The sequence below is a fragment of the Coregonus lavaretus genome (genome assembly GCF_964263955.1).
Source record: "Coregonus lavaretus genome assembly, chromosome: 4".
NCBI lineage: Eukaryota > Metazoa > Chordata > Actinopteri > Salmoniformes > Salmonidae > Coregonus > Coregonus lavaretus.
This window is the reverse complement of record NC_139991.1, coordinates 71881612-71942559: the sequence shown is the minus strand read 5'-3', so window position 1 is coordinate 71942559 and position 60948 is coordinate 71881612. Positions and strand designations below refer to the sequence as shown.

General features: G+C 41.0%; 6 protein-coding genes across 8 annotated transcripts in view; 5 read left to right on the top strand and 1 right to left on the bottom strand.

The window, feature by feature from the left end:
• The first annotated feature begins 4290 nt into the window (after positions 1-4290).
• On the top strand, positions 4291-12166 carry purg (purine-rich element binding protein G). Its single transcript, XM_084160435.1, has one exon. The coding sequence runs from the start codon at positions 4619-4621 to the stop codon at positions 5639-5641; it is 1023 nt and encodes a 340-aa protein (XP_084016561.1). The 5' UTR covers positions 4291-4618; the 3' UTR covers positions 5642-12166.
• A 7185-nt stretch (positions 12167-19351) lies between these two features.
• On the top strand, positions 19352-24530 carry LOC311128000 (protein TASOR-like). The gene is made up of 5 exons (XM_084159927.1): positions 19352-20526; positions 20806-20986; positions 21256-21421; positions 23202-23439; positions 23534-24530. The coding sequence occupies exons 2-5, from the start codon at positions 20833-20835 to the stop codon at positions 23684-23686; spliced, it is 711 nt and encodes a 236-aa protein (XP_084016053.1). The 5' UTR covers positions 19352-20526; positions 20806-20832; the 3' UTR covers positions 23687-24530.
• A 6204-nt stretch (positions 24531-30734) lies between these two features.
• On the top strand, positions 30735-34308 carry tex15 (testis expressed 15, meiosis and synapsis associated; the record flags this gene model as incomplete). Its single annotated transcript, XM_084159926.1, has 3 exons — positions 30735-32576; positions 32741-32790; positions 32965-34308. The coding sequence occupies 3 exons, from the start codon at positions 30735-30737 to the stop codon at positions 33665-33667; spliced, it is 2595 nt and encodes an 864-aa protein (XP_084016052.1). The 3' UTR covers positions 33668-34308.
• Positions 34309-35625: 1317 nt separating this feature from the next.
• ppp2cb (protein phosphatase 2, catalytic subunit, beta isozyme) lies at positions 35626-43930 on the top strand. The gene is made up of 7 exons (XM_084160875.1): positions 35626-36115; positions 38282-38491; positions 39310-39483; positions 39810-39899; positions 40430-40591; positions 42741-42859; positions 43190-43930. Exons 1-7 carry the CDS (start codon positions 36014-36016, stop codon positions 43260-43262), a joined length of 930 nt encoding a protein of 309 aa, XP_084017001.1. The 5' UTR covers positions 35626-36013; the 3' UTR covers positions 43263-43930.
• ubxn8 (UBX domain protein 8) lies at positions 43879-48626 on the bottom strand. 2 transcript variants are annotated; one of them, XM_084160876.1, is made up of 8 exons: positions 48331-48626; positions 47871-47999; positions 46272-46345; positions 46055-46177; positions 45365-45499; positions 44834-44875; positions 44525-44599; positions 43879-44305 (listed from the first exon to the last, which is right to left on the bottom strand). In XM_084160876.1, the coding sequence occupies exons 1-8, from the start codon at positions 48548-48550 to the stop codon at positions 44135-44137; spliced, it is 969 nt and encodes a 322-aa protein (XP_084017002.1). In that variant the 5' UTR covers positions 48551-48626; the 3' UTR covers positions 43879-44134. The 2 variants fall into 2 exon arrangements, with proteins under 2 accessions (XP_084017002.1, XP_084017003.1); XM_084160877.1 differs by lacking the exon at positions 47871-47999 and having other exon boundaries at positions 48331-48608.
• Positions 48627-55537: 6911 nt separating this feature from the next.
• The window catches only part of LOC311128128 (very long chain fatty acid elongase 7-like), an 8230-nt gene continuing 2819 nt past the window's right edge, over positions 55538-60948 (top strand). The window contains exons 1-3 of one of the 2 annotated variants that reach the window (XM_084160103.1): positions 55538-55604; positions 57568-57651; positions 57995-58185. In XM_084160103.1, the coding sequence (XP_084016229.1) occupies positions 57588-57651; positions 57995-58185 (255 nt within the window). In that variant the 5' untranslated portion in view covers positions 55538-55604; positions 57568-57587. Of the gene's footprint in view, positions 55605-55628; positions 55710-57567; positions 57652-57994; positions 58186-60948 lie in introns of those variants that run through there. The other variant, XM_084160104.1, reaches the window with a different exon arrangement.

Here is a 60948-nt window from a genome sequence, read left to right as displayed (position 1 = left end):
AGTAGACATCGATCAAGTGCACAAGACTACATTTGTGCAAAAAGAATGTTCACCTGAGTAAAAAATCATCCCCCCTCACTCACACACAGTGTTACTGTCAAATTCAACACAACAAAAGCAATAGCTTTGGGCTACACTGCACATTATTACATTGTACACGTTCTGCCTGTGGACATCTGTTCTACAATGTGCCAGCAGAGCATGAGACCCTTTGTTGGCATTACTGATCTCTTTCAGGCAGAGTACACCTGGCATACCCCTTTTTATCCACTGTATTTAAAAAGTGAGAAAGAGGAAAAGTGTGTGGTGTTGCTTTCACCTCAATAGTGGCATCCAGTTTAAACCAGGCCCAGCTCCAGCTACACTTGATCCCTGAATCCACTTGTTTAACAAGCAACGCCTCATTTTCACCTAATTCTCTCATTCTGAAAATTTACCACATACTGTAGAGGGAAAACATTAGTTCACAGATAGTAGTTATTTCGTTAGCTAGTTAACTAGTTAACATTTCACACAGATTGCCAGGGTCCAGTAAGCAACTAACGCGTTATAACTTGAGGAACGGTAAGGAGTCGTATACCAGTTAATACTATAGCGAATTGGTTAGGTTACTAACATTAGCTCATCTGATGTTGTAACGTTAGCTAGCTAACGTTAGCAGTCTGACTATTAGCCAGCTAATTTTCACACCATTAACTCAATTATTTGATCAGTTAAGTTGGCTAAAGTTGCTCAACATTTCTCTGGCTAGCTAACGGAAAATTCGATCCAGCTAGCAAGATACTTAACAATGCTAACAATACTTGTTCCACCACACTTTCTCCCTCACCTAAAACTTTCCAAAATGCCAGTTGTTTTTCGGTTACAGCTCATTAAGTACGCTTCATCACCTTCTCACCCCGTCTCCGTGGTCAGGCTTCTCGCCTACCTCTTCGTTATCGTTCAGGGGACGCGCAGCTGTAACTGGCAAACTGCCTTCCCACTATCTGCTGTCTTTCTAGTGTGTGCAGCTGATGCTGTAGCTAGCAAGTTGGTTGTCTCTTCTCTCTTCATTCTGTTGTTATGTGAACGATTGGCTGAGCCTTGGGAACAGCCAGTATTGCTCCAAACCTATTTTGTATTCAAAACGGCGTATTTCACCGAAAGGTGACTAGTTTGCATCCCTGAAATTATGTGGTCCCGTGTGGCTCAGTTGGTAGAGCATGGCACTTGCAAAGCCAGCGTTGTAGGTTTGATTCCTACGGAGACCAGTACGAACAAATATGAAAATATATGCACTCACTACTGTAAGTCGCTCTGGATAAGAGTGTCTGTTAAATGACTGTAAATGAATTCGATTGTCATAATGGCAAGCTAGTACTGATTGTTTGGTTAGCTAAACTAGCAAGTCTGTTTGTTTGGTTACCACGGCAACTACTGTAGCTATCTAGTAAACGTGCTCGCTACTTCAGTGGATGTTGAACACATTTCTACCAGCAAATGAACACATTTCTAACAAATGTGTTAAGTTATAGCCGTGGTATAAAAGGGATAATCAACTCGGGGCTCTATGCGTTCTCTAGAAAATAATGCAACTCTGTGGAAGGTGTGTTCCACGACGCGCATTTTCCATAGAACGCATAGCCCCTTGTTGATTATCCCTTACGTATTTTCTCATCTGTTCGAAAACAGTTGCGTTGTTGAATGCAGCATGTTCTTTTTTTAAGGGGGGGGGGGGGGGGGCGTGGATGGGAATCAATGGAACATTTGCATATAATGCGCTAAAACATCATTTATTCCGGTAGCCATTACGATATTTTCTCAATCAATTACATGTTTGTCCCTCATTCACATGTTAAAAAGATTGGTAGGTAGGCCTTTATATTTTGCAGCATCTATATCGATGGTGACGTCTAACGTTATTGCAGCTATTTTATCCTACCTTTTATAAAGCCAGTTATTTGCAGTAAATTCGCTTGCTGTGTCAAATTAAACTGTACATCTCAAACTAGGTTGTCTCTTTAACTGTGGGATTTCGCCGCTGGAGAGGAAGGGGAGAGTTGGATGCCCAGTAAGCAAAATAACGTCTAAAATACGTATTTTCCAGACGTTGAAGTTAGGTTCATTTTAGGTTCTGAATGAAAGGAGCACAAGTTCTACAGCTGCACCATTAAGAGAATCTTGACTGGCTGCATCACCGCTTGGTATGGAAAATGCTTGGAATCTGACCGTAAGGCGCTACAGAGGGTAGTGCGTATGGCCCAGTACATCACTGGGACCAAGTTCCATGCCATCTAGGACCTCTATACCAGGTGGTGTCAAAGACTCCAGCCAGCCAAGTCTGGGACCAATAGGCACCTGAACAGCTTCTACCCACAAGCCATACATCTGCTGAACACTTAATCAAATGGCTAACGGACTATTTGCATTGACCCCCTTTTTATACACAGTACCAGTCAAAAGTTTGGACACACCTACTCATTCAAGGATTTTTCTTTATTTTTACTATTTTTTACATTGTATAATAATAGTGAAGACATCAAAACTATGTAATAACACACATGGAATCATGTAGTAACCAAAAAAGTGTTAAACAAATCAAAATATATAGTTTTGATGTCTTCACTATTATTCTACAATGTAGAAAATAGTTTTAAAAAATAAAGAAAAACCCTTGAATGAGTAGGTGTGTCCAAACGTTTGACTGGTACTGTATATATATAAATTGCACTGACTCTTCCACCGGCTATATGCACACTCACTGGACTCTACCCACACATTTACACATTCTACACAGACACTCCAACACACACACAATACATACGTTCACATTCACACACACACAACTCACAAACACATGCATATTGACGGCACACACACACTCACACATAGACACACTTTCACACTCTTCACATACGCTGCTGCAACTCCGTTTATGATCTACCCTGATTGTCTAGTCATTTTTACCCCTACCAACATGTAATGTACATATTACATCAATTACCTCAACTACCTCGAACCCCTGCACATTGACTCGGTACTGGTACTCCCTGTATATAGCCTTGTTATTGTAATTTTATTGTGTTGTTATTTCCTTACCTCATACCCCTACACATTGACTTGGGGGCGGTACTTCTTGTATATAGCCTCATTATTGTTATTTTATTGTGTTACTATTTCCTTTTTTTATTTTGCAAATGTTTCTTACTTTTTAACTGCATTGTTGGGAAATGGCTCGTCAGTAAGCATTTCACTGTAAAGTCTACACCTGTTGTATTCGGCGCATGTGACAAATAACATTTGATTTGATTTGAAAATACGTATTTTCCGGACGTTGAAATCAGGTTCATTTTCAGTTCTGAAGGAAAGTTGAATATAGATAATTTACAGATGTTGAAAATAAGAATGTCTACTGAATTACCAAAATGTAAATGTAAAAGCAAACACTTGCAAAACATGCTTGGTATTATTCTAATGAGCTCCGCCCCCAAACAAGTACAAATTTGGTCAGTCAGGACCAGACCAAATCTGAACGAATCATAGATGTCTAGGCTGTTTCACAAGTTTGAACAGCACAGTACAGTACGCCATAGTTCAGCACAGTAGAGTCCGGTACAGGACAGTAGAGTTTTATTCAGTAGAGTACAGCAGTGCTAACTGTGCCACTAGAGATCCTGGTTCGAATGCAGGCTCTGTCGCAGCCGGCCGCGACCGGGAGACTCATGGGCGGCGCGCAATTGGCCCAGCGTCGTCCAGGGTAGGGGAGGGAATGGCCGGCAGGGATGTAGCTCAGTTGATAGAGCATGGCGTTTGCAACGCCAGGGTTGTGGGTTCGATTCCCACGGGGGGCCAGTATAAAAAAAGATATGTATTCACTAACTGTAAGTCGCTCTGGATAAGAGCGTCTGCTAAATGACTAAAATGTAAATGTAAAATGTACAGTTTAGTTCAGTAGAATACATTAGAGTAAAGTAGAGTAAAATGCAGTACATTATACTGTACTCTACTGTTCTGAGCTATACTTTACTTTACTGTACTGTACTATAGTCTACTTTTCTTTACTGACTGGACAAAATCTGAACCAATCATAGACGTCTATGTTGAAATCAAGGCTGGTCCTGACCTCACCCCAAAAAAAAGACCCCCAAAAAATGGCTGATCCGGACAGGACCAAAAAAAGACGTCCAAAAGACGTTGGCGTCGGTCCGTGCTTAGTGGGTGGGTTCATTGGGCTCATCAAGCCGCTGTACCGAAGCAAGAGACCCTGGATTGGACAATTTCTCCTTTCATTTCAGTAGGCTAGCAGCTTTCATAGCCTCTCAGCAGACGGGGGAGAAGTGTCAGACGCAGGGACAGGGGTAGCTAGGTAACCCGGCTTGCCAAGGTTTACGATGGAAATGGCACCAAACGTTACGCTTGACCTTTAATCAGGACACAGAAACTCGATCTGCTGACGATTCCTGCCTAGTATCTGCCATTTTTACATAATTTGAGGCATCTTTCAAACGTGTTAGGCTACTATAGCCACGAGCTGGCAGGCTAGCTAGCTAATTTAATATGCTTACCTGAAAGACAGCATGTTGGCTATTAATGGATAAGCAATTTTTCGTGTGCTAACTGTGGTGGAAACGAAATAATTATGGCTGATACATGTTCAAGAGGGATGGAAAGAGGCAGAGGAAGGATTACATCAGATTCCATGACGAGAGGCGCATATCCTCAACAGTATGTTCACCCTGGCACACAGCAGCAGGGCATAGACATACAGGAGCTTGCCTCGAAACGTGTCGATATCCAGAAGAAACGGTTTTATTTGGACGTAAAACAAAGTGCACGGGGCAGATTCCTAAAAATTGCAGAGGTTTGGATTGGAAGAGGCCGCCATGATAACATCAGGAAGAGCAAATTAACGCTGTCTATGTCAATGGCACCCGATCTACGATATTGCCTGGGGGACTTCATCGATTATTACGCTCACATTGGGTTGCGAGGTGGCCTGGTACCACGGCCAGAAGAGCAGAGCAATGGCCAGGGCCGCCCGCACGATTCCCGCAGAAGACAGCAGGATCACCACCACGCAGCATCAGTGTCTCCCACCGGCTCTGCGGTGTCGGAGGAGCATACTCATCGCGTCCTGAAGAGTGAATTCATTGAGAGAGACAATAGAAAGTACTATCTGGATCTGAAAGAGAACCAGCGAGGCAGGTTCCTCCGCATCAGACAGACCGTCAGCAGAGGACATGGCACCATGGGTTACTACGGCCAGGGCATCGAGCAGACCATAGTGTTGCCGGCTCAAGGGCTAATCGAATTCAGAGATGCACTGTCGCAGCTGATTGAAGACTACGGCGATGACGATGCCACGGATGAACGTGGAAGAGGCAATAGGAACCACGAAGAATCCCCCGAGCTTCCCGAGGCAGAATCCTTTCGAGTGGACAATAAGAGGTTTTATTTCGACGTTGGTTCCAACCGGTACGGTGTCTTTTTAAAGATTAGCGAGGTACGACAGCCATACAGAAACACCATAACAGTCCCCATGAAAGCCTGGGCCAGATTTGGAGAGAATTTCATCAGGTATGAGGGAGAAATGCGGCGAATTTTCACCTGTCACGAGAAGAGGACAGAGCCTCGCGAGGACGGTGAAGACCAAGAGGATTGACAATGGCATACTATGGTTGTTAGAGGTTTCTAGTGATGGTGGGTTAAAACGGGAAAGGGAAAATCTAAACGTGACAATAGCCTAGTTTATAAGAAAAAGTATTCTTAATGTACCTCTATAATACTGTACTGTATGACTATTGTCAACTAGCACTTTTACATTTTTTCATGGTTATTGTGTTTCATTCATGTATTTAGATTATGGCATCCGTTTTGAAATCGGTGAAGGAGGACGGGTTGCCTATTCTTGCACAATGAAAACAGATATACAAAATGCTAGATGATGATATAGCTAGGTCATTTATATGAAGCGTAGAAAAATGTTTCGTTGTGGTCGACTGGCCATTTAAATAATTGCAGAGTGTGTGTGAATGTACGTGCTTGTTTGAGTGAGAAAAAAAAAAGGTGAGCCCCATATACCTCAGGGTGAGACATGATAGTGTACAACTTCCGGTATTCCACCAGCATTGGTAGGGGCGTGTATTGTAAGAGTTACTGCTGAAGGCTAGACATTATATTGTTGTTTAAACATCAACAATAATTTGCCCTGTGTAGTTAGTATTTAATGCTTGAGGATTTCGTCTTAGTATAGAATAAACAAGGATGAAGGATTTCGGGTATTGTTTTCCGTGTTGTTTGGGCACTAACCAAATAATATAATAATAATAATACTTGATAGAAATGCACACTACCACTAGCCTGAAATCCAGAACCTGTTTTGCTAACATTCCACTCCTTGTACTCCGTTTCATGCCAAACATGACATGACATGGCAAAGAATGGAATAATAACTGAAACTGACTGGTACACATGCTGCACTACTATGTGAACATGTATCTTTAAACAATGTCTGTCTGCAAAATAACCATCTAATGCCAATATGAAAGGATATGAGTCATGGGCTTAGATATGATATACAAATGTGGCAGATGTCAATCAAGAAATTGTTGATCAGCAGTGATGCTGTAATTACTTACTTAGAACATTAGTGTTGCGTCATCTCATATACATTCACACACAGCTTTGACAGAAAGATAGGCTTTTATTCATGCAGTCTACCTTTATCGCACCACCGAGCACAGTAGATGTTCATTCCATGTTTTGGGATGCATCCCAAATGGCACCCTATTCCCTATATATAGTGCAAAAGTAGTGCACTATAAAGAGAAAACGGTGCCATTTGGAACGCAGACTTGGTGTAGCCTTAAAGCTGCTCATGATCCAGAATTTCAGTAGAAATTCTGATGCCTTCACAAATCTTGCAATGATACTTGAAACATTGAGATCCAGCCCATGCAGCTATCAATACACCCCAGATACCCTTACTTACAGGTGCAACTTAGTCAGTGTCCCCAAAATTATCCTTATCACATTGTGTATTTTGAAAGTTCTTTAATGCATTTGACTGTGTAATTTATTAACGTGTTAACAAATGAATTTAAGTGAAAACCAAATTTCTCATGTGGATTCTCACGTGGATTTTTGATGATCTGCCATACAATATTTTTAGTCTCAAGTCATGCTGAGAAAAGCTCCTAACACAGATGATCTTTATTGATATAGGCTTTGTTGCCTATGTGTTAGTCTCAACAAATGTAGAGGCTGGTTAGGCAGCAGACAGTTTAGCCCTTGTCACAGGCACCTCTGAGATCTTTAAATGACAGGTGATATTCTGTCTTCCTCCACATCTCATTTGTTGCCACATTTTAGACCTCTGGAGCTTTATTATACAATTCTTACTAGGGCTGGGAATTGCCAGGTACCTCACAATATTATCACAACACTTAGGTGCCGATACGATATGTATTGCGATTCTCACAATTCTATATGTATTGTGATTCGATATTGCGATTTGATGTTCCAAACGTATTGCTCACCGTATGTCTGCTGCAGAGAGACGAGAGAGATGAGTAAACCAGTTCTGATCAGTCAGGGTTATAAAATGGCTGAAACCAAGTTGGCTCACTATTTAAGAAGATGGAGAACAGGCTATAGGAGGAAAGATACCAGCGTTTTGGCGCAGGTACAGCCGACTAGCGCTAGCTAACGCTACCTACAGTAGCCAAAAAATATAGATATAATATTGTCCAAAAATAATATTGCGATATGAAACTGTACAGATTTTTTTTCTTCTCCATTAATAATTTTCACAATTTAGGGTCTGTGGCCAGGAAACCGCCCCATAGACTTAATGCCAGATATGGTGATGGGGCTGATATGGTCAGTGATATGAAATGTCATATGCTGATGACCTAGCTAATCCACATAGGATACACCTCATTGGTCTGAGCACCTCTTCACATGTCTGCTAGACAAATGATCTTGCAGAACTAGTAAGGGCTTAACAATTGTTTGTACTAGTTGTAACCAACATTCTGTGCTGAAAATCCTATTTTACCTTTCCCTTGCATCTGGTGATAAAGGATGTATGAAATAGTCTGACAGAGCGTTCATATTTCTTCATTGTTTTCCTTTTGGCTGCAACTCCCTAGCAACTATGCCCCCCTTGCATAGAGTCTATAAAACGGTGGTTCTTCTACAGAGCTTAAATGGACAAATTACATTTTCTGTACATTTTGTCCCGCATGGAAGATCCATTGAAGAGAGAACAACCAAATAGAACACTCAGAATGCATCATGCTACTATCGCATAGGTTTCCACAGTCTGTGTTAAGGCATATTGTGGTTTCCACATGAATACAGTTGACTGAATCTCGAATCTCAAGGAAATAGGTACTTTGTATATTATGAAAAAAGGATAGGTCAATGACAAAAAAGACTAGGTTAAAAATCATTGTCTCTAAAACAAAACTTAATATTATGATTTTTGATATCTTAAAGACCAGTATTTATTTTTCATTCTTAGTGGTAGCAATCCAAACCATTGAAAAGAAGTGCATGAAAAGTGCAAGAATAGTCTGGTTATTCAGTGTTTATTTGTTATCTAATGTGTGGTATGGAAATTCCACTTGAATTCCAACATGAAAAGTTTTACAACTCATTATAGAAAAATAATTAGAAGCACAACTTTCCTCCAACATTCATTTGGATCTCACATTTAACCAAAATGTGGAATATATTAAGTTTGTTCCCATATGCTTTAATTTATATTAATATTTTAGAGAGCAGATGCCCAGTGATTTTGTGTTTGAGATCATAAGGCTGATCACAGTATCTTTGGGGCAAAGTAAGAGAAATGTTGGCCTAGGCCATAAACAATGGCTTTTTTCCTCTCTTGGAGATGGAGAGAGAATATGAGTGAAATGCACAGCTTATTTGCTCATTAAAACTCAAGCCTCCCTAAGAAAGCACTTTAAAAAAATAAAAAAATAAAACTTTTCTCTGCTGCTTCTTACTTAATTGACATGGAGGGACCACATGATCCATGCGTTGGTTTAACTTTGACGTGACAATCATGCACTTAAATTACCACGCCAAAAGGCTAATCTTCTGCTAGATGTTGATATCACCTATTTTAATCTCAAAATAGCTGCACTTGAAGATGAACTGACCCAGATAGTGGCCCTGAAGTTATTAGCCCGCCCTTCGGCTCCTAGTGTTGTTTTACCTGAACCCACTGTGACCCCTTTGAAATAAGGTCTTACAGTGTTATGGCATTGTTTTGTCTACTTGGATTGGGTCGTTGTAATAATAAGGGCAGCTAGCAATGTCCAATGGGGTTGATATCTACCTTAAGTTCTCAAAAAGTTCTCACAATTTAGTGAATATGCTTGAGCTTTCTCTGTTTTCTTGTGAAATTATACAAAATGAAATGTCCATACCTTTCTGACTGCTGTAGGCGTATGGTTAAGACAAATGTTCTTTGAGTGTAACTTGTCTTGTTTGATTGTCAAGTTTAAGGATGAAATCCAAGTTGTAGTGGTGTCGTGATGATAAGCAAATTAAACAAATTTACAGCTCCTTATGGTTGCAGCAAATGCTACCATTTCCAATGCAAAGTACTAAATTGTTGTACATTAGGAGCTAATCACTTATAGGGAAAATATGTTGTCTTGAAAAAACTGTACATGCTCCAGATCTTGCTGAAAAAATGTCCCTGAACCATTTCACGTGGGTGGAACTATCAACCCAAAATGATCAAACAAGCAACCACTTTAGATTACGTGCACACAGGTTTCCTGCTGCTTATTTCTCTACTAAACAAAAATATATGAAATTAAGTCAATGATACATTTTAACATGAAATGAAAGATATATTATACTGTTTTACTCTATTACATTTGTCTGGTATATTATGTACTGCTTTCTGCACTTTATTATTATTATTATTATTATTATTTTAAATCTATTAAAGGTGGTGTATTTCTCAATTGACTCCCCAGAAAATATAATGACGTACCGGTATTATCCAAGAAAGACACTTGAATTTGATTGACTATTCCGTATTTTTAGCTTGCCTGAAAACCGTACAAGATCGTGTGTCGGCCTGATATCCAACTAGACTTGGATGGTCAAAAAGTATTTGTAAGAGCAAGCAAGGTCATCATTGAAGGCTGTGTTTGTCTCTTATAAATAACTTGAATGAATTGAATTTGGACTGTTATCATCCGAACAAAAGGTTTACAACCTATAAGCCTTAAAACTTCTTTACAATGTGATGGTATTGTTTTGATTAGGATTATTGTTTTTATTCGTTTTTTGAACAAAGGTACATTTGGAAAATTTAAAAGATTACCTGTCAATCTTGTGAAAGAAATAAGAGGGAGATGTTTATTGCAACAGATTTCTATTGCACAAAACACCAATGATGTTCAAGCATGTTTAGGAGATTATCATTTCAAAAGCATAGGCTACTTGGCACTTGAGCTCCACAAAACACTACTAACCACCTAACTGCAGGAGTGACAGTGAAGACAAAAGGAGTCCAGGCTTCACTTGGGAAAAGTGATAGTGTATTTACATATGTTTCTAATTTATTGTTGTGTAGGTAGTAGCGTGCTGTGAAAAAGTATGGGTATTGAAGAAGCTTTGTTGGTTTGTTTCTTTTGGCTTTGTGTTTATCATGGCATTATTGCAGTGGGATTTTAGAACTATAACTGTCTATGGTAATGATATAAAAATGAAATAGTGAAGCAAAAATGTTTAGTGTATCTTTGGATAATTGTAATGTACAATGTTAGCGTGTCCTATAGAATATTATATGACTCAAAACAAGAAAGCAATTGTTTAGTATTCTAGCACTTTCTTTAACCTCTGTACTGTAATAGTTCATGTTCTACATGTATGGTACTGTATGAATATCCATTAATTGCCTTGTAATGTTTGTAAAAGATTTCAACGTTTAGAAAACCTATCAGAGAAAAAACAAGTTTTTTTAAAGTTTATGCATGCCAACAGTTGGGTCCAAAATTGAAAAAGGGGAAAAAAATTTACTATAAAAAATGGTGCTATATGATAACGGAAAAGGTGCTTATATGGAACCCAACTGCATGCATGCAAAGAGGACATTTCAAAAGTAGGATAAAAAAAACTTGACGTTCGACATGTTGTGCACTCACAAGATGTCTTCCCAGAACACACATAGTACAGTGTAACTGTAAATAGCCTACTGTCAATGGAAGCCTCGTCATCGATTAAGACGTACTACCAACAGTATGTTGTTTGTACTGGCCCCAGGGAGAGTCTGTCATTACTACAACATTTAGCTAATTCTGTTTGCTATAAGCAAAAGACACCCTACAGTTAGACGGATGGGAGACATAGACCTGTATCTCCTACCGCTTTCAAAGCAGTCAGTCCCAAGGTGACAAGATACTTCAGCCAAAGGAAATAGTGATCGGATCAGTGATGCCTATTTACAGTTACCCTGCCTCTGTGAGTATGCTCCAAAAGATCTATAGACAATCTTTTTTTATGCTAATGATTCAAATGTTTTGTCTTTGAATAGCTTTTACGTGTAGCAGGGTTCGGAGAGGGTAAAGCTGAAGAGGATGCAGTCTTCAAAGGCTTATGATCAATGATTTATATAAACACTAAATGACTGATAGGGGCCCTGTGTTAAAGCCAGCGCGCCTCCATCTTGGCACTCCCCCATCATTGGAAGCTATTCATTTATTAATGTGTACATTAGTTTTTGCAACATTTATTCTATTACAGACACCTTAATGCATACTTTTAAATTATATAATGTGAGCTAAACATAAAAGTTAAAAATATATAACATTTTCCTTAAAGTATAATTCTTTGAGATTACTAATGTTCCTGTCCCCACTACAACAACAACAATATTTAAATACCTGTAATTTTGTCCTTGAAACATTTAATTGAAATACTGTAGAATTCCATTGATTCCTATTGAGGACTGCTCCTACTTGGGAGTGCCAATATGGCCGATACATAGCATCAGCAATCCAGGGTTTATATACATAATTGGTTATGATGCGGTCTTGGAAAATGAAGCAGATGTATTGCTTTGAAGGGTATAGATGAACATATGGATGTTTTACAGTTGTATTACGCATCATTCCTTTTATTTTATTGTTGAATAAAATGTTCACCAGATTAATCCAGTTGTTTAGTATGTTTCCTGTGCTCGGTGTTAAGTTTGGTACCACTTGGGAATAAGTGTCCCTAATACATACCCTGCTGGAAAATCCAGCTTGACCAGTTTAACCAGTTTGGCTAGCTCTAGATAGGTTTTGAGACATGGTAGCTGGTAACTGGTAGGTAGGTTGACCAGCCCCTTACAGAAAAACCACATGAATTTCACACGTGAACTGTTCCGAAAACACGTTTTCATGTGATCACTTGTGAAGTTAATGTGATAACATGTGACAACATGTAAAGCAACATGTGATAACGTAAAACTACACACATGAAAACATGTGATCATGTAAAATTTCACATTAAATCATGTGATTTCCCACGTGAAATCATGCGGTTTTTCTGTAAGGGGCTAAAACCAGCTCGACCATCTACTAGCTAAAACCAGCTCGACCATCTACTAGCTAAAACCAGCCAGACCATCTACCAGACCAGACCAGCCAGAACATCTTTGCTGCTGGGAGCTGTTCAACCACCTTTTACCAGCTTCAGTGCACGACTAAGGTGGTATTCTGGTCCGAAAGCAGTCAGTCGGTGCGTAGGTCTTTGTCTGCTCTTTGGATGACGCTGCAATCGTTGACATAATTAATAACTTCACCATGCTCGAAGGGATGTTCAATGTCTGCTCTACCAATAGATGCCCTTCTTTTGCGAGGCATTGGAAAACCTCCCTGGTCTTTGTGGTTGAATCTGTGTTTGAAATTCGCTGCTCAACTGAGGGACCTTGCAGATAAAGTGTGGGGTACAGATCAGTGGAGGCTGCTGAGGGGAGGACGGCTCATAATAATGGCTGGAACGGAGCGAATGGAAACCATGGAAACCATGTATTTGATACCATTCAACTTATTCCGCTCCAGCCGTTACCACGAGCCCGTCCTCCCCAATTAAGGTGCCACCAACCTCATGTGGTACAGAGGGGTACAGAAATGAGGTAGTTATTCAAAAATAATTGTATGTGTGGGGTACAGAGATAAGGTAGTCATTCAAAAATCATGTTAAACACTATTATTGCACACAGAGTGAGCCCATGCAACGTATTATGTGACTTGTTTAGGATTGCCATAACAAAGCGGTTGAATACTTATTGAGTCAAGACATTTCAGCTTTTCATTTTTAATTCATTTGGGGAAAAAATGTAAAATCATAATTCCACTTTGACGTTATGGGGTATTGTGTGTAGGCCAGTGACACAAAATCCATTTCAAATTCAGGCTGTAACACAACAAAATGTGGAAAAGGTCAAGGGGTGTGAATACTTTCTGAAGGCACTGTAAGTAAACTACCGTTCAAAAGTTTGGGGTCACTTAGAAATGTCCTTGTTTTCGAAAGAAAAGCATTTTTTGTCCATTAAAATAACATCAGTTGAAAACTGTTGTGCTGATTAAAGAAGCAATAAAACTGGCCTTCTTGAGACTAGTTGAGTATCTGGAGCATCAGCAATTGTGGGTTTGATTACAGGCTCAAAATGGCCGGTCTCAATGTCAACAGTGAAAAGGCAACTCCAGGATGCTGACCTTCTAGGCAGAGTTGCAAAGAAAAAGCCATATCTCAGACTGCCCATCTTAGGTCTTTAGTTATGTGGTCCTCTGTAGCTCAGCTGGTAGAGCACGGCGCTTGTAACGCCAAGGTAGTGGGTTCGATCCCCGGGACCACCCATACACAAAAAAAAAAAAATGTATGCACGCATGACTGTAAGTCGCTTTGGATAAAAGCGTCTGCTAAATGGCATATTATTATTATTATTATTAATCTTTTCTTTTTATTGGCCAGTCTGAGATATGGATTTTTCTTTGCAACTCTGCCTAGAAGGCCAGCATCCCGGAGTCGCCTCTTCACTGCTGACGTTGAGACTGGTGTTTTGCAGGTACTATTTAATGAAGCTGCCAGTTGAGGACCTGTGAGGCGTCTGTTTCTCAAACTAGACACTCTAATGTATTTGTACTCTTGCTCAGTTGTGCACCGGGGCCTCCCACTCCTCTTTCTATTCTGGTTAGAGCCAGTTTGTGCTGTTCTGTGAAGGGAGTAGTACACAGCGTTGTACGAGATCTTCAGTTTCTTGGCAATTTCTCACATGGAATAGCCTTCATTTCTCAGAACAAGAATAGACTGACGAGTTTCAGAAGAAAGTTATTTGTTTCTGGCCATTTTGAGCCTTTAATCAAATCCACAATTGCTGATGTTCCAGATACTTAACTAGTCTCAAGAAGGCCAGTTTTATTGCTTCTTTAATCAGCACAACAGTTTTCAGTTGTGCTAACATAATTGCAAAAGGGTTTTCTAATGATCAATTAGCCTTTTAAAATGATACACTTGGATTAGCAAACACAACGTGCCATTGGAACACAGGACTGATGGTTGCTGATAATGGGCCTCTGTACGCCTATGTAGATATTCCATTAAAAATCTGCCATTTCCAGCTACAATAGCCATTTACAACATTAACAATGTCTACACTGTATTTCTGATCAATTTGATGTTATTTTAATGGACAAAACATTTGCTTTTCTTTTAAAAACAAGGACATTTCTAAGTGACCCAAAACTTTTGAACGGTAGTGTATATGTATTTGCGTAGTTGCCATATGGCCAAAACAAAAGTGAAAAAAATATTTATTCTAAAATTACCGTAAAAATATATATGGTTGCAATAAACTGTCTAAACAATTCAAAATGTTATGTGGCCACCTTCAATTATAAAAATAAATAAATCCTATTTAATTAACCATTTCATGCATTATAGCCTTGAATTTGTCCTCTGGTGTGACATTACAATTCATGCTAATTCAAAGGTTTATTAATTCCCCAATAGACAAAAACATTATTTTTGACTTATTATTAGTTGCTTCTGTTTTTAAATAAGTAATCAATTCTGGAATTTCAATTGAAAACACAATTTCCTCATATATTGATTATAACCATGTATAACCCCATTACATTTTGAGTAAGATTCACAGATAAAAATCGAGATAGAAAGCAATCATGCTTAACAATTATTTTAATGTTTTGTTCAAGACAACACCTTTTTTTAATTTTTATTTATTGGCCTCACCCCGTGGACAATACACGACAGGCAACAAAGCTGCCAATCTGTTCAGACTATGTGCTCCAGCAATGTCTTCTGTATTTCCTCATTGCAAGAAAACCCTTCCCCGTGCAATGGTGCCCAAATGCTGGCTCGTTGTTTAATCACAGCATTGTGTCACACCATTTGGACATTGATTACATTTCATCCTCAAAATCAATCAGAACTATTTTTGAAATATCATGAATGGACTTGGGAACTATTGTTTCTTGAAACAGACTTCTGTGTCATAAGTACAAGAGTAGGTGAAGGGAACTGTATTCATGTTTTCATTAATTTACTTAAGTTCAAAGTTCCCAAATCTTCCCTGGGTCAGTCACACCATTGGACAATTAGCATGTTTGGTTCAAAATTGTGAGAAAAAAAAAAACACATAACACTGGATAAATTTACTCATGAGCTATTCCAAGATAAAAAAAACAAAGTTTTTAGTAATGTCACAATTTTAAATTAAGTTATATTGTGTTTGCCATAATGTCAACCACCCATTTATATGGTAATGTATAGATCTACCTGGTACCCACACTAATGTGTACCTATCCACACTAATTACATGTACCTCCCTTCAGAAAGGATTCATACCCCTTCACTTATTCCACATTTTGTTGCGTTACAGGCTAAATTCAAAATGGATTAAATCTGTTTTCTCTCACCCATCTACACACAATATCCCCTAATGACAAAGTCAAAACATGTTTTTAGAAATGTTTGTAAATGAATTGCAAATGAAATACAAATATATCTAATTTACATAAGTATTCACGCCCATGAGTCAATACATGTTAGAATCACCTTTGGCAGCGATTACAGCTGTAAGTCTCTAAGAACTTTGCATTGTACAATATTTGCACATTATTCTTTCAAAATTCTTCAAGCTCTGTCAAGTTGGTTGTCAATTGCAGGTCAGCCATTTTCAAGTCTTGTCATAGATTTTCAAGCCGATTTACATCAAAACTGTAACTAGGTCATACAGGAACATTCAATGTCATCTTGGTAAGCAACTCCAGTGTATATTTGGCCTTGTGTTTTAGGTTATTGTTCTGCTGAAAGGTGAATTTATCTCCCAGTGTCTGTTAGAAAGCAGACTGAACCAGGTTTTCCTTCAGGATTTTGCCTGTGCTTAGCTCTATTCCGTTTATTTTTATCCACAAAAAAACCCTAGTCCTTGCAGATGACAAGCATACCCATAACATGATGCAGCCACCACCATTCTAGAAAATATCAAGAGTGGTACTCAGTGATGTGTTGGATTTGCCCCAAACACAACACTTTGTATTTAGGTCATTAAGTTAATTTCTTTGCCACATTTTTTAGCAGTTTTACTTTAGTGCCTTATTGCAAACAGGATGCATGTTTTGGAATATGTATATTCTGTACAGGCTTCCTTCTTTTCACTCTGTCATTTAGGTTAGTATTGTGTAAACTCTGTAACTGTTTTCAAGTCACAGTTGGCCTCATGGTGAAATCCCTGAGCGGTTTCCTTCCTCTCCGGCAACTGAGTTAGGAAGGACGCCTGTATCTTTGTAGTGACTGGGTGTATTGATGAACTATCCAACGTGTAATTAATAACTTCACCATGCTCAAAGGGGTATTCAATATCTGCTTAAAAATATATATATATAAATATATATATACCAATAGGTGCCCTTCTTTGCAAGGCATTGGAAAACCTCCTTGGTCTTTGTGGTTGAATCTGTGTTTGAAATGTACTGCTCAACTGAGGGACCTTACAGGTAAAGTGTGGGGTACAAAGGGGTAGAGAGGTGAGGTAGTCATTAAAAAATCATGTTAAACACTATTACTGCACACAGAGTGACGAGTCCATGAAACTTATTATGTGACTTGTGAAGCAGATTTTTACGCTTGAACTTATTTAGGCTTGCCAAAACAAAGGGTTGAATACTTATTGACTCAAGACATTTCAGCTTTACATTTTTAAACTAAAGTTACTTTGAAAAAGTAGTTCACTACATCCAAGCTACTTTGTGAAAAATTATCATATCTAAACCTGATATGTCATAGATTACACATTTCAAGAACAGATCACTCTGGAATCAGATGATAACAGAATGTGTAATTTAGCTTAAACGGAAAAACAATGTTTCAAGTGAGAATTAGGCAGATCTGATGCCGAAAAAGAAAGGAAATTCTTGTCTATTTCATCCATCTTTTATTTTAGCTAAAAGAGTAGAGTGTAGTTCCAGTAGTTAGCTACATCATTACATGGCAACAAAGTAATGAACTACTAAAAACACTACCAAGATTAGAATTGAGTTAAACTACCACCAAGCTACTAAAAACACTACCAAGATTAGAATTGAGTTAAACTACCACCAAGCTACTGAAAACACTACCAAGATTAGAATTGAGTTAAACTACCACCAAGCTACTGAAAACACTACCAAGATTAGAATTGAGTTAAACTACCACCAAGCTACTGAAAACACCACCAAGATTAGAATTGAGTTAAACTACCACCAAGCTACTAAAAACACCACCAAGATTAGAATTGAGTTAAACTACCACCAAGCTGCTGAAAAATGTAGTTGAATTACTAGTTGAACTACATGTAGTACACTACTCCCCAACACTGTTTGTAGTTGAAGGTATTATAGCTGTTGTAATTAGCATACCAGCCATGCTGTTACTGAATGAGCTGTGGGTCAGGGTGCTGCAGTGCTTATCTTTCAGATCAGTACATGTTCCATGATTCAACATTTAGTTCATTATAAGGGAACTATTATCAAACTATGAACAGCTATTCAACAACAATTAAAGGGCAATTGATTGTGTATTCAGTCGAAACCAAACATGTCAGCTGTATATGAACAGGATTGAGAAATGATGTCTTCATTTTGTTTTCTTTCAGTAGAATATATTAGGCTTTGTGGTAAGAACCTAAATATGCAGCTATAGGAGGTGTGAACTGTAGCAGTGGCGGGGACTTCCTGAGCCTTTGCAACTGAACATGTGACTTTGAGGTCAAGCCATTTCCTCCTGCAGCAACCCTTTGCAGAGTGTCCCCTTAAATTACAAGTACAAATTGTATGACACTCACATTTGAGTGACAAATGCATCTGAGACAAGCTTGAAGATTTGTATCCACGATTCTGAGTATGGTAAGAGAACATCATGTATTCCCTGTTTCAGTCATTTCCTGCGTATTTTTGATAGCTTTTTTTTCTCTCTTCATATTCAATGTATCTTCATTAAAAGATTAAACATGATGTATGATGGTCTACCAAAAACATGTTAGTCTTCAGAAAAACGTCACTGTTTTACTGATGCGCACTCCGCAGTCAGTATAAGTACAGGTCTGCAGTTTGTCTAGAGACGGGGTGATTTTTGATTTATGGAGAAGGTGACAAAAGGTGCAACCAAAAATCACAAGAGCATTCTGGAAGGAGTAGGCACGACTCTCACTCAAAACGTGACGTTTAAAACATGAATTCGAAAATAGAACAACAGGTTTTTAATGTGAAGCGAGAGGCGTGCCTATTCCTTCCAAGTCATTTCAAATCAAGTTGTATTTGTAACATGCTTCGTTAACAACAGATGTAGACTAACAATGAAATGCTTGCGGTCCTTCCCAACAATGCAGAGAGAAAAATAGAAAGATTATAGAAAGATAATAACACAAGGAATAAATATACAATGAGTAACGATAACTTGGCTATATACACGGGGTACCAGTACCGAGTCGATCTGCAGGGGTACGAGGTAATTGAGGTAGATATGTACATTTAGGTAGGGATAAAGTGCCTAGGCAAAATGATAGATAAACAGTAGCAGAGTATGTGATGAATCAAAAGAGAGTCCAAAAAGTGGTCAGTAAAGATAGTGTGGGTAGTCTGGGTGAAACTGCTTCATGCCAGTTTCAACCAGCCTCATAGATGAAGCTGTTGGAATGCATGCCACAAGGTTCATGGTCGAAAAGTATTCAGGAAGAACAAGGGTTAAAAAAAAATTAAAAAAACTGCCATACTTGTTTGCCATCAAACTTGTTTGCCATCAAACTTGTTTGCCATCTGATTGTCAAAGAACAGTCTGTGCAGTACTTGTTTCACACACATGAAACCAGTCCTGTGAGGCTGACCTCACTTTTGACATTTCCAGTAAAAAAAACTAGAACCTAAGACTGCTTACTTCTTCATTTTAGCGTTGGACGTACATCTGTTGTGACTGGACTACCTACTTCTTCATATTTTTGGGAGAATTGTTTACTTTGGTTAAAATATCGAATTAAAAGGTAACAGTCTTTAAAGACTGCAGAACTATGTTTGAGTGATTTCTGTTTTTGAGTGGTTCCTTGCGTCAGAGGCTATGTGGGAAGGCTCACACACAGATCCATATCACTGTTCCATTTCCGGAGATATTTATCCAACAGGTTTTGGAGTATGGGTCATAGCAGATTTGTTGCTGCTCAGTTGAAGCTTATTACATAGAAGCAAACCTTTCATTTGACTTTAAAGCAAGTTTACCCTTATGGAAAACATGTAATGTGATAACATGTAAAGCAACATGTTTTCACATGTGATCACGTGAAGTGTTCCAAAAACACATGTTTTCACATGACTTCACGTGAAATTTCACGTGAAAGCATGTGATTTTCCACATGTGAAATCATGTGGTTTTTCTGTAAGGGTAGTTTACGATCTGTCTGTATTAACCAATTTGGCTTATTTCCAGTGTTGTACAACCTTTGGCCTCAAATTGAATCTGTCAAGTTGAACCTGTTTTGCTCCAAAATTATTTTATAGCCTACGTAGCTATGTAAGGTCTTAGAGAAGTCACAGAAGGACGCAATATTGTCTGTATATGGTCACGCGGGTCACATGATGTTAAAACAAGCAAATGGGGGTTGAGAGACTTATCAGAGCAGTAAGGGAAGGTTAAAGGTCAACTGAGACAACACAGTGACTTTGGATTCACCATACATGTTCCAGGACTGGGTAGACCCTGACATTATTGAGACTGGGTGAGATATTAGAACTACACATATTTACATTCAGATTCTGATCCGCTCAAGCATGTGCCTGTGACTGTGCCCTCGACAAGGAAGAAAACAAATGATTTTGCGTGAGCTGAGGTAGATCATTGAACAATCTGAGAGATAAGGTAGCCGTTACGGGCCCCTTGTTATTCTACTGTGAATCCAGTTAGTTGTAAATCAGTAGAGTACACTGTATCTCCATGAATGAGGGTAAATACCACCACTACACAGGATTGGATATGCAAACCGTAAGTATACCTGAGCATTGGCACTAATCATTGTTTGGAAATGGGGAAGAAAGTTGACTTAACAACATACTAATTGGCAGTTGCCGCTGGGAATTTTTTTGAATGCTTGCGCAATCAAGTTATCGTGTTACTCAGAAATGGGGAAGTGTGCCTCATACAAAAACATGCCATGACAGCATTCCAGATTTAGAAAGTACAAAATGGTGTTGAACAGTTTTCTAGTAAGAAGAAGTTGTTTGGGTCCTCTTGGCTGTAATCTGACCTGTGGACTTTTAACAGGGTGATGTTCTGGATTAGGCCAGCACCATGGAGACACTCGGTAGCAAGAGAGAGATGGCATTTCGATCCCGAAGCTCTTCCCAGGCAATAGGGGCTTCGACACTGAGCTCTTCCCAGGCAATAGGGACTCCGGCCCTGAGGAATTTCACCATTCCTAGGAGGAAGAGGGGAGATGGAAAAGGTATGAGAGACAAATAATCACATTCAAAACCCATGTTAATATAATCTGAACAATATAATCTCAACAAGCATGATAGCTCATAAAGTATGTGCCACTCCCTACAATGCTTTTAGCACTTGAAAAAGTGTGATATAAATTCAATTTATTATCAACAATAACAATAATGATAAAACTATTGATTTGTGAATAAAAATTGAGTTTTGACAATTATTTTTGTTGGATTGCTGAATTACATGTAGTCCTGTCCGTTTGCATCTCTTTTTGACCAGCTCTTTTGGATCCCTGCCTCAAAGAGAGCAGGGACTATAGTCTGATACAATCAACTCTGAACGAGTCCCGATTGGACATGGGCAAGGAGATATCCCTCAGCTTGCAGTGGGATGATGTCACGCTAATACACAACGAGGAGCTTCTGCGACAGTTCTCTGAAAAAAGGTGACAGTCAACATGTTGTTCAATGGCGTTAGTGCATCTCTACACAAGAACTGCATGCATGTACTATATGCATATATACCTCTGTACTGAAATATGATATGAATATGTATATCAGTTGAGGCTGCTGTGGGGAGGAAACCTCATAATAATGGCTGGAATGGAATCAAACATATGTGGTTGATACCATTCCATTGACTCCATTCCAGCGATTACTATGAGCCGTCCTCCCCTCAGCAGCCTCCACTGATGTATATTATGGTATGTGTAGAAAATATGCAGAAGTATGAGTAGGTGTCGGGACTGCATCGTGTACTGTGTGAAACCCTCAGAGGACTGAAAAACTATCTAATATCCTGTTTTATCGCTTTGTTATCATCCTCTAAAGAGGGTGTTGTTATCCCCTGTCAAGTAAAGAGGGTGTTGTTATCCCCTGTCAAGTAAAGAGGGTGTTGTTATCCCCTGTCAAGTAAAGAGGGTGTTGTTATCCCCTGTCAAGTAAAGAGGGTGTTGTTATCCCCTGTCAAGTAAAGAGGGTGTTGTTATCCCCTGTCAAGTAAAGAGGGTGTTGTTATCCCCTGTCAAGTAAAGAGGGTGTTGTTATCCCCTGTCAAGTAAAGAGGGTGTTGTTATCCCCTGTCAAGTAAAGAGGGTGTTGTTATCCCCTGTCAAGTAAAGAGGGTGTTGTTATCCCCTGTCAAGTAAAGAGGGTGTTGTTATCCCCTGTCAAGTAAAGAGGGTGTTGTTATCCCCTGTCAAGTAAAGAGGGTGTTGTTATCCCCTGTCAAGTAAAGAGGGTGTTGTTATCCCCTGTCAAGTAAAGAGGGTGTTGTTATCCCCTGTCAAGTAAAGAGGGTGTTGTTATCCCCTGTCAAGTAAAGAGGGTGTTGTTATCCCCTGTCAAGTAAAGAGGGTGTTGTTATCCCCTGTCAAGTAAAGAGGGTGTTGTTATCCCCTGTCAAGTAAAGAGGGTGTTGTTATCCCCTGTCAAGTAAAGAGGGTGTTGTTATCCCCTGTCAAGTAAAGAGGGTGTTGTTATCCCCTGTCAAGTAAAGAGGGTGTTGTTATCCCCTGTCAAGTAAAGAGGGTGTTGTTATCCCCTGTCAAGTAAAGAGGGTGTTGTTATCCCCTGTCAAGTAAAGAGGGTGTTGTTATCCCCTGTCAAGTAAAGAGGGTGTTGTTATCCCCTGTCAAGTAAAGAGGGTGTTGTTATCCCCTGTCAAGTAAAGAGGGTGTTGTTATCCCCTGTCAAGTAAAGAGGGTGTTGTTATCCCCTGTCAAGTAAAGAGGGTGTTGTTATCCCCTGTCAAGTAAAGAGGGTGTTGTTATCCCCTGTCAAGTAAAGAGGGTGTTGTTATCCCCTATCAAGTAAAGAGGGTGTTGTAATCACCTATCAAGTAAAGAGGGTGTTGTAATCCCCTGTCAAGTAAAGAGGGTGTTGTGATCCCCTATCAAGTAAAGAGGGTGTTGTTATCCCCTATCGAGTGTTCTCTTTGAAGTTGAAGTATGCCTGTGTGTGGAAATTGCACATTCATAATTTCCTAGTTTTACCAATTATCTTTTTATGTCTACTTTGCAGCATCTCTAAATTGCCTAATGAGGGGATCACTTATATATGTAGAGTTGGTGTTTTTCATTTCAGGACAGTGTGTGAATCACATAACCCTGTCGACCTGTAATTTGCTTCCATATACAAGCATTTCGCTACATTCGCAATAACATCTGCTAAAAATGTGTATGTGACCAATAACATTTGATTTGATTTGATGTCCCTATTTCTCAGATCTGAAATGCGTTTAAAGGATAGACACGTCAGAGAAATGGAGGAGAGGTTCTGTTTTTTTGTCACCTCTGACCAAAAAGCGAAACATATTTATCAACACGGACTGAAGGTTGAGAACACGGACCAACACGCTCTGGGAAACGCGTCATATGGAGTCTATTTGCACAGGCATGCTGATGTGGCCCTGAAAAATATCAGCGGCAACACACCTGCTGGAAAAATCCTCATAATTTTCAAGGTTAGATGAAAATAGTTGTCAAAATGATCATTGTTGTTATTTCTATTCATTAAGGAAGTAAAACATACTTTTCTCCTTTTTTTGTTCTCCATAGGTTCTCTTTGGCAAGGTGAAAAAAGTAACTCCATGTTACGGAAGGAACAGCACACATGATCCAACGGTGAATTACGATTGTCACGTGTCCAAAGACCCCGCTGTCCCTCGGGACACCTTGTCTCAGCAAGTTTTGAGCTCATCTGTAAGTTAGCACCTTTAGTGGCCTGGTTGGCTGGTCTAGTGTTAAAGCTGCAGCCTCTAGCACACGTCTATGGTGTCAGCATTGGTTAAAATCCCGCTTGCTGCCTTTTGACACAACCTCTCTATCTTTCTGCACTGACATTCTCTATCTTTTATATAATATACACTATATATACAAAAGTATGTGGACACCGCTTCAAATTAGTGGATTGGGCTATTTCAGCCGCGAAATGGTAGGCCACAAAAGCTCACAGAACGTGAGCGTCGAGTGCTGAAGTGAGAAGTGCGTGAAAATCATCTGTCCTCAGTTGTAACACTCACTATCGAGTTCCAAACTGCCTCTGGAAACAACGTCAGCACAAGAACTGTTCGTCGGGAGCTTCATAAAATGGGTTTCCATGCCCGAGCAGCCGCACACAAGCCTAAGATCACCATACGCAATGCCAAGCATCGGCCGGAGTGGTGTAAAGCTTGTCGCTATTGGACTCTGGAGCAGTGGAAACGCGTTCTCTGGAGTGATGAATCATGCTTCACCACCTGGTAGTCAAATGAACTAATCTGAATTTGGCGGATGCCAGGAGAACGCTACCTGCCCGAATGCATAGTGCCAACTGTAAAGTTTGGTGTAGGAGGGATAATGGTCTGGGGCTGTTTTTCATGGTTCGGGCTAGGCCCCTTAGTTCCGGTGAAGGGAAATCTTTACGCAACAGCATACAATTACATTCTAGATGATTCTGTGCTTCCAACTTTTTGGCAACAGTTTGGGTAAGGCCCTTTCCTGTTTCAGCATGACAATGCCCCTGTGCACAAAGCGAGATCCATACAGAAATGGTTTGTTGAGATCGGTATGGAAGAACTTGCGGTCCGACTCATCCCAAACCATCTCAATTGGGTTGAGGTCGGGGGATTGTGGAGGCAGGTCATCTCCTTCTTGGTCAAATAGCCCTTACACAGCCTGGTGGTGTGTTGGGTCATTGTCCTGTTGAAAAACAAATGATAGTCCCACTAAGCCCAAACCTAATGGGAGGCGTATCGCTGCAGAATGCTGGGGTAGCCATGCTGGTTAAGTGTGCCTTGAATTCTAAATAAATCACAGACAGTGTCACCACAAAGCACCCCCACACCTCCTCCTCCATGCTTTACGGTGGAACATACACATGCGGAGATCATCCGTTCACCCACACCACGTCTCACAAAGACACGGCGGTTGGAACCAAAAATCTCCAATTTGGACTCCAGACCAAAGGTCCATTGCTCGTGTTTCTTGGCCCAAGCAAGTCTCTTCTTCTTATTGGTGTCTTTTAGTAGTGGTTTCTTTGCAGAAATTCGACCATGAAGGCCTGATTCACACAGTCCCCTCTGAACAGTTGATGTTGAGATGTGTCCGTTACTTGAACTCTGTGAAGCATTTATTTGGGCTGCAATTTCTGAGGCTGGTAACTCTAATGAACTTATTCTCTGTAGCAGAGTTAACTCTGGGTCTTCCATTCCTGTGGCGGTCCTCATGAGACAGTTTCATCATAGCGCTTGATGGTTTTTGCGACTGTACTTAAAGAAACTTTCAAAGTTCTTGAAATGTTCCGTATTGACTGACCTTCATGTTTTAAAGTAATGATGGACTGTCATTTCAATTTGCTGATTTGAGCTGTTCTTGCCCCCCCCCCCCCCACACAACTGATTGCCTCAAACGCATTAAGAAGGAAATAAATTCCACAAATGAACTTTTAAGAAGGCACACCTGTTAATTGAAATGCATTCCAGGTGACTACCTCATTAAGCTGGTTGAGAGAATGCCAAGAGTGTGCAATGCTGTCATCAAATCAAAGGGTGGCTATTTGAAGAATCTCAAATATAAAATATATTTTTCAATTATATTTAACACTTTTTTGGTTACTACATGATTCCATATGTGTTATTTCATAGTTTTGATGTCTTCACTATTATTCTACAATATAGAAAATAGTAAAAATAAAGAAAAACCCTTGAATGAGTAGGTGTTCTAAAACTTTTGACCGGTAGTGTATATGTATATGAGTGTACAAAATATTAGGAACATCTTCCTAATATTGAGTTGCACCCCCTTTTGCCGTCAGAACAGCCTCAATTTGTCAGGGCATGGACTACAAGGTGTCAAAAGCGTTCCGCAGGGATGCTGGCCCATGTTGACTCCAATGCGTCCCACAGACTCCAATGCGTCCCGCAGCAGCATTGCAGTTCTTGACAGACTCAAACCGGTGCTCCTGACACCTACTACCATACCTTGTTCAACGGCACTTAAATATTTTGTCTTGCCCATTCACCCTCTGAATGGCACACATACACAATCCATGTCTCAAGGCTTAAAAATCCTTCTTTAACCTGTCTCCTCCCCTTCATCTACACAGATTGAAGTGGATTTAACAGGTGACACCAATAAGGGATCATAGCTTTCACCTGTATTCACCTGGTCAGTCTATGTCATGGAAAGAGCATGTGTTCCTAATGTTTTGTACACTCTGTGTGTGCATATACAGTACATAAATATATTTTAAAGTTCACTCCTTTAGAGAAAGCTGCTCTTGGTCATGACTTCTTATGTGACCATATGACCATGACTTGACACATTCTCTGTTTACAGGTGTTCCTGTTTGACTACAACGAAAACCAGGAGCTACAATGGAGACCAAGGCAATGTTTGCCATATGCTATGGTTTCATTGGTTCCTGCTGTAAACACTTATCTGACTAGCACTCTAGTTCCATCTGTAAAACTGGGGCCAAAGACAAAGGGTATGGAATTACGATAACCAGATGAAGTGTTTAAATTACTAGGTTCATTCCAGCATATTCATCAGCTGACGATCCATGTTTTATTTTTAATATACACAAACTATAGGCTATGTAGTATTAATAATTGTTTTGTTTCATCCTTCCCAGATTCAGTGGCATGTTTGGAGACCTGCACAGTGGCTCAAAGAGTGGGGAGAGGTCAGAATGCAACTGTGACATTCAAACATTTTGGGACAACTGAAAGTCCAACGCCTGGATACAGATCTCAGGGACTTGGAACAAACCCCCCATTCCAAAGAGCTGATCAACAGAACTTCCAAAACATCCCATCAATCTCAGACCAATTGTATCACAATGGCAGCGACCAACCCCCACCGCCTCCACTACCCATTAGTCCCTGCGACCAACCCCCACCACCTCCACTACCCATTAGTCCTTGCGACCTGCCCCCACCACCTCCACCGCCCATAAGTTCCAGCAACCAGCCCCCATCACCCTTTAGTTCCTGTGTCCAACCTCCACCACCCTGTAGTTCTTGTGTCCAGCCTTCATCACCTTTTAGTTCCTGTGTCCAGCCTCCATCACCCTTTAGTTCCTGTGTCCAGCCTCCACTACCCTTTAGTTCCTGTGTCCAACCTCCATCACCCTTTAGTTCCTGTGTCCAGCCCCCACCGCCTCCACTACCCTTTAGTTCCTGTGTCCAGCCCCCACCGCCTCCACTACCCTTTAGTTCCTGTGTCCAACCTCCATCACCCTTTAGTTCCTGTGTCCAGCCCCCACCGCCTCCACTACCCTTTAGTTCCTGTGTCCAACCTCCACCACCCTTTAGTTCCTGTGTCCAACCTCCATCACCTTTTAGTTCCTGTGTCCAGCCTCCATCACCCTTTAGTTCCTGTGTCCAACCTCCACCACCCTTTAGTTCCTGTGTCCAGCCCCCACCGCCTCCATCAACCTTTAGTTCCTGGACACCTAATTTACCACCACCATTCACTGGTTCAATTTCATTCCTGGAAGACAATGGACTGGTTACTTACCCTATGCATTTACAGATCCCAAGCCATGCTGGAACAGCTCAAATTGACCATAATAAACTCCACTCAGGTAACCAAGTCCTGTCTTGTCAACAAGTTCCAAACACCCTGTCCACGAACCAGGATAACTTACGGCGACAGTCTACATCTGCAACAGGTGCGTTGGAACCGCTCTCTACTATAGTTTATTCTTCACGTGTGATTAAGGATCCCAGATTGTCGGCACGAGAAACTAACAACATCCAGAGATCGATTTCAATGGAGTCAGAGAGAGGTCAACAAACAGGTACCTCTGTCTGCAAATTGACCGTGAAGCCAGAGCATGAGAATCTCCAAGATGTACCAAAGCAGGAGAAAAAGCTCAGGGAAACTGGCATTAAGAATGATCCAAAACCATGCCATCCTGATTCACCAAGAGGTGGTTCTACTACTCCTTTTGAGAATAGTTCAGCTCCTTCCTCTGTGATACCTACAACTGAGAATCAGCCATCAAATAGAATGCTTAAAATGAAGTTCCAGAAGTATTCTCCATATTTTCATCTGACCAAGGAGGAGAGGAAGGAAAAAATTGGTTCTCTACAACATCTGTCATTTGATGAGAAAAATACATTATTAGAGAGAACCAATTTTTATGCTACCTATTTTCAGAAGTCCAGGTGTCTACTCAATCAAAATGACAAGGTCACCACAGCAGACCCTGGGTGGCTATGTAAACCAGGAAGTATAAATATTTGCTTGTCCAGCACAGACACAGTGGAGATGTGCAACAGGGGTGTATACATGCAGCAGCAGGTGAAACAACACAATCTGCCCCAGAACACCACAAATGGTGATCAGAATTCTAAACCTATCCCAGAAATCTCAGCCCATAATCCATCAATTGTCTGTGGGGCTGTGGAGGAAAACGTGGCCCTCCAACTTGAGAGGAACACAGGCATTATGGAACCGGAGGACATAAACCTTTGCAGCCCTGAACCCACCACTACATGTCTCACAGAAACTGAAGAGGATGTGCACAAAATTACTGTGGAACCACAAGATGAAACAGTAATGAAAAATGACTCACAGATTCCATTCCATCCCCAGACTGTCAACCAAACTGCATCCTCTGAAAGCAGGCAGGACACAGAGGTGAGGTCCAATCTTAACTCAGTAACAGAGCAAAAACCTCAGGATGCTCTAAATGCAAACTCTGATGCAAGCAGGCAGAACACAGAGGCAAACTCCAAACCAAATTCAGTAAGAGATGAAAAAAAACAAGACATTGTACCTGTATTCGCTGAGGGAAACAGACAGAGCAGAGAACTGAAGTGTGAACCAATCTTAGCAGAGGAAAATAAAACAAATGCTCTAAATTCAGTGGATGACACAATGGCGAACGAAAACCCCTCAAAACCAAGGTGTCCAGTCATTTATGAGAGCCATATTGAAATCATGAATGCTTGTGAAGAGGTTTGTGGTACGGAAACAGAGGAAGTTATGAGTGCCGAGGTCTTCTGTCCTGGAGTCATGTCAAGGCAAGATTATGAAAGGCTTTTGCAGAAAGACAGAGAATGCTATGGAATTGGCCAACATCAACAAAATGAATCCAATACATTTTCTACCTGTGATGACATAGCTGATAATACTGAGGAATGGCAGGCTGATGATTCAAAAGCCAAAGATACAGTCTACAGTTTCCTGTTTAACAGGCTGCAACTCAGTGAGCTCTTTCTTTCAACTAATCAGAATGGATCAAGCTCAATTTCTGGTAAACATTACCTTAAACCAAAATGCAAAGACAGTCCTATGGACACCAATAAATCACTCCTTCCGTCCTGCAACCCAAACCAAGTAGACATGGGAGAGCGATGTAACCTTCGCATCACAATAAATGCTGATAGAGAATTGTCCTCTGTCACGGAAACACCCCCTCTGTCCAAGAGATTTTCAGTGTCAGAATGCCCTCAAGGAACTCAAGCCTCACCAACTGTACAGGAAAATGAAAAGCTTAGCAACAACAGCATTATCACTGAAAACACACCCATTGAGAGTGTTCTGAAAACGACCACCTACTACACCACTTTCAACAGAGCACAGGCCCGTAATGCCAAACTAATCAAAATGATGGCAGAGAAATACAAAGGGAAGGAAAATGCGTCAGTGAGGATAATGAGAAATCATCAACCTTCAAGAGTGAAGAAGAGATCTATCGTTGAAAAACCCACCACTGACATTCCATACTCAGAAACATCGAGATCTTCCCATAAAGCCATTACAGGTCATATGCAGAAGCCATTTATGCAGAGGGCAAAATACTGTTTGAATGTTCCCCACAAAAATAGGAACTTGAAACAAAAAACTATTTCCCCCAATACGGTCACAAGAAATGCCAGAAAGAAGAAACACAAGTCATGTTATAAATTTAAATCAAAGGTTGCATCTCTCAACATTTCTGTGTCAGACGACTTAAAGACCTCAACGCGAGTTCCCATAAAATCAAGAAAAAGCACTATCATGAAGACCATAACAGATTTTAGGAGAAGAAACCGTTGGGGGACATTCAATCACAACAGAATAAACAGTCAAAGCAACGTGCACAATGCTGCTGTAAAGTCTATATCTTCAGATGATAATGAACTTCTGAGAGGTAATCGTTTCGAGAAGAAACATCTGAAGACACCAACTAGAGAGTTAGAAACAAATATGTCTATGAGAGATGGAAATGAAAAGATCAACGAGGAAAAGCAGGGGTGGCTGATGCTGTTGACACAACCTTAACTTCGCCGACCATAGACATAGTCAATGAAGAGGCTGCAAAATCTACTTCTGGGAGCACCGCGAGCAACTTTGTAGAAGACCTTCAACACATTGAGGAAGCAAAGGATCGATCTAAAAGCAGAACTTGCAATGAAGGCGAGCCACATGACACAGAAACATCTCAGGAAACCCAGAGCAATTGCACTTCTCCTCAGAACAAATTACCTCCACCGAAATACCCCAATATCGTGGCTATAAGTCAAGACAATGAGGGGATAACTGAGTTTAAAAACAGGAGGAGGATCTGCTGAAAGAAAAGGCATTACAAGCTGATACACCACTCTATCAAAGAGGTGGAAGAGGCCAACAGTGATATGGCGCCTGCTAAAGAGATAATTTCAGCTTCTGAGAACATGGAGTTTCCCTTAGATGCTGCCATCAAGATTATTTGCGGCAGTGAGTTAAATTCAAACACACCCAAACCACAGGAAAGAAATGGCTCAGGTTTTGCAGCACAAGTATGGTCAAATGGAGACAGAGAAAGCAGACACATCAGATAGAACACATTACTGCAACCCACTGGAACAAGAAGACCAAATTGGACAAACCCTCCAAGGAAGTGAAACTCATTACTAAATTAAGAGATTACTTGACAAATTTTGAGTCCATAGTTAGAAAACCAGAGCCAAAGACATCAGATACACTCTGTGAAACTGCAACGAATTTGCCACAGATTTGTGAAACTCTCCAGAATAATGTCAATGACCATACAGAGCAACCAGTTCCCCTGGTTGTCCTTGACAGGGTGGAGTTGCGCAATCTGAGACCTAATGCAATGCCTTTCCCAATAAAGATATGCACTCCGATTATCAACACAGAGAATGACCTGAATCATAGTAAAGAACAGGAACAAAAGGAGCAAACAAGAGGGAACAACACAAAGTATTATAGCATTCCTTGCATTAGCCCTGATAGCACTTCCATGTTGGAAGTCCCTGAAAAGTCCACTCAAACTCCCATGGACAAGAAAACAACTGAAGCAGAAATCTCCACAGGTGTACCTGACATTAACCATGGGATTACAATTGCAGAAAAGTATGCCTTAAGAGAACAGCAAAGACAGCCAAATTGCACTCTTGATGCAAACAACATGATCATGCTCAAAGCACTAGCAGAATTAGAACCTGAAAATTCTGAATTTTGTCAAACAAAAGAAAAAGACAACCAGAAGCCAACAAGCCACATTGTAAGGTTGAACACTAAGACTTTTCATAGAAACTTCAGTGTGGCTGATATCTCAAACGCACTAAAGCATGGAGACAAAGTAGCTTCCTTTGTTGAACTTTGCCCGTTGCGAACTGAATGCAAAGTCATGATGCAGTACTTCATCTTAAACTTTGAGAAAAAACAGAATGTTGAGGCCAATAGCACTATCGTCTCAAGGGATCAGATTTTAGAGCGATATCTGGACCATCCTCCTGGACCAATGGAACTGAAGTACGAGGCATTGAATTCTTTCCTGGAACTGCAGATAATGATGGAGGCCTGGCAATTTGTAGATAACAAGATGCGATTTTTGAGTGGACAATCTACATTTAGGAGTCTGCTGTGGTACGATCCCACCCTGTATGGGGAACTCTTTAAAGGGAAGGTGGGATTTCAGCAGCAGTCCTCTTTATATTCCTCTTTCCAACAAAGCCTCATCAACGAAGGCCCAATTGCATTGCAGAGGTACCATTTAGCTGTCTCTACATTGAATGAACAGCTGAAAAGGGCCCCAGAAATGTCTTACTACATGTATCTCAAAAGCAAAAGAGAGAGGCTGGAGATTGAGGCTGCATTACGAAATCCCTCAGACATAGAGAGCTTCTTCCTCTCTGTACCACTGTCTTGCATGGTCAATTTTGGCGACAGTGTGGAAAGTTTACAGAGGGTCCAGAGGCTTGTGACGACTTTCACCGAGACTCCTGCAGACAAGTTGGAAGACGGATTTGATGTTGGAAAGGCTGAGCACCTTGCCATGGTGTTCCGATTTCTTCAGGAGAAAATCTACTATTTGAAAGCTTGCAGCAACACGATGGTCAGCAAGATGTCTTGGTTTGGCATGGAACACATCCTGTATGACGCTTCAAAGATACTGGTGTGGAGGGATGCGAAACAGGCTGGGTCAGATGAGCCGCAGGCGAAATACAAGAAAGCAAATCCACAAATTGTCTATGGAGTGACCGAATCTGGTGTCTCACTGTTGCATACAAGCGTGTCAAAGAGGACCCAGCTCATGGTTAAGAAAGGGACCTCAGCACAGAGATTCAGAGGTCGGAGTCAGGGGAGGCTGCCTATGGAGAACACTCGCTGTGCTGAGGTTTGTTGATATATTTGCATTTTTGGGGATAGAAATTACATATGTATGATATCAAATAATTGAAATTGCCTTCAGTAATATGTTTCCCATGGTGAGATTTTGAAACTAGTAAAAAGAGATCAATAAGACTGTGCTTTTATTGCTGTATGGTTTTTATTTTCCAGAAGAAAAATCCTCAACATGGGTCTATGCCGATAATAGACCTCACAAAATCGTAAGTAAATTACATTTTTTGTTTGTGTCAATAAGCCAAGGAAGGGGATCACTGTTATTTCCATTGTGTATCAGAAGCGAAACATGAATTAACACAGTAGCAATTTATATGTAATGTATTCCCACCATATTAAAAACATCTATCATCTAACTTGTTTTTCCACTCCAACTCAAGCCCTAACAGGGATAACCCAGATGTATACCACTGGGCCAAACCCCCAAGCAACCCTGCAGCCCATTTCCAGGCTTGGACACACCAAGAAAAGCTTGTCAAGAGCCAGGTAGTAAACTGGGGTGAAAGGTCACGTGATACGCAAGCAATGGAGAGGAATATCCCTGCATCTTCCTTATCCCGACCTGTGCCAACATACCCTGAAATCAGGGCCTGTCTGACGACTAGTAAAAGTGGGACAGCGCCAAACTCACAGATCCAGTTACCTGCCTCAATGGGAGGGGTGGGAAGTAAATCAGATGGGGGGCAACAGTGGACCATGAGCTGGATTCCCCATAATCCCCAGAACATCCAGAACATGACAGGAAGTGATCTGATGCCATTGCATCCTCTGTGGATTGGTGTTGGGGATAATAGTCATCCCCCCATCAGGGAGCCCGTCCTCTCAGAGCAAACTAATCCGTCTTCCTGGTCTAGTCTGCCTTCTCCTCCTCCATCTGTACCAGCAGGAAATACAGCACAACAATCTCTGCACTCCCTCACACCTCTCGCCAGCACTACAAATAATGTCCATCCCATATGTGAGCCCCTTCCTATAAATTACCCATTTTTCCTCCTGAATGGTCAAACCTATTCCACTACCAATCCTGAATTATCCACAGCAACTATTGATAACAGAGGGAGATTTCCTCCCTACATAGAGTAGTGCTGCTTCTTTGTCAACTTTTATGGAGCAGGTTTGTAACGCAAATAAGGACCTTTTGAAAATAAGGAAGTGATGGTGTTTCCGTGTTTAAATACTGAACTGGGTCAGGGAACAAATATCAGTCAAAAAAGGAGGAACTCAAAGGGGAGTTGGAAACAAAAGGATTTGAGTTAATTTATTTCATGTTTAATTCACTATTTGGAGTTAATTTAATTTGTTTCATGTTTGTTGTACATTCTTTTTTATTGTTGTAACTATTTCTGTTGTATATAATCTCAAACACGTTGTCAATTGCTGATAAGCAATATCTGATTGAAAATGTCCTATTTTCTGACCAAAATGAACTGTATAAAGTGTTCTTAACTTATTCCTCGAAGTGGATTATAATGTTATTTTGTAATATCGAATTGTAAATAATATTATTTAAGTGTTTTCTTAAACTTTAAAGACCCCTTTTGGTTATTAGCTTGTTTGCATTACTCAGGATTGTGTGCGCTTGTCATGTTTAGGCTACTGCTTGAGGCTTTGTTTTGTAATAAAGTGTAAAATTGGCTAACTTAACCCTTAATAACTATTTCCCAGCAGAAAATAATACATTTTGTATAGGTTAACTGACAAATAAAATATATTTGCAGAAATCCAATAAATGTGGCTGTCATTTGTGCATCACAACACAAACCTCAAAATAAGTAATATTTTTTAAATATAATGTTGTTAAACAAATGCTACTTTCTAATATAATTAATTAGAAAGGTGCAATTATCTGTCATCTGAACTACTTTGTTTTTTTTTGTGACCAACTTTTCGTTTTGTCTTTTTTTTTCAGAGAGGGGGGTTACAAAAACAATTAAAGAAATGCATACAGAGATAACCCCAACCCATTCCCTCCCTCAGTCCCCATCATATTCTGTTCCAGTTAAAGGGTTGCTCAGATTCAATTAGTTCTGTGGACCATACTTTTTTAAATATTGGCTAGCTCAGAATATTTTATAGAGATCAGTCCTTTCGAAGAGCCCAGATAATTTATTTATAAATCCCATAATTGGATGGTTCGGTAGTTGGGTTTCCATAGTGACTCCATAGGCCAGTGTAGCTGTCCGAAGTTGAAAATATTGAAAAAAGGAGCTGCCTGGTAATGCGCATGTATCTTTCTGAACTAAATGTTTTTTTTAATCTAACGGTATCTTGCCTAACAGAGGTGTGAACTGACGGAAGCAGCAGCATAGAAAAAAGAAAAAAACTCTTCCTGTGTGGTTGACAGATGAGACTTTGTTAAACACTGGTCAGAAAATGTATATTATTATTATTATTATTATTAAAATGTAGAACCAAATACAGCCCACAGCTAGCTCTGATTACTACTTTCCCTGCACCATTGACAGCGCCAAAGTTTGAGTCACATTGGTGAGAGGTCAGAGGTGGTGAAGTGTAACGGAGGTGGTTCCGTAACCACGCTTGTGTAAAATAACCTTGCCTAAGACCTGAAAAGTTGCATTCATGCGTTGGTTCCCTGAGCCATTACCTATAGACTTCTGCTTGACTAATGCACTATTCTGCCACGCAAGATAACCACCTAGCCCAGGACAGGTTTTAACCCTGATAAGAATTTGGTGGGTGATTATATTTGTCCTGTTACACACTTGTGTTTTTTTGCGTATCCCAACTCCCCTGAGACACCTGTGGACCTTGTCGGCTCCGGGACTCGATCCATCGACTTTTCGGTTACTGGCCCTACACTCTAAACCTCAAGGGTACCTGCCCCAAGACTATAGACTGCTTAATCTAGTCTCCATACTCCATATCATGCATCTCTTTTCTTTTCTGTTTCTCATCTTCTCTTCTCCCTATTGCAGTATTTGGCGGTAGCCGCCATCTGTCTGGCGAATCCTCTTGTCCTCAAGGCGGCGCCCACGCTTTCATCACCTCCATCGTTTTCGAAATACCAATGTGATGACGTCGATTCGAGCGAGGCAAATACTGAGCGGCCATTACATAGCGAGTTTCCTTTGGAAGGTCGGGGGCGACAGGGAACTAGCGACCGAAAGACATCGCTCGCAGTGCCGAGAAAACAGGGACGTCCCTGCCGCACCATACGGTTTATACCTGGGCCATAAAAATAACAGAAACATTAGCGTTGTATTGACGATATCGGTACGGATAATAATCACAGATTGGCTCGTTGATTAGATATAGCTAACGTTAGAGTGCTGCGCAGCGTTCCACAAACCCGGCCATAGCCCGGCTGTCGTCTTGAGTTGCGTCGAATTTGAGCGAAATAAGGGTTGTTTCATTACTTCACCATAGCCGCTAGTTAGCTAAAAACAGGTTATCTGAACAGTTTTGAAAATGGACGATAAAGTATTTACAAAGGAATTAGACCAGTGGGTCGAGCAACTGAATGAATGCAAGCAACTGTCGGAGAATCAAGTGCGAACGCTATGCGAAAAGGTAAGAACACCCGACTGAAGACATGTTAGCTAGCGATGTTATCTCTAAGTTACTTTTAGTTAGCTTCTCACCGGTAACATGTTCACGTGAAGGCCGCTTAAATCTGCTTAGCTAGTATCGTCGACGACTCTATAATAACCAATGTTTCATCTACATTGCTTGGTGGTTAGTTAGCTAGGCTAATACACCATTTTTGTGTCGGAAGTCTTAAGATCCATTTCCACATTTCGTTATTCGCTAATGTGACGTCTTGTCTAACGTTACCTAACTATTAACTGGTACCATAACAAGCTAGTTGGCTGGCTAACTAATAACTTTAAGGACTTGGGCAACAGAAGTTGTTATCTAACTAGCTAACTTCTCAACAACATAGCTATCTAGGTACATAATTGAATTGCCAATGTTGTTATAGAAAACTAACTATTGATGCCAATAATGTTGCCACATGCTAACGTAACTAGCTAGCTAACTAGCAGCGGTAACGTTAGCTATGTACTAACATTATCGTTAGCTAACGTAGCGTCTACCACCAACAACCAACCAGTGTGTATCTCCGCTTATTGACGTAGTTAGCTAGCTACGTTTTTTGCAACTAGTGTCTGGAAATGCATAGTTAGTTATTTGGATCTAATTGAAGCAAATATCACTGCCTGGTAAATTAGGTAGCTAGAGAACGCTAGACGGATGACAGATTGTATCACTAGCCAACCAACAAACTAGAACTAGCTAGGTACGACTTTCAATACTGAAAACATGACGTTAACTACAAACTTCAGCTTATACATGTCAATGGCTCTTTCATAGGTTTGATAGACCACCGAGTAGTTACTTAAATGTTAAAAATATCTAATTTAGGGATGGACAATTGGCGGACCCCCTTTTGAAGATCCTCGGCTCAATTCCCTCCAATTTACGGTTGTAAATTAGAAAAAGTAGAATACACAAGGTGCATTTTGTTTGTGCATCAGCAGTTTTTTTCTTGTTATGCCAGTCACTGATAGTCACTCGATTAGCTAATGTCAGCGAAAAAAATGTAGATTGGTAAATTAGTCTAGCAGCCAGCTATCTAAATTTAGTAATCATGGTCGAATCACTCAGATACCATCCTATGTAAAAATGTGGAGAATGGCAGGAAATTAGCTGCAAAACATTCTCTCCGCCCCATGGCAAAATGTGTAGAATTGCAGCAAACTTCCTTTAAAACGGCAAAATGTTCTCTATGCCTCAAGGCAAAATGTGTAGAATTGCACGAAATTAACTGTACAGTGTAAATGTTCTCTCCTGTCAAGAGGGGGACTGCACATGTGGGTATGCAGACCCGCAAGCAACTCCGGCCTCTCAGGAGTTCGGATTGTTTGTGATCCCCACCCCATCAGTTTCCCATCCCTGATGGAACTGGCTTGCTATCTTCGACTATCCCCACATGATGATGTTGCAAGATATGCAGGCCTTGAGGAAATTGTAGATTCCATTTAGGATGGAACCATTTGAGATCACAATCACAACAATTATATTTTTCCTCACACAGTGCAGAACATCAGTATGGCTGATTGAAAAAAATAACATCTCACTGTTTCGTTGGAGAACCTTTTGCACCAAACAAATGTGAATTGCAGACCATAAAATAATTTACCTCTGAGGAACCATACTTTGCATTGTATAGTTGAAATACAGTATGTGCAACAAGCTAAATTCAATTAATTTAATGTACCACCCAACCAGTCCATTTTCATTGGTCATTCATATTCATGTCGAGATGATGTCATGACACATGCATGTGGATGTTTTCTTTAGCAATAGGGCAAGTTTTGCTGATGAATTTACATTGTCACCTTCACATTAAAGATGGATAGGGCTGTGCTGCAGAGAAGACTCCATGGAGACACACTCGCATTGTCTCCATGGTGATAATGGGGCAGCTTTCACAGCAAATGGTGTTTCGGGCCGGGGAAGCTACGACACCCTTCCAGTCAAATAAATTAATATAGAACTCATGCTTGCAGCATGTGAGGCAGCTTTCCTATCTAGTGTTTTGTTGTAGCGTACATAGTTTAAAGAAAACGTACGATACTTGTCTTTCATTCACCCTCATGAATAAACGTTTAAATGTGGATACACCAGTCACTGATGTTTTCTGTAATGCACTTATTTTGTTCCCCTCTCCAGGCTAAAGAGATCCTGACCAAGGAGTCCAACGTGCAGGAGGTGCGCTGTCCCGTCACGGTGTGCGGAGATGTGCACGGCCAGTTCCACGACCTCATGGAGCTGTTCAGAATCGGGGGCAAGTCGCCCGACACCAACTACCTGTTCATGGGGGACTATGTAGACAGAGGCTACTACTCGGTGGAAACAGTCTCGCTGCTCGTCGCACTTAAGGCAAGTCAACTCTGAACTTGATGAGTGGGCTGAAACCACAGTATTTCAGTTACTGGTATAACGTCTGCCTTGCCATAATAAAAGACTGAAAAAGGGATGGGACCCAGATAAATAAATCTACAGTATTTTACCTACAGTATATTTTTTGACCAGCACCAGTTTTTCTTAAAACCAGGGACATATCATTCTCGTATGCTCAATATATTTTGAACCCCCAACTGTGCCCTGAAGAAAGTCAAAGACTAATCAAGTTTTACTACCTCAGAGAATGTAGGCTAGCTCTTGAAGTGTGTGGGAGCTGGTGGTATTCAGGAGTCAATGTATGCAAGCTGGAGATAATATGCAAACTGAAGTAGTCCGCCAAAGTGTGTTTTTTTTTGTAGACTCAATGGATTCCTGGGCTCAGCCGGTAATGCTGACAAGCTGGAAACGGGACAGTTTACTGTCATACCAATGTGTCACTCCCCTCACGGCTGTTAACATAGTGGGTCGAATTGGACTCATTGAGCTCATCTCAAATTTACGAGGTCATCTGTGACGTTCGAGGTCTCTGTGGGACAGTTCATCTAAGGACAACAGATGTATAACTATTGGGATAACTTATTATTTGTAAATAATAGGCTATAACAGGATCACTTTTATTAGTCAAGTGTGGCGTAAAATGCATACCTTTCTTAATGGCGTTAAGTAGAAGAAAAGTAGTTTCAGTTTTCACTTGGTGGCACCGTGCCGCTGTCACATTCTTTGCAAAGGAACTCGAGTTATTTAGGCCTGGCGCTTTTGGAGCTAAACTCAATTAGGACTGTCTCGCTCCCCAGGTCCGTTACCCAAAACGCATTACGATACTGCGGGGGAACCACGAGAGCAGACAGATCACACAGGTGTATGGCTTCTACGACGAGTGCTTGAGGAAGTACGGCAACGCCAATGTGTGGAAATACTTCACAGACCTCTTCGACTATCTCCCCCTGACGGCCCTGGTCGACGAACAGGTAACAAGTGCATGAACTGGCCTTATTTTATGTCATGGGGTGCATCCCTGATGACACCCTATTCTCTTTTAAAGTGAGCTACTTTTGACCAAGGCTCTGGTCAAAAGTAGTACACTATATATAGAATATGGTGACATTTGGGACACAGATTGGACGTTGTGCTCAAGTTCAAAGGAAGCCTAGCTACATAATTATGTGATATAACTCTTGTCATTTACATTTGGGCTACATTAACATTTTAGTTGTTTAGCAAACACTCTTATCCAGAGCGAATTGTCACGTAAGGGTAAATCAACATCTATACTCTGTTTCTTCCTCTGCCTTAGATCTTCTGCCTGCACGGTGGACTCTCCCCCTCGATAGACACACTGGATCACATCCGGGCCCTGGATCGCCTGCAGGAGGTTCCACACGAGGTCAGTGCTGCCTGCCAGAGGACGTTAGTAGTCAGCCCCGTCAACCACACAGACAGTGGGGGCTGGATACTAGCTATCTGTCAGCAGAGAGAGGGGCTGTCAGATGGTATGAGGTAGTGGGGTTGTCATGAGGTCGTGTTGACCTACCAGTGTTGGAGACAAGCCCCGGGTCGTGTTCAGTAGGCACTAAACGGAGTAAAACGGGGAGGACGTAACTGGACTTGAGAAATGCTTCGTTCCGTTATTCCATCTGTGATTTGCTACGGTGGGCCCTAATGAACATGGCACTGGTCTCTGCTCAAGAGGTAGGCTATTCAGGTTGTCACCCTTCCAATGCATCATTGTCATTGAGGGCTGCTGTCTTATGACAAATTATTAGGAATATTCCCCTCCTTTGCAATCCTACTGCCCATAGAATTACATCATTTAATAGGATCTCTGTGTTCAAGCCATCCTAAATTGGGTCATAATCCCCATGTGTCATTGTCATTGAGGGCTGCTTTTGTTAATGATATGTGTGTGTGTTTCAGGGGCCCATGTGTGACCTGCTGTGGTCAGACCCAGATGACCGCGGGGGCTGGGGCATCTCCCCCCGAGGTGCCGGCTACACCTTTGGGCAGGACATCTCGGAAACCTTCAACCATGCCAACGGTCTTACCCTTGTGTCCCGCGCCCACCAACTTGTCATGGAGGTAACCCCAGTTACGCTATTAGTTTAGGCAGTTCATGTTTATGCTCAGTGTGTTTATATACTTGGTTGGTGTCATTAGTATTAAAGCATGTGGCACAACTACAGTGATTCTGGTAGTAAAATACTTTACCTGTTAGATATTTACATGAATTAATGGACTTCCATGTAAATGGAAAATTAAGTTATAGTATCGTATTTTGGGGGGGAGCATAGAATTTGAATTCTACCATGGAAAAGGCCAATTTCTGAATATTTCAAATGTTGTGGTACTACCATTCTGTTCATGGAACCTAAAGGTCAAGTAAGACTGCCCAGAGGGAATTACATTTGAGATGTCAAAATGAATGGATGTCACGGATAGAGCAGAGGTAGCCTACACACGAGTTAGATTGCTCTCCATGTTTCCGTTGATGATTCAGCTGGAAGCTGCTGTGCTAGAGTTGAACCTGAATCAATAATTCAAGAGCCTTCTGTACAGCGTTTTTATTTATAGTATTAACCACTTCCAGCTTTAAAGTTATTTTTTACAACCAAATCTCTATTTTTGATGTAAATTGCATGTTATAAAAGGGTTCAGGCACCTTTTTTGTGATTACACTTGTATTTTTAGAAACTTACCCCAAACAGCAAATCACTTCCCCATCCTTGTTGTGTAGTATGGGGGCCTCGAAATAACACCCAAATACGCCCTTTTAGAAACGGCAAAGCTCTCAGTATAGTGATGCAGGTCATTAGATGTTGTGCACATGAAATTGTCATTTTGAACTTTATCCCAACCCTGTATTCCCTTTTGTGCGACTCAAGCCGTTTCCCCTATCCAGCTGTTCATTTTCCATGGTCCTATGTAGCTCAGCTGGTAGAGCACGGCGCCTGTAACGCCAGGGTAGTGTGTTCGATCCCCGGGACCACCCATACACAAAAATGTATGCACTCATGACTGTAAGTCGCTTCGGATAAAAGCGTCTGCTAAATGGCTTTATTATTATTATGTAGCAAGCTGCTACAGGTAACTGCCAAAATAAAGGAAACACCAACATGGTGTCTTAATGGGGGCGTTGGGCCACCACTAACCGCCAGCGCCTTGGCATAAAGATTAAGTTTCTGGAACGTCCTTTGTGGAAGCACCCTATGTTTTCAATATACTTATCCCTCATTTTACTCAAGTGTTTCCTTTATTTTGGCAATTACCTGTAGAATGGACGGATAGGTATCGCTCGAGTCGCAACAAAATTGAATATAACGTTGCAGAGAATGTTCAGAATTACACAATTTCATGTGTAAAACATTTAAAGCGCTGCATCACGATACTGACAGCTTCCAAAAGGACCTACAGTATTAGGGTGTTTTTGGAGCCTTTGCTCATATTTTCAGGGCCCCCATATTACACAACGAGGATGAGGAAGTGATTTGCTGTTTTGGTAATTTCTCCCCCCAAAAAGTGAAATCACAAACAAGGTGCCTGGACCCTTCTATAACATGCCATTAACCTCAAAAATAGAGATTTGGTTGTAAAAAAAATAACTTATCCGTTTAGGGAGGAGCAGGGGGCCTGTGCTTCGAGACTGGGGATGCATCCAAAATGGCACCCTCGTCCCCATAAAGCGCACTATGTAGGGAATAAGGTGCCATTTGGGACGCAGCCTGGGAGTTAATTTGGCTCAGTCATTCTGCATAAGAATCCCAGGACCAGAATATATAGAGTTCGAAATAAAGCTGTGTACTGTCCGAATGTAACTTTTTGTAAGAGTTTTGACTAACGATTAGAATAAGTGACTTGAGGTTCAACTTACTTTTTACATTACATTTTACATTTAAGTCATTTAGCAGACGCTCTTATCCAGAGCGACTTACAGTTAGTGAATACATATATTTTTTTTCATACTGGTCCCCCGTGGGAATTGAACCCACAACCCTGGCGTTGCAAACGCCATGCTCTATCAACTGAGCTACATCCCTGCCGGCCATTCCCTCCCCTACCCTGGACAACGCTAGGCCAATTGTGCGCTGCCCATGAGTCTCCCGGTCGCGGCCGGCTGCGACAGAGCCTGGATTCGAACCAGGATCTCTAGTGGCACAGCTAGCACTGCGATGCAGTGCCTTAGACCACTGCGCCACTCAATTCAACTAACGTGCGGGTTGTCGTTTTCCAGGGCTACAACTGGTGTCATGACCGAAACGTTGTCACCATCTTCAGTGCGCCAAACTACTGCTATCGCTGTGGAAACCAAGCTGCCATCATGGAACTGGACGATACTCTTAAATACTCTTTGTAAGTGTCATTTTGAGGTTATCTGGAGTAGATATGTTGTACGTTTGAGTCTCTAAGACCAGGGGAACTCAAATGAGTATTACTGAGAACAAGCAATATGCAGTAGCTGTGTCACTGCAGGTGCTTTTTCAGTGCAGTGTACTTCAAAGTAACTGTCATTGTCCCTAATTGGAACTGCTATATTCAGCACCAAAAACTTTGCTTCACAACTGGCATTTATAAATTGAGTTATACATTCCATTAACACATGAGTTTCTATCAAAAAATGCCTGTTCTGTAAATGGTCTCAATTGGAGTCATCCTAATGTTGCATTTCCTGTCCTCCTCCAGCCTTCAGTTCGACCCTGCACCTCGACGCGGAGAGCCCCACGTCACCCGCCGTACCCCCGACTACTTCTTATAAATGCCTCCAAACAAGTGGCAAACCCTCAACCTGTGTGCATATGACCTGTTACCAACATTAAAGCACTAACATGGACCAAAATGTGCCATATAAGCATTTAGTACACATTACAATACAAATTGCCCTGTGTCTCAGTACTGCAACACAGTGTCCCATTTTAGCCTTTAGTGCAATTGCCTGCTCTATACTATTGATCGTAATGTTCCTCTTTTTTTTGTTCACGGACTGTACATTACGCAAACAAATGTGACAACTCTTCCTTTCCCCACCCAAAGATCACTGGACAAATTATACATTTTCTGTTTGCAAGGCCGGGCATGTGAATTATTTACAGTATTTTATACAAATGCACACGCTTACATCCCCAGCCTTCTTCACCACACTATTTGGGAATGGATGCTTAAAATTGAGGGAGATTCCTCTTTGGGATTGTATTCTTTCATGTCTATAGACCTACCTACTTTCTCCTACTCTACCTGTGTGTTTACTGTCCTCTCTGTATATTTGTCATGAAGTGATTGCCTCTTCTTTGATGTATTTGAACTAAAGTACTTTTAATCTTAAACATCAAATCTGACTTACTGATATTTTCAATCAAGTCATTCACACTCATAGGTGTTTGTGTAGCAATGTTTTAATAAAGCTTGGGAAAGAGTAATACAACTGTTTGAGCATGGAAGGAGTACACAAAGGTTGTAGACTTTGTTCTGGCATTAAGATAAAATCCATGCAATACGGACTTAGTTTATAGCTTAGTTCCCTTTTCTGAAAGATGGCGTTGTCAAGGATGGGCTGTTATGAAGGCTTCCGTGATCCAGCAACCGGTTGCTCATATCTTTATTTTCAAATGGCATGGAACTGATGCTTTTTCCTCAGGTCGTGGAGGGATCTTTCTCTTCCACATTTAATACCGTGTGCGTTAAAATGCCTGCATCCCCCATACTTATGTCTTTCCCAGTGACCAAGGGTTGTCTGGGGTAGGTGGTGCATAATGTGTAGACTGTAGGGTGATATCCCGTTTTCAGCAACCAGTCCAAAAGAACCTACAGAACACAAGGGTTTTCTTCAAATCACAACAGTACAATCTTCATACGCTAATATAAACTATTTTTTATTATTTTAGACTTAAACATGTTAATGATTATATAAAACTTAAATATCTTATTGACTTAACTACTGAATAGTACTGAGGCCATGTTATAAAGGAAAGTTTGACTATATCTATGAAATGGGGGGGGGGGGGAAGACTCCTTTATTCTCACTGAGGAGCTGTCGGATTTCAGGAATCTTCTGTGAATTGTTCTTCCACTTGGGCATCTCAAAGCCACCCGTACAACCTATCAAAGGAAGGTCAAGAAAAAAAACAGTCCTGCAGCAATGAAACCTCGACATACTCACACTGACCACCTTTTGCCAATCATTAATTGTTTGCATTGACAAACCAATGTAGTACAGACTAAACAATATTGATTAGAGTGTAAATGTGTATCCTCTTCATATGTCATAGTGTAACATTGATGTAAGAGCAAACACTCCATTGGACAAGAAAGGGTAAATATTATAATACATACCCCTTCAGCATCCTCTGCTGGCTCCTCTGGTAAAACAACCACCTTTTCAATCCAGAGAGCAAAAATCCAAAAAAGCACAAACAATTGGGGTCTTAAGCCAGGATTGAATCCCATCGTGCTTTGTCGACTATGCACCATTTAAAAAGGTCACTTCCGATTGAGCCGACATATGCAGTGTTTACTGTGAATGCGGTCTCTGAACGTCTTTAAAAAAGGTGCATAGCCGACAAAGCGTGATCAGATTGAATCCCGGCCTAAACACAAAACAATGACTCCCTCTGCTTTAGTGAAATAATAAACTATAGAGGGACTAACCTGACATGGAATAAAGGACGGTGCTATCCGGGATCCTTGGGACGTCTCAACTCTGACCTTACCTCATTGAAGTTTACATTTAAAATGGTTATGGTAGGGGTATAGGGTAGGGACGTCCCAATGATTCTGAATAGCACTAACCATGGAATAAAACCATTTCCAGATCCATTCCATTAGCATCATATTATCCTGAATAGAGGCACTCAGTATACTCACCCTTTTTTTGGGAGGGGCCTCAGGTTTGGGGTGGACTCTGGTGGCACTCTCTGGCAGTTTCCTCCTTCTTACTGCCTCCTGATTGGGTGTGCCATTAACATCCTCCTGGGCGCTCTGCCCTGACGTTTCTCCTTCCTGTAGCCACATAAATAACACATTTAAAGTTGGCACACCTCACTGAGGATCTTGTCCATAGAAGTCTATCAAAAGGCCAAAAAAATGTAAGAGGTGTGTACAATTGCTCTCTCCAGTGGAAGAAAGCAAGTACTGCAGTCCATGGACTAAGCACGCTGTTCATTGTCCAAGCAAATTTGAAACAGAGTACAATATCAATTATTATCATGTTTTATTCATTCATTGATAGCTTTACCTGGTCCACTGAAAAATATGTTTCTTTTTATTCTACTTGTGGCATGAAACCAAACGCATTTAGTGTCCATGACAACATGCAACATGTAGCCTAGCCTTCTCTACACATTGCACTGGGGCAAAACAATCTGCGTTTTAACCGTAAATAACAACCTACAACTTATTTCGTAACACGTAAAGTAGCACATGCGCAGAAGGTACGGTTGTTTAGCTACCGGGAAGATGTGTCCAGAGAATCCGGTCACCCAGCCACTATGTTATATATATGGTTTGTTTTATACAGTTCCATAGGTGGTATCTGGTAGTTAAAGTTATTCTCACTCCAAGTTGTTCTCCGTCAGTCAGCTTCCAGGCCTCTCCGGTCATGCGGTAGAATCGCTCCTCTTTCTTCCTCATAGAAGACTCCTGACGAGGTCTCAGCACTGACTCCTGATAAGAGAAGGCCTGAAAGGGAAACACACACACAGGAAAGTATTAGCCTACTCTGTTAAAATAGAGCAGTGCTGTTTAGTTGTTTTTTGCTGAAAGGCCATGTTACCTTCTCACGGTGTTTCTCCTGAAGCTCCTCCCTTGCCTGCTTTTGTCTTTGTTTTGCCTCCTCATCGTCAGAATCTGGAAGAGATGCTTACTTTAATTTAAACCATCAATTGCTTCACAATTTTCAGAAGACATCGTAGGCCTGGTATCAGAAGTTGAACAACAGTGGGTGCCTGGGCTGTGTTCAGTAGATGCAAATGGAAGAAAACTAAGAGCACAGATTTTAGTTTCAATGTGTGTCATATTCATTAGTGAAAACAGGCATTCAAGACGGTCCCTCTCCGCTTCCGGCCCATTTCCTTAAAATGAATTGCTATTTTGATCCGTGAGGCTTATTTGATCCAATAGAAGTGTCATAATGCTTAGGTTACGAGTGTACTGATATAAGTGTGATGCACGTGACATCCCGGCAACTTGGAGAAAAAACACTATCAGAGTTGTCCCTGTTGAAATTAGAGACGGACTATGCATATGAGGCTAGGGCGGCAGGTAGCCTAGCAGTTAAGAGCATTGGGCCAGTAAGCGAAAGGTCGCTGCTTCGAATCTCCAAGCAGACTAGGTTTTGATGTGCCCTTGAGCAAGGTACTAAACCCCAATTGCTCCTGTAAATCGCTCTGGATAAGAGCGTCTGCTAAATGACTAAAGTGTAAGTGCTAGCATAGCATATCACTTTCCATTGAATACTGGCGGTTGACGTCAACACCCCTCATCGACTATTCAGAAAACAAATCCCAATGTTAGGGCGGAGACAAGCATCTCATCATTATATCCAGTATCTCTGATACAACCCAGGTCTTGGGAGACTCACAGGATGTGCAGGGGTTTATTCCAGGCCAGTACTGAAACACCAGATTCAGCTAATCAACGAATGACCTAGATTAGTTGAATCATGTGTGTTGGTGACGTTCTTCTGGCTCTGTTGTGACCCATTCATAGACGCTAACTGCTTTAGCGCCTATTGAAAGTAGTATCTTCTGGTCGGGGGAGATCCCCGACGCTCGTGCTGAACGTTAAACGCATCGCTTGCAGTACGGTTTTGGAAAGTAAAAAGGTTAAAATAAAATATTATATTACTACACACCTTTATAGGGTTAGGGTTCCCACACGGCAACGTCACATCGTTTGTTTGCGGAAGACAGACAGAAGGCCACCTGTGCTAATTAGCTATCTGGCGTGCTCCAAACACCTGTATGTAAACGTAACTGGGGAGGAAGTGTAGTTCGTCAACTGGAGGCACACTGCTACAGTGTCTTTTTTATTTGAAATATTATTTCCTCGCTGATATGAAAGGGGCATATCAAAACGGTTTGAAAGCGATGACTTGACGTTTCTAAACGTTAAAACACAGCGTTAGAATTGTAGTTCAGATGCTACCAACTGTGGATGAACCTAACCGCTAAAAACCCTATGCATGGATAGGAAGGGTTTTGGAAAGCTAGCTCTGTTGTAATAAAGGCCTAACTAAATGTAGAGGGACCAAGATTGGCGACTGTTATACAAAATAAAGGCAACGTAACAAAACAACCCCCCCCCCCCCAAATGGAACGCATGACTTCAATGAGTAATATGGGGCTCGCCTGTTTGATAGACAGTCACCTACATTCAGATGTTGGTCCGGTGTTGGAGGAGAACAAAGACTTCAGGCGTGGATAAAAATATGACACCATCAAGGCTGACAGGCCCAACAGCAACAGACCTCGCCCCACCAATAGAAAGGCACCTCTCACATCTAAAACGGAGATTCATAGACATATGATCATTGAATAACTTTCATAGATAATGTACTCGTACGATGTCACCTTCTCAAATGGATAGTGGATTAGTCAACTTATGACTGACTGTACACACAAAATATTGAACTAACGTTAGGACCGTAATGTCACAAAATAATCAAAGGACCAAAGTGACACATGGATAACATAATGACAATTCAATGTAGCTAGCTACCTAGCCCCATGCAAAAATTACTCTTCCTCTCCCCCGTGTTGCAAAGCTAGCCAATAGGCTCATTGCACATATAGCTTAACCAACACTTTCAACAATACAAAAAATTAACTTACCGATTATTGAATGTTTCCAAGAAACAAAACAAAGGAATGATATAAACAAGGTCCCCAAAAGCCAAGATGTCTTCGACGTAGACATTTTATTGTATCCTTTTCTTAAATGAGGTTTAACGGCGGTTGGTATCCAATTTGTTACATTACCGCCACCTACTAGACTGGAGTACAACTCCCTTATATTTTGCTTGAAAAATAAAATAAAGAAAAACCCTACCATCTAACACTACACTCACAAATTCACTAGCTCGTGCTTGGCTCTGCCCACCTCCTTGATTGTTCTGCATATTATTATTAATTTGCTCCCATTGGAAACGACAGGCTCTGGTCTATCTTGGGTTATTTATAAAAAATATTTGTCCATTTCGCAAACGTGTGATTGGTGACCCCTGCTGGCCAATATAAGTACATAAAAAGTACAGGTTATATAGGGGTCAGGATGAAATGTCTTAAACTGATCATAAAGATACGGTCTTTAAACGGTATTTTTAAACCATATTTAGCTGATTGATGGAAGCGCATAAGGAACAATCCACTGATTCCAGGCTGTATCACAACCGGCCGTGATTGGGAGTCCCATAGGGCGGCACACAATTGGCCCAGCGTCTTCCGGGTTTGGCCGGTGTAGGACGTCATTGTAAATAAGAATTTGTTCTTCACTGACTTGCCTAGTTAAATAAAGGTAAAAAAAATGAATGCAGCGGTCTCTTTTGTCATCTGATAATTACCTCTATATATTTCATGTCACCTATCACACACTCTCTCGGAAAACGACAAACATGATGTGCTACGTGTGTCATGAGTGGATAATAAAATAACAGGCCTTCAGATTCAAGACACCACTTATACAGACAACAGGACAAAGAAATAATAGCAGACAAATAGAAAGTGAAGGGAATGGGAAACTGTCAATCCCATTACATGCACCAAAGCTCAACTAAAATGTAAAGTTATAGTTATCATATGCTGTTAACAGCAGAGGGGAAATTATTTAGGTTTATTAGTGTTCATATTGAGACCAATTCTCTATACAAACACACCAATACAAATGCTAAATTACAAAACATGATCATAAAAAATCACCCCCATTTTTACTTGGAGCATCCCCCACTAATGCTGTAAATTCCCTAAAGGGAACCAGGCATTCAAGCCTGAGCCTCCCTTGCAACATATTCCACATCTGTGGAGCATAACAACTAAAAACGTCTCACCCTAAATCAGAAGCCACCCTTGGAACCTCTAGCACTATTCAATCTTGTGGTCATGTACTGTATTCTATTGTTTTGACCTTGACTAGTGTTGTCAGATACATCGGAAGTTTATGCAGGAGCACTTTGTAAATAAACAGAAGGGAATGCTGCTCTCTTCTTACAGACAGAGGCCCAACCCACCTTTTGCTAGAATAGACAATGATGAGTTCTAAAATGATCACCAGTAATGAATCTAAGGGCACAATGGAAAACAGTATCTAGAGGTGTAAGTGTGGAAGCTGCTGCGTGCATGTAGATTATACCCCCCTAATCTAAAACTGACGTAAGTGGCCTGGACTCCTGACAGACATGCTCTGTTTCTGTAAAATAATAACCTTTTGATCTTCAACTTCTTTACCAGCTCAGTAACATGTGTTTTAAATGCCAACTTAGCCAGATACCAAGATATTCATAAGAGGGAACTTGTTCAGTGTGTGTTCTGTTCAGGCTAGTAATGTCAAGGTCACTTAAGTCTAATTTATGTGATCTAGAAAATAGCATGTATTTTGTATATTTTTTTGCATTAAGTACGAACTTAAGATCCAAGAGTGACTTTTGTAGCGCTTGGAAATCAGACTGCAAATGTGAAAAGGCTTGGTTTACAGATGATGCAACAGAGTACAATACTGTATAATCAGCATCAAAATTAATATAAATATTTTTCACAAATGTCATTTATATACAGCATAAACAATAGTGGCCCCAGAATCTAACCCTGGGGATCCCCTTTATCTGAGTTCTCATTGCAGGTGAGTAGGAATAAGGCGATAACTTCAAAGAGAAGAGAAACCCGCACACTGCTCTTGCTCTTATAACTTATTTTCTTAAAGCTTATGTGTCGGCCTCTTGACCTTCGTCAGAGCTTCTTCCCTCCTCCAAGAGGCCGACACACAAGCTTTAAGAAAATAAGTGATATGAGCAAGAACAGTTTGTTTGATACAATCTATATCTGTAAAAAAAGAACTGTCAACTTTTGTTTCGAAAAGAGATGCTAGGAATGGTACTGGATCTCCAGTGACATGTTATTTTTGTCCCTGGAGTAATAGTGTTGCTACAACTTGCCTTATTTGGCTAAACTTCTGGAGCAAGCTAATACAGCAGAACTGGAATTGTTAGTCATAGTACTTCGTCTAATCTGTGAATGGATCACTGAAAATGATATGGTAAACAAGGACAATATAACAAAATGTGACCAGGGAGAGTGTGTGTGTGTGTGTGAGTGAGAATACCTTCACAAGTGCCTCTATCTTGGACTGCCACTGGCAGGACCTGTGTGTCTAAGTCAGAGAAAGGCCTTTGAGCAGTGACCAGACCACAGTGCTGAAAGGCCTTTGTCCCCCTGGAGACTGACTTCCTAGCAACAATGAGCTAGAGTGGTCACCTGACAGACCAAACCTCAGAATAGAGAGCATGCTGACTGCAGAGCTTTATCTGAATTCATGACATACTTACCCCAAAAGGTATGAAAGTTAAACACATTTTGTGTAAACCTTGTGTAACACATAGATACAGTATATTGATTGTGAGATGCTAAGTATTCATGTCAAACTATAATATTGTGGTGTCTATTGAGAATTGTTAAGCATATTGTGCTTAGATAAGTTTTGCGCTTTATATTTTGATGTAGCGGCTTTAGTCAGAATATTTCACATTGTCAATTGTTGTTTGTTACCAATAATAAACGTCATTCAACACGACCAGAGATGACTTCATACAAATGAGATTATTGCCGACTGTCCAGGAAGTGGGCATGGTGCTGTTTAAGAGATGATAGATGTCATAGGTATGTTATGAATTAACATACAGTTAGTCGGTAGACCAGTAGCTCCCCATCACACTTCCTGGTTGTCAGTGTAGCCCAGAAGAGCTTGTTAGGTGAGAGTTGGGTTATAGGGTGTGTCACTGCCATTTACCCTAGTTGCCACTGAGCCAAATATGCCACTGAAACTGTTCCATGCCCATATTATTATTCAGATAGGTTTGACTAATCATCATTCCCTTTAAAGACGCACTCCAGTCTCCTTTTCAGCTCATTTATCATCTGATTTGCTTAACAAAAAGGTGCATCTCAATAGGTGGTCCAGGTATGACATGGAACAAGAAGGGGGTGGGCCTTTCCTCTTTTGTCCTCTATTACTTCTCTATTGTTCCTCAAGCAAGGGGGAGGCCGATGACAACATTACTGTATTTATACTTGGGATATGGTTTTTCCAACAGGAAAAGTAAAAAAAAATAACCGGAGTGGGTGTTTCAGTGCATCTTTAAAATATGATAACATCTTAGGACACTTTGATGTGGTACTTTGAAGTCTAGCAATTAAGATCGAACAGTAAGAAAAAACATTTTGACAATGATTGACAGTTGCTGGTTACTTGGCTTATGCCTTATGCAATTCTTTGTTGTAATGTTGACACTCCCGACTTGAACGGAGGAATGATGAAGTCAGAGGTAAAGAATGAAGAAGGAAGTTGTGCACGATTAGTGAGATAAGATACCTGTCAGGTTACTTGTTACTATTTCTCTGCTTGACACACTGAACATGCATAACTTTGTCATGAGGACACTGTTGTTTATTTCCATTGTGAATGTTTCTGATTGAAGGTTTATTGAAACATGCATGAGAAATTGGTTTTAGCATAATTATGGTAATTATTGTTTAAAAAATAATAATAATCCCCTTTGGTGTATGTATATTTGCTCTACATTTTCTTTACGTTCCCTTAATTTGTCATAATGAGGTTGACTGTATGTGCTTTTTACCCCAGTCTGTGTTAGGACTTGATACTTTGGAAGTAAATGACATGTGATTGAATGTGTTCTCTCTATTTTAAATTTGACTGTATGTGTACTCATGAATGCCTAATAATCCCTCCATCTTTTTCTTTCATTTTAGAGAGCGAGGGAGAGGGATATTACATGTGCCAAGGCAGTAGTGAAACAGAGCTGTTACATGTGAATGGTGTCCACCAAGGCAGTAGTGAAACGGAGACTGAACACAATACCGGTAACCTTTCTCCCTCGATCTCTCCCACCGGAACTCTATTGTCTCTGGACTCCAATGTGGTCCACTCCTGAAACTGGGGATGAATGGTGAATGGTTCCCATTGCTACACAAATCCAGTGATCTGGAGAGGTTTGTCTGGGTTAATGGGGGGGGGGGGGGGGGGAGTAATGAGGGTAATTACTGTTACTCTTATGCCACAGCATTGTTGAATACTTGTTTCTGATTGGCTAGAAGGGAATTCTAGAACGGGCATCAAAACCAGATCTATGGGACAGTTGGATGTCTCTGGGACCTGCTGCGTTTTCCATTATTTTCAAGGTAATGTACAGAACGTCAGTGTTTATTCCTTTACATAATGCTCTAAGACCATGGCCTTTCAAATATTTTCTCTCCAAAAAATACTATTGATTATTGTGCAGTTTTATTCCCTGCAACACAGACAGACAATGTGGTTGTATTTGCTCTAAAAAACACTTGTTTTTTTTTATACAACAGAGACGTTCATAATGAACAGATTGTATATGTGTCTTGCACTACACTGTCAACAGTGAACTCTGCATTTTTCTAACATATATAGATTCTCTCCAAAACCAAAGCTTGTCAGATGTTTTAAGACCTACATGTCTAGATAAATCCATAATGCATGCCATCGGTTCTGTAGATCCAGCTGTGTCCTTCAACCCCAATTTAATAGAGAAGATAATCACAGAATAAAACCAAGACATAAACAGTGCTTATTTTGTATTGAGGCATCTACACTAGCTGGATCTACACTAGCTGGATCTACACTAGCTGGATCTACACTAGCTGGATCTACACTGCTGGATCTACACTAGCTGGATCTACACTAGATGGCCTGAGACATGTTCTCAACATAAGACCACTTGAGGTCTGAAAACATCTGACAAACGTTGGTTTTGGAGTGAAATGTCCTACAGCATTGAGGGCATTGTGCTGTATAATATGCATGTATCCCTTCTCAATTTTGCCTTAAGTTTGTTTTCAAGTGTGTGTTTAGGCTACTATGAGCTCTTTGTTTGACATTTCTGCAACAAATTTACAGCTCAAGTTCGACAACATTGCCCCAAACATGTACTTGGTATTTTAGTATTTGTGCAAAGCATGGTATTGAACCTGAACAAACTTTAGCCTACTTATTTTTTATTATTTTTATTTTTAGTCATTTAGCAGACGCTCTTATCCAGAGCGACTTACAGGAGCAATTAGGGTTAAGTGCCTTGCTCAAGGGCACATCGACAGATTTTTCACCTAGTCGGCTCTGGGATTAAAACCAGCGACCTTTCGGTTACTGGCACAACGCTCTTACCCACTAAGCTACCTGCCGCCTTCATGTGAAGAACTGCATTATCTTAGGCTACACAGAATAAAAACTATGACTTGATACCTACAGATTCACAGAATAGTATTTTTTATGCATAGAGCTATTGTGTTTATATCTCTATTTGGTGATTGATTATGCTGATATTTATGATTAATTGATATCGATGATGCTGATACAGTATAACTTTCTAAATCCTTTTCTAAATCAATTGATGATGGTAATATAACTTTCTAAATTATTGTGTAAATAATTTTCTAAATCAATTGACAGGCTATTGATGATGCATTGATAACAGACACACTCACATACTACAGTTGTGGTCAAAAGCTTTGAGAATGTTTTTAGATATTTTTGTCAGATGTTACTATGGTATACTGAAGTATAATTACAAGCATTCCATAAGTGTCAAAGGCTTTTATTGACAATTACATTAAGTTTATGCAACGAGTCAATATTTGCAGTGTTGACACTTCTTTTTCAAGACCTCTGCAATCCGCCCTGGCATGCTGTCAATTAACTTCTGGGCCACATCCTGACTGATGGCAGCCCATTCTTGCATAATCAATGCTTGGAGTTTGTCAGAATTTGTGGGTTTTTGTTTGTCCACCCGCCTCTTGAGGATCGACCACAAGTTCTCAATGGGATTAAGGTATGGGGAGTTTCCTGGCCATGGACCCAAAATGTCGATGTTTTGTTCCCCGAGCCACTTAGTCATCACTTTTGCCTTATGGCAAGGTGCTCCATCATGCTGGAAAAGGCATTGGTTGTCACCAAACTGTTCTTGGATGGTTGGGAGAAGTTGCTCTCGGAGGATGTGTTGGTACCATTCTTTATTCATGGCTGTGTTCTTAGGCAAAATTGTGAGTGAGCCCACTCTCTTGACTGAGAACCAACCCCACACATGAATGGTCTCAGGATGCTTTACCGTTGCGTTGGCATGACACCGGACTGATGGTAGCGCTCACCTTGTCTTCTCCGGACAAGCTTTTTTCCGGACGCCCCAAACAATCGAAAAGGGGATTCATCAGAGAAAATGACTTTACCCCAGTCCTCAGCAGTCCAAACCCTGTACCTTTTGCAGAATATCAGTATGTCCCTGATGTTTTTCCTGGAGAGAAGTGGCTTCCTCGCTGCCCTTCTTGACACCAGGCCATCCTCCAAAAGTATTCGCCTCACTGTGCGTGCAGATGCACTCACACCTGCCTGCTGACACTCCAACACACACACACACACACTGTTTATTATGTTTCCTGATTGTACTTTTACCCCTACCTACATCTACATATTATCTCAACTACCTCGTACCCGTGCACATTGACTCCGTACCGGTACTCCTTGTATATAGCCTCGTTATTTTGTGTTACTATTTACCTTTTTATTTTATTTTAATTTTTACATTTCTTACAATTGTATTTGATCTATTTACACACTGCGTATCATGTTTCATTACCTATGCGATTGTCTTGGAACTTCGTCAAAACAGAAAGCACCAATCAGCGCAGTGGCATAGTTTCGGGCATTGTTGGAGAAGTTTCGTCCGGAGCCAAAACGTGGGAGGAGACACCTGCCGTGAGTGGATAAGTACCGTGCATCACCAACAGGCCAGACATTCGAGACAGGCTGAAGAGCGACAGGTGTGTACCAGATAGAAGAGGAAAGGGAAACGCCATTGTCACAGGTTATTTGGTCTCACTCATTTCTCTTCAGCTTTGAGTTTTACCGGTTTTGCCACATTTTAGGCGATTCACTTTTCAGTTAACTTTTAAAGTTCCAGTACAAAGAGGTAGGCGTAAATAACATCTTTACCTGCGCGTTAAAGTTTAGCCTAATGAAATATTAGACTAATTCTTCCTTAACATTTTTCCACTTCTCTAGATAAACATAGTTCTTTTTGTCTACCAATTTTAGTTGTTTAGTCTAACTTTGACAATTTAAGTAATTAACCCAAACGTACATATTCTGATTAGCCTAATGTGGTTCAGAGATTTCCCCCGATGGCGTGGTATTTTGTGTTCTAAGTAAACAACCTGCTTGTAATGGAGAACCCTCTTTAAACTAATTGACACATTCCCAGCCTAGAGTATGACACTGTGGTGGTTATGCAACCTGGTCTCAGAGCATTTCGTATTATTCTAACGTTAGCTAGAATAGATTTTAAGGTTAGGAGTTGGGTTACAAGGTTAGGGGAAGGGTTAGCTAACTAGTTAAAAAGTTTCTAAAATGCTGAAGTTGTCCGTGATGAGATTCGAACTCGCAACCTTTGGGTTGCTAGACGTTTTCATTATAAACCCACCAGTGGAGGCTGCTTAGGGGAGGACGGCTCATAATAATGGCAGGAATGGAGTCAATGGAGTGGTATCAACCACATGGAAACCACGTCTTTGATGTATTTGATAACATTCCATTGACTCTGTTCCAGACATTACTATGAGCCGTCCTAAGTAACATGTCTTATGTAACCATACCAAACATAACATATCACACTAAAAGGAGTGTCTCGGATTTACGTACAGAATAATACGAAATGTTCTGAGACCAGGCTGGGTTACATGATGGACCAACCTTGTGTAAACGTTAGGGGAAGTCTGTCAACAAACCTGGTGAATATGCACCACCCTATAGGATAAACTGGCACTCATTTTAAATGCATTCTGAGTTTGGGCCCAGGCATAGATAGCATTCTTTGGTTGTCTGGGTAGATATGTAGAGTAATTTTTAAAGGTAAAATGTGAATGTTATTTGGAGTGTGTAATGACAATGCTGATTAACAGTATATGCTTCACTGATAACCTTTGTAGCTATTGGAATGATCACATTTTTCTATTGTCCCATCTGTAAAGCTGACTTGACTTGTAACCTAATTGGGTAAACCATAGGACCGGGGTATTCAACTTTTACCCTACGAGGTCCGGATCCTGCTGGTTTTCTGTTCTACCTGATAATTAATTGCACCCACCTGGTGTCCCAGGTCTAAATCAGTCACTGATAAGAGGGCCACAATGAAAAAACGCAGTGGAACTTGCTGAGGTCCAAAGTTGCATTTGAGGGCCATAGGAGAATGTCTGGGGTTGGAATTTGACTCATCCACATTGTTTCAAAGAATACCAAGAACTCCCCTTACGAAAAGATTGCAGCCAGAGTGCAGTATAACTGAAGTATTCTGCAAATACTGTCCAAAAGAGAATTTACTGCAGTAATTTTGCAGTGTAACTGCAGTACACTGATGTTATTCTTCAATTGATGCATCCAAATTATCACAGTCGACTCAGAATTCCTTTTTTTTTTTTTTTTTTTCATGGTAAGGGTCATCTAACCGTTTACTGGAACATGACTTTTAAAGCTGGAATCCAAACAGTTTTTTCATCTCGGACATAATTGTACGCGCGATAGAACAGCAATATGTACTGCTTAAAAAAATTAATTGCCGCTGCTCCAAACCTCCGCTTGGTCAACAAAACTATAACGTCCGTAGGGCGAACAGTGGCGCCGTTTTCCCTACTGCGGATTCCATCTTTAAAAAGCTTGTATTATTGTATTTCAATTGTGCATATTACTTTGCTGTAAATGCCTATTCTGTGAACTGATATGGGGCTCTGACTTTTGGGATTGCACTTCTGAATTGTAGCCCATTTCTTTTATAGGAGGTGCAACAAGAACAGTAATGGCTTTCGACTCGCTGCCCTCCAGAGTAGTCTTGCTCTATGATGAATGGCTTAAACAGGCTGGTAAGTCTACACAAGTTGTCATTTCGAAAGGGCGTTATGCAAATATTTATTGATGTAGAAAGTGGATACAATTATCAGTTCAGGTATAGTGTTTACTAGGGATATCTAAGACTGTGGAAATTAAGATATTTTAGATTTTTTTTCTTGCCCCATCCATTCAAACTCTTTCCTGCCCTTCCTTGAGGCATTGACTGATCAAACACAATTGGATGGGTGTCGGGCATGGGCTCATTACATTACACCTGTCCTGTTATGTCAGATTAGTGATTACTTGACGTTTTTGAACAGGATCCCTGGCTTGTCACATTACACTCAGGAGTAATGTTTTATTTTGTCCACTCAGATCCCAGGACAGAGGACTGGCCCCTAATGGCATCGCCGTTCCCCCAGACTCTCATCGTCATAACCTACATCTACTTTGTCACGACGCTGGGCCCTCGGCTGATGGAGAACCGCAAACCCTTTGACCTCAAGAACACCATGGTCGTCTACAATTTCAGCATAGTGGGCTTCTCCATCTACATGATCTATGAGGTGGGTGCACTTCAGAAATCTACTGGCCACCATAACTTTACACTTAAAGGTCCAATGCAGCTGTTTTTATCTCAATATCAAATCATTTCTGGGTAACAATTAAGTACCTTACTGTGATTGTTTTCAATTAAAATGGTCAAAAATAAATGAACAGCTTAGCAAAGAGCAATTTTGCAATAATTTTGCTAGGACTGTCAAGGAGTAGTCTTGAGTGGAGAGGTTGAAACTGAAAACTAGCTGTTATTGGCAGAGGTTTGGCACTCTTTCTTAGTGGTATATTAACTATACTAAAAAATATATATATATAAACTCAACATGTAAAGTGTTGGGCCCATGTTTCATGAGATGAAATGAAAGATCCCAGAATTTTTCCATATGCACAAAAAGCTTATTTCTCTCAAATGTTGTGCACAAATTTGTTTACATCCCTGTTAGAGAATATTTTTACTTTGCCAAGATTATCATCCACCTGACAGGTGTGACATATCAAGAAGCTGATTAAACGGCATGATCATTACACAGGTGCACTTTGTGCTGGGGACAAAAGGCCAAAATGTGCAGTTTGGTCACACAACACAATGCTACAGATGTCTCAAGTTGAGGGAGTGTGCAATTGGCATGCTGACTGCAGGAATGTCCACCAGAGCTGTTGCCAGATAATTTAATGTTAATTTCTCTACAATAAGCCGCCTCAAGTCATTTTAGAGAATTTGGCAGTACGCCCCACCGGCCTTACAACCGCAGACCACGTGTAACCACGCCACGTGGCCTGATTGGTGGAGTGCTGCAGAGATGGTAGTTCTTCTGGAAGGTTCTCCCATCTCCACAGACGAGCTCTGGCAGAGTGGCCACCGGGTTCTTGGCATGTGGACGCCTTAAAAAAGGATCTGCAATAAGCTCAAGACTGTTGGATGGACGTTTTTTCCTCTCTTCTCCTCTCTCCCATTAAGAGTGCATTAATTGACTATTTGCCATATTCTAATAATTCTCATGTGCCACGGATCTAGTGCCCATGCACTCTTGCACTCCTGTAGATATGAAATAATTGGATGGTGAAACTTGCCAGCCAACCAGAAAAGCAAGGTGACGCAATTCAGGCATTTTGAACGTCAGGACAATCTTTGTCCTGCAAAGAAACCATTTTTATAGTGGGGGGAATTTTTTTTGATTATGCAAGAATTAGGCATTTTAGAATTGAATGTGGAGTGGAGCTTATAAACTCAGCAAAAAAAAAAAAACGTCCTCTCACTGTCAACTGCGTTTATTTTCAGCAAACTTAACGTGTAAATATTTGTATGAACATAACAAGATTCAACAACTGAGACATAAACTGAAGAAGTTCCACAGACATGTTACTAACAGAAATTGAATAATGTGTCCCTGAACAAAGGGGGGGGGGGGGGGGGGGGGTCAAAATCAAAAGTAACAGTCAGTATCTGGTGTGGCCACCGGCTGCATTAAGTACTGCAGTGCATCTCCTCATGGACTGTACCAGATTTGCCAGTTCTTGCTGTGAGATGTTACCCCACTCTTCCACCAAGGCATCTGCAAGTTCCCAGACATTTCTGGGGGGGAATGGCCCTAGCCCTCACCCTCCGATCCAACAGGTCCCAGACGTGCTCAATGGGATTGAGAGCCGGGCTCTTCGCTGGCCATTGCAGAACACTGACATTCCTGTTTTGCAGGAAATCACGCACAGAACGAGCAGTATGACTGGTGGCATTGTCATGCTGGAGGGTCATGTCAGGATGAGCCTGCAGGAAGGGTACCACATGAGGGAGGATATGTCTTCCCTGTAACGCACAGCGTTGAGATTGCCTGCAATGACAAGCTCAGTCCGATGATGCTGTGACACACCGCCCCAGACCATGACGGACCCTCCACCTCCAAATTGATCCCACTCCAGAGTACAGGCCTCGGTGTAACGCTCATTCCTTTGATGATAAACGCGACTCCGACTATCACCCCTGGTGAGACAAAACCGCGACTCGTCAATGAAGAGCACTTTTTGCCAGTCCTGTCTGGTCCAGCGACGGTGGGTTTGTGCCCTTAGGCGACATTGCCGGTGATGTCTGGTGAGGACCTGCCTTACAACAGGCCTACAAGCCCTCAGTCCATCCTCTCCCAGCCCATTGTGGACAGTCTGAGCACTGATGGAGGGATTGTGCGTTCCTGGTGTAACTCGGGCAGTTGTTGTTGCCATCCTGTACCTGTCCCGCAAGTGTGATGTTCGGATGTACCGATCCTGTGCAGGTGTTACATGTGGTCTGCCACTGCGAGGACGATCAGCTGTCCATCCTGTCTCCCTGTAGCGCTGTCTTAGGCATCTCACAGTACGGACATTGCAATTTAAGGCACGTTTACGCAGATGAGCAGGGACCCTGGGCATCTTTCTTTTGGTGTTTTTCAGAGTCAGTAGACGGGTCTTTTTTAGTGTCCTAAGTTTTCATAACTGTGACCATAATTGCCTACCGTCTGTAAGCTGTTAGTGTCTTAACGACCGTTCCACAGGCTCATGTTCATTAATTGTTTATGGTTAATTGAACAAGCATGGGAAACAGTGTTTAAACCCTTTACAATGATCTGTGAAATTATTTGGATTTTTACGAATTTTCTTTGAAAGACAGGGTCCTGAAAAAGGGACGTTTCTCTTTTTGCTGAGTTTAGTTACGTGATGACATCGTGTACCTTCAAAATTATTTGGCAATCATTTATTTGAAAAACACCCTTTCATCATTTGTGGTAACAAAGGTTAGACAAAAA

What these genes read in the sequence shown, in the direction of transcription:
- LOC311128000 (XM_084159927.1), top strand. Translation starts at nt 20,833, where the DNA reads ATGGAGACACTCGGTAGCAAGAGAGAGATGGCATTTCGATCCCGAAGC. An exon ending in GAAGAGGGGAGATGGAAAAG is followed by an intron (nt 20,987 to 21,255) that starts GTATGAGAGACA and finishes CTTTTTGACCAG; the next exon opens with CTCTTTTGGATCCCTGCCTC. An exon ending in AAATCCTCATAATTTTCAAG is followed by an intron (nt 23,440 to 23,533) that starts GTTAGATGAAAA and finishes TGTTCTCCATAG; the next exon opens with GTTCTCTTTGGCAAGGTGAA.
- ubxn8 (XM_084160876.1), bottom strand. Translation starts at nt 48,550, where the DNA reads ATGGTAGGGTTTTTCTTTATTTTATTTTTCAAGCAAAATATAAGGGAG. An exon ending in TTGGAAACATTCAATAATCG is followed by an intron (nt 48,000 to 48,330) that starts GTAAGTTAATTT and finishes TCTCCGTTTTAG; the next exon opens with ATGTGAGAGGTGCCTTTCTA. An exon ending in CAGCAGAGGATGCTGAAGGG is followed by an intron (nt 44,600 to 44,833) that starts GTATGTATTATA and finishes TTCCTTTGATAG; the next exon opens with GTTGTACGGGTGGCTTTGAG.
- ppp2cb (XM_084160875.1), top strand. Translation starts at nt 36,014, where the DNA reads ATGGACGATAAAGTATTTACAAAGGAATTAGACCAGTGGGTCGAGCAA. An exon ending in CGCTGCTCGTCGCACTTAAG is followed by an intron (nt 38,492 to 39,309) that starts GCAAGTCAACTC and finishes CTCGCTCCCCAG; the next exon opens with GTCCGTTACCCAAAACGCAT. An exon ending in CCCACCAACTTGTCATGGAG is followed by an intron (nt 40,592 to 42,740) that starts GTAACCCCAGTT and finishes GTCGTTTTCCAG; the next exon opens with GGCTACAACTGGTGTCATGA.
- purg (XM_084160435.1), top strand. Translation starts at nt 4,619, where the DNA reads ATGGCTGATACATGTTCAAGAGGGATGGAAAGAGGCAGAGGAAGGATT.